Source organism: Mustela erminea, chromosome 1, assembly GCF_009829155.1.
Source record: "Mustela erminea isolate mMusErm1 chromosome 1, mMusErm1.Pri, whole genome shotgun sequence".
NCBI classification, from domain to species: domain Eukaryota; kingdom Metazoa; phylum Chordata; class Mammalia; order Carnivora; family Mustelidae; genus Mustela; species Mustela erminea.
The window spans coordinates 76,831,541-76,903,629 of NC_045614.1; the positions used below are offsets into that span (position 1 = coordinate 76,831,541).

At 42.7% G+C, this 72,089-nt stretch overlaps 1 protein-coding gene and 1 long non-coding RNA gene across 3 annotated transcripts; one reads left to right on the forward strand and one right to left on the reverse strand.

Moving 5' to 3' along the window:
- Window positions 1-37,474: 37,474 nt before the first annotated feature.
- On the reverse strand, window positions 37,475-40,901 carry LOC116600785. Its single transcript, XR_004289812.1, has 3 exons — window positions 40,754-40,901; window positions 40,231-40,384; window positions 37,475-37,547 (listed from the first exon to the last, which is right to left on the reverse strand). It is a non-coding gene; the product is annotated as an uncharacterized LOC116600785 (long non-coding RNA).
- Window positions 40,902-41,137: 236 nt separating this feature from the next.
- Window positions 41,138-47,710, forward strand: EOMES (eomesodermin). Of its 2 annotated transcripts, none has more exons than XM_032324174.1 (6): window positions 41,138-42,422; window positions 43,402-43,556; window positions 44,218-44,339; window positions 44,780-44,938; window positions 45,026-45,087; window positions 45,847-47,710. In XM_032324174.1, exons 1-6 carry the CDS (start codon window positions 41,536-41,538, stop codon window positions 46,583-46,585), a joined length of 2,124 nt encoding a protein of 707 aa, XP_032180065.1. In that variant the 5' UTR covers window positions 41,138-41,535; the 3' UTR covers window positions 46,586-47,710. The 2 variants fall into 2 exon arrangements, with proteins under 2 accessions (XP_032180065.1, XP_032180151.1); XM_032324260.1 differs by having other exon boundaries at window positions 45,904-47,710.
- The last annotated feature ends 24,379 nt before the right edge of the window (window positions 47,711-72,089 follow it).

A 72,089-nucleotide genomic window follows, 5' to 3' on the forward strand; every position in this document is an offset into this window, starting at 1 on the left:
TCCTGAAACTTCCTCCATTACTTAGCTTCTTCAATTATACCCATACAAAATTTGTGTGTACCTGCCACGCATGGGCAGGCCACAGAGAACCTCCGGAATCACCTCTGGCCCATCCCTCCCTAGCTCCTGTAACAACATTTCCTCCCTCATTCCTGGGTGTCCCAATTTCCCTTGAGTCCCTACCTTAGTCCCTCTCTCTGTCATTTGAGCAATCTGATTTCTACATGTTTACTGCCCTCTGAACAGGCAGCCTTGAAGGACACCGCAGCTCCCAGAAATTATCAGTCTGTCATTCTGCCTCATGCCTCTTGCATTAAGTATTTGCTGGATGAATGAATACACCATCAGCAATGATGGGCAGGAGATACGTTTATCCCGACTCTGCACTGCAGTTCCAACACTATGCAGCACACCCTCTTCTTCGATGTCATCGACTTTACCCCTTTCCCATACAAATGTCTACTCATGTCTCCCCATAACCATAAAGACAGCACAGTCTTCCTCCCTCCCCCCAAGTTCTGGCTGGAAACAAGACAGGTTATTGATGTAGACTGTCTACAAAAATGGCTACCGACCATTCTTTTCATTTTTGTGAAAGTACACTGCTTCTCCCATCGACTGGGGGGCACTAACAGCCCTCCTCTTGAATCTCAGTTTGGCCTCGTGATTTGCTTGACTAATAGAACACAAGTGTTGTTCTGTGAGTTCTAGAGCCTTAGCCTCAAGAGGTCACCAGGCTTCCATTTTCCCTTTCTTGGGGTCCAATCAGCACTTGAAGAAGCTTGGGCTGGATCCATAATGGATGGAAAATACTGATATAAAGAGGGAAGGGGGAGGATGGTGCAGGCAGCCCCCAGCCGTTCCAGCCATTCCAGAACCAGAGAAGTTTCCCGGCATGTGGGGGAAACCATCTCAGATATCTTAGAACGACCTGCAGCAACATGGAGGTTCCAGTCATACTACTCAGAGCGAAAGAACCAACGGCTCAGCTAATCCCAATCAACCCACAGAACTATGAGAAATAATACAACTTATTTTTTTAGTCACTAAATTTTGAGTTTTTTTATTGTACAGTAATTGACAACAGTTGTTTTAGTTCCCACTTTTAAATCCCTGCTATACCCATCATTGATTGACTAATAGAAAATAAACCCAGGGCATCTGGGTGGCTCAGTCTGTTAAGCCTCTGCCTTTGGCTCAGGTCATGATCTCAGGATCCTGAGATCAAGCCCTGAATCAGACTCCCTACCCAGTGTGGAGTCTGCTTCTCCCTCTCTCCCCTGCTCATGCTTTCTCTCTCACTTATCTCTCTCTCTCTCTCAAATAAATAAATAAAACCATAAAAAAATATATAAACAATAGAATGGATGGTAAATAGTGGTATATTTGAATAATGGCATAATTGAATAATTCAGCCATGAGGACAGACTACATAAATGAGTGAATTTCACAGATATTTTGAGTGTATGAAGCCAGACAGAAAAGAGTACATACTGTATTATTTAATTCATCTGAGGACAAAAAAGGCAATTCTAGGCTAAGCTAACAGAAGTCATAACTTACTTCTTAGGAGAAAATAGGGTCTGGAAGGGAGTCTGAGGGTAGCTTTTAGGGTGATGGTAAATTCTGGACACTGGCTGCACAAGGGTGTTCAGCTTGTGAAAATCCTTTAAACTATAGACTTTTGCTCTATATTTTTTGCTTCAGTAAAAAGTTTTAAAATATTAATCAGGTACAAGATTTCTCAAAAAATCCCCAGAAACAGCTTATTTCATACTGGGAAAGCTTTGTAAGTGGGTTATACTTTAGGTACCAAAATTTTGTTTTGATACTTTTTTTCTAAGTTTATTATTATTCTCTATTTTTAATTTTTTTTTTTTTTTTAGTAATCTCTGCACCAGACATGGAGTTTGGACTCAAACCACAAGATCAAGAGTCACATGCTTTCTAGACTGAACCAGCCAGACCGCCCTTGTTGTGATTTTATGATATCTAAGCTATCATGTGGAGGAGATTTTTTGATATTCTATACCCCTAAAAGTTGAGGCACACATAGCATTTGTCAGGAAATAAACATTTTCACTCATTTTCTACACTTTTTTTTTTTTTTAATTACCTTCTAGAGACCCCTGTTAGTGGCTGCCTTCTTCTCAGGTCATGATCTCTGGGTCCTAGGATCAAGTACCATGTCAGACTCCTTGTTCAGCAGGAGTCTGTTTCTCCCTCTCCCTCTGCCCTTCTCCACTACTTGTGTGTGCTCTCTCTCAAATAAATAAATAAAATCATAAAATCATAAAATAAAATGACCTTCCATTCTAAATGAGAAACCTACTTGAAACTCCAAAGCCTGGAAAATGAAAAAATTTCCTCTTCCTTTGGATAGCAAAGTCTATATACTCCCTCAGTACAGAAATTGTACTGGCTCCCAGTACAGTGCCATCTGAATTCAGAACCCAAGGTAAGCTCAGGGGAACCACGAAAGTAAGAGATGGGTAAAGACCCATCACACACCACCAGGAGAAACCGGTAAGACATGCATAATTCCCTCCACAAATATCTATTGCCTAGCATGTGTCAAGCACACTGCAAACGACTGGGCATACAGTGATGGGCCAGACACCACTTCCTGCACCCCAAAGGAATGTTTATTTTTTGTTTTACCCATCAGTTCAATTAATATGCCCTTCTTGACAAAGACTGCTTTACACCAAAATCCATGGGCTCTTCTTTCCACATACAGCTAGACCACATTTTTCAGCCTCCCTTACATTTGGATTTGCCCTCGTGACTGGATTCAGTTGGAGTAGAATGTGGAGTAGAAGTAGAACGTGTGCAACTTCCAGGCTGGAACAGAAACACACACCCTTCCGTGAGCACTCTTCCACATGCTCTTTCCTCCTTCCCACTAACTGGGGTAGAGGTGACCCCCAGAAAAACCCTAGAAGTTACATGGCATTGCCATGATATTTTCCCACATGGGGTCCCTGATTGACTGCTCAGAAGGAAACCTCACTGGAGTGTTCCATGAATGAGAAATAACCCTCTATGGGGTGTTATTAACTTACGATGAAACACGAATATATCAGTATTTCCATTTGATGCAAAAGTCATACTGTCTTTATAGTCACCAAAAGGCCTTGCAATAGCATGGTGACCTACATATAGAAGAGGAACAGTTTTCAGTGAATGAACTTGATATGCAGATAGGAGGTTACTTGGTATGTTGATTTGGACTCCCCAGAATTTGACTCAGATACAGATTCGAGCGCAAGTAGTTCTTCTGGGAACTGACACTGGGAAACCCCAGGAAGACAGCAAGAAAGTGGGACAGGGAAAGGAAGGGAGCCAATAGTCGGTGCACTGCAGATACTACAGTGCTCACTGTGGGAGACTAGATTTCATTCGCAATAGGGAACTCTGCGAGACAAAACAAGCCCTGATTTTATTCCAGCTGGAGGGTAAAGGAGCTGGAATAGGTACTCACCAAGTTCTTATCAGACATCAGTGGAGAGAATTAACTCTCTGAAATGTCCAACCTGTCCTTCACACCAGCCAACCATGTTCACATAGCCAGGACGGGGGTTGGGGTGAGAAGTAGATAAAAGCCCAAAGGCAAAGGTAGGTGTTTGCCGTAAACCCTTGTATGTGTAGAGAGTAGAAATGAATGCCAAGGAAATACAGCAAGGCACTGAGATTTGACCTTGGAGAACCCCAAACAAGGAGCCATAGTCTAAGAATCCTGCTGGGACAAGATCCATAGACTGGTAATTCATGGGTCCATAGTCTGAACCAAATCTTGATTCTTCACCATATCCATCACGTTCTCTCTCTAGTTTTTCTTTGGTGTAGACAAACCATCTGATACTCCACCCCTAGAACACCAGGCTGCTTTGCAGTATCACCTTTTAAATTTCCTGCCCAGCCTTCTTTGCTAATCCAAATCTTAGTTTCCCTTGTAGGCTCGCTTCCAAATCTGCTTTCTCAGAGACCCTTCCCCGGGCTACTCAAGCCCTTAGACAGCATTCTCTTTGCCTCCTGCAAACTTATAGCCCTAACGGGAGCAGTTCTCATTATATATACCTTATATAAACTTCCTTCTTCTATCTCTACCTTCTGCTATCTCCACCACAATTCCTGAGCTGGTTCCTTAACTTGTGGTAAGGGGCTTAACTCTGCTGGATGTATCTGATCTCCCAGTGACTTTGCAAACGGCGAAGGCCATTTGCCATACTTTTCCATATGCACACTCAGCACTGTGCCCGGCGAAAAGTAGATAATTGGTAAATAATTACAGAAGAAATAAAGAAACTGGGGGGAGGGCTTGTAAGAAGAGAGGAGGGGAGGAAGGAAGACAGAATTGGAAGAGGGAAAGAGGAGCAAAGGTAGAATGTGCTTCTGGGATGAATATTTTCTGCAAATAGCAGACAAATAATTCAATAACAAACTTTGATTTAGTGGTGCCTGGGTGGCTCAGTTGGTTAAGCACCTGCCTTCAGCTCAGGTCATGATCCCAGGGCTGTGGAATCGAGCCCTGCTCTAAGCTCTGTGCTGAGTGTGGAGCCTGCTTAAGATTCTCTGTCTCCCCGTCCCTCCGCCTCCCCCCACACTGCATGCTCTCTCTCCCGCTCTCTAAAATAAATAAATAAATAAATAAATAAATAAATAAATCTTTTTTAAAAAATAAAATTAAAATCAAAAAGTAAGCATAGAATGGGAAGCAGGAAAGGGTGATGATCAGAAAAAGAAAGGAGGCCTAATGAGAAGCTTTGATGATGTGGAAGCAGAACTGATGTCACCATGAGAAAAGAAGGGATCTTTTCCTACCCATCCAACATTGGTCAAACAAGAAACAGAGACCCTTCCCCAAAGAGTCATCTTCTTATACTGTGATGATTCCTGTTCAGCTCTTGCCCACTCAAGCAGGCAACGGGCAGTCTCTGTGCTCAGTCTGCTTCCAAGTTCCTGAAGGTCACAACTCTGCCACTGTAACTCCCTGCCTTGTCCCCAGGCTGCAGCCAGTGTGACATCCAGTTAACAATGCCTTGTCTCTAGGGGCTTTTTTCTTCCTGTACATTTGGGCTCAGAACTGACAAAACATAATTGCCAATAAGCCCAAATACACCTAACTGCACAAAGTCCTCACTCTCTTGACCCAAACTGGAGGAAGCCAAGAAGTGAAAATCGAGAACCCTTGCGGTCCAGTAGCTCCTTATGGTATTGGAGAGAGAAAACATCTTTTGTTTCCTCAGTTATTTTTATTTTTATGGGAGTTCTGCCAAGTTCAGTCATTCTGATGACCCTCCTGGCCCATCTCCCTGGCTAGCCTGTCAGTTTATTCCTTTATTGCTTACTCAGTAAGTCCTGCTAACTTCTTCCATATGGGATTCAAGCAGAAAGAAAACACAGTAGTTATTGTTCTGAACAATAACTAAACAGCTGGAGGATGGATTGAAGTCTGGGGGCTCACGCACCATGGGAAAGAGAAGCTGGAACAATTCCTCTGCCATGGGGGGAAGAGAACCTGACAAGTTAGTTTAAGGAGCTGGGGTAGGGAGTGTGGCTCCCACCAGGGAGAAGAAATAATCCAAAAAGCTCCATAAGTCATGGTTCCTGGAGCCAACAGACCGGAAGTCATTCAAAAGAAACAGAAGCAGTGGGGATCAAACCCCTGGTGTGCTACCAGCTGACACAGTCACCAAGAGAGGACTACACTGCTGACTACACTGTCCTAGGTTGAGTGGAGCAGAAAGAAGCAAGGTGACCTGAAACGTTGGGCTGTGTAGTTACTTCCAGAGCATCACAGACGGGACAAGAAATAAGAGATGGGCACTCGCTCTCACTACAGAACTGATTTTTCCACCTGCCGCATTTTATGCTCATCTCCCAAAGTGACCTATTGCTAAGAAGTCATGCTTTTCTGTTCAAAACAAGTCAAGAGCAGAGTTTCTGCAGGAACAGCTGTGGGAGCTGACCAAAATTCCCTGAGTGGGAGAAAAATGCCAGGAGCGGTCACAAATGATGAAAAAGGGGAAATGTTCTAAGAGACAGTGAGAGAGGTAAGAGTTCAATGACATCCTTTGAGTAGATTTATTATGCAAAGAACAGACAGCAAGCAAGAGCTTGCTGGTCCACAGTGAAGAATGGTGAGAATCACACCAGTACAGAAGGAAGGCTGTGTGCCATCGTACAGGAAAAGAAAAGGGTAATAAAGAGAAGGGCAGAAATCCAGTTCTACAATCTTAGGAAACATGAAGAAAAAAGCATCCAGAAGGCATCATCAAAAATTATCCAGAAGGCATCACATAATGATGATGTGCTTACAGGAAGGTAAGCACATTCAGATCCTTTCTGACTTATGCCCAAGAAGGGAATCACCTTCCTATGCTCTGCATTCATCAGAAGTCCTTTTTCTTTTAAAACATATACACACTTCCCCTACCTCCACCTATGTCCCTTCAGCCCACCCATGGACTCCATCCGGGTCCTTGCAATAACAGAAGGAAGAGGAGGCTTCAGGAGACAGCCTAGCTCTTTGATCTTCCAAAGACAGCCCCAAGCCCCCTCCGCTGGGTGCCCAGCACCTCTTCCGGCTCATTCAGAAAGTCTCATTGATCTTTAACTACTATTTCCCTGTGAGAAAAATAGAGTGAATGTCTTGCCATCGCTTCCTAGATATCAAAGCTGAGGCCCTGAGAAATTAAACCATTTAACACAAATGTACCCAATACATCAGTGACTCTCAAGAAATGCCAAACAGCCAACATTTCAAATGCCGGTTTATTGCCCTTCTAAGGGACCCCCTTTCCATAAAGAAGGGTTCAATGTATCGGGGGGGGGGAACCTCTGCTAATCCATACAGGATGGTTGGGGTGGTGAGAGCGTTAATAATAACTGGAAAGGAGGAAATCACAAATACACTATCTCAAAGGGGAAGAAATAATGGCAAAAACATGTTTGGAAAAAGAAAGAAAAAACTGGCACATGGAATTTTTCTAACAAAATAAAATACTCATTGTTCATTGTCTTAATCAGGTAAGATTTGGAAAGCATCTAAGTATGACTAGCACTCTCAGGCAGGGGTAAAATAGATTAGGAGAAAAGAGAAAGGGGCCTCGAAATGTTTACCTAAGTGTACTCAATGTGCAATTACCACCTAGTAATCTCTGTATTTATTTATTTATACTCTCCCTTTTCCAAAAACAGTTTAAGGCAACTTGCAAGGAAGCATAAAATACATGAAGATAACATAAATTTAAAACACATGAAAAAAATGAAACTGGGTATAAAAGTAGGGTAGCAAGACAGAGAAAGGGGAAAGGTTAGGATCCAAACTACCAGCTCGTGCAAGGGAGTGTTACAGAGTGGTTAAGAACATTTTCCTATTAGACAACTAGGTCTGTGACCTTCTTCTGTGACCTTGAACAAGTCCACTGAACAAGTCTCAGTTCTTCCTCAAGAAAACGGAGGTAGAAAAGAGCACTTACGTCCTGGTTCTGCTATGAAGAATACCTGGAAGTATTTTCCTAAGGGGTTTATCCCACTGTTTTATCAAACACCACTTGGAAAAGAAGGCCATTTATTGTAACCCATGCACATGCTAAAGGAAGCCCCCACATATGGATGTTGGCTTTCTAGCAGCCACCAAGATGACAGGATTTCCGGTGAACACTGTAAATTAGAACAAATCCATTGGTCCAAGGAAGTATAAAAGTTGTTCCTGAATCTACGTCTAGACAAAGAAGTTTCTCCCATGGACCTCAACAAAGAAACACAATGAATTAAATGACCTTACAGTAATACAATAGTGAGCTATACAGGTGGCATTTTTTTAAAGTCTCACTCCCCATTATGGGCTATGGGCTCCGTCTTCATGCTGAAGCGAAGGCAGCCCTTCAGAGGCTCTGGGATATGTGATTCAGCTACCAGGTTCTCCCAAGGTCATTTTTTTTTTTAAGATTTTATTTATTTATTTATTTGACAGACAGAGATCACAAGTAAGCAGGGAGACAGGCAGAGAGAGAGGAGGAAGCACGCTCTCGCGGAGCAGAGAGCCTGATGCCGGGCTCAATCCCAAAATCCTGGGATCATGACCTGAGCCCAAGGTAGAGGCTTTAACCCACTGAGCCACCCAGGCGCCACACCCACCCGCGCCGCTGCCAAGGTCATTTTTATACTGGAGACAGATTTCAGAGTTTAATGACGGTTGTTTTCTTGTTTCCTTTCTTTTTCTCTTTTTTTTTCTTTTTTTTTTTTAAATATCACCCGAGTCTCTGAACCCTGATCTATGCTTGGATTTCTGGATATCTCTGAACTAAGAGAAGGACAAAAATACAAGTATTTTTCAAGGTGATAATCCATAGCTTTCATTAGAGTCCATCAAGACCCACTTTCCCAGAGGAAGGGATAGAATATATATACACTACAAGTAGAAATAATTCAGTTAGTCTGGTCAACCTCATATGAATATAAAAAGCAAGAAATAAAAGCACTTGATGTAATCTCAACCGAGATTCCAAAGGCTCATTATACCTACCAAAATTGAGGAAGTGTATTTAATAAATAAATAAATACACAAATAAAGTGTGGTCAACTAAGGCAGAAAAAGGAAAACTTACAAAGTTGTAGAAAATACAATTTGGCAAGCACATGGAGACCATATTTATTATAGTAGAGTAGTATTAAAAAATACTTAAATTGGCTCTTATATGTTACAAATAATTCTGGTGTTGCTGATAAGATTTCAGTAATTCTGAGGATTCCCAATTGAGTTGCAAAGACATGTAGTGTATTGTTTACATGTCCTTGTGTCCCTGGCCACTTCCCTCAGGCCATAAAGAAATCATTTTCATGGTAAAGACTTTCATCACCTAAAACATAACTACCTCCCATCTGATACTTTGTAGCCTTCTTAATTTTTTTCCTGACAATTTATTATTTTCTAATATTTTATGTATTTCACATTTCGTTTTGTTTATTGTCTCTTTCCCAACTAGAGTAAATTCTCTGAGAGCAGAAGTTTGTTTACTGTGGCATTGTTGGTAAGAGCTAAAAACTGGAAACAACTTAAATTTCTATCAGTAGGAGAACAGAATAAATGATGACACGCCTATATTTGGAAACTATTTGTAAATATTGGAACTATTTCCATATTGGAAAATATTTCACAACTAAAAAGATTAAATTAGATCAAGATCACCAGCATAAAACACTGTTTAAGAATTAATGTTAATGGGGAAAATGTAAGTAGGAGAAAAATACAAAAGCTATGAAGCAACTTACTTTTAAAAAAGAAAAAAAACACTATAACTCTATACTTTTCTACAGGTCTACATGTATGTATATAAATACAGGAAAAAATAAATGCACAGAAAAAAAAAAAAAACTAGAGAAAGAAGTCAAAGTCCTAACTCCAAAAGTGTCTACATCAATTTAGGGGATTTTGATGTGGGATTTCAGTGTGAGGCAAGAACCTTAGTTTTGTCTGAACTGTTCACATTTTTACAAAAACAAATTCACTTATATAATTTAAAATAGACAAATACCTTAGTTGCTTTAAATTCCTAAAGAATTCATTTGTCTGTCTGTCTATCTATCTATCTATCTATCTAGATTATAAGCCTTACAATACAATCCGATCCCAGAGCTGGTAAGAAATTCGCCCTTTTCCAAATTCCCACCTGATTGTTCTATTCCTATCATATTTCACGCCACACTTCCTTACCTTGAAATACTTTTATTTATATGCACATTTTAAAAGTATGATATAATAAATATTACTTAGCTTCTCGGTGAAATAAATTATTCCCTGGTGAAAAACAAATATGTGGGATAACTCCGATAGTGATTGAAATCCTGACTAGTGCTGACCATAGCCTACCTCATCCTTCTGTTCCCCAGTTCCTGCCCCATCTCAATAGCCTGGTGTGTTTCCAGTGCTCTTGTCAGGAGAACTCCAGGTGGCTTCACCTTCTGCCACACTGTGGTCACCTAGTTACCTCCTCTTCCTATTGCCTCTGGGATTCTTCCCTAACCACAGAGACCAGCTGTGGGTGTCCCTCTTACCCACCTCTTCCATAATACCATGCAACTCTCATGCCTGTAGCACTTAAAACATGGAGGGGCCAGACCATCTACCCCGTGCCTTGTGCCAGACTCTGTACAAGAGTCACCGCCGTGAATGAGAGACCCCAGGTGGTTCACAGGGCAGGATGTGTGTTTACTTGTTTGTTTCTCTTTAGATCTGGGGTGTCCAATTGTCTTCCTCTCCCATTCAACCCAGTAGATGCATTTACATCCATATTCCCAATAAGGTACTAATAGATTTAAGCTCATTTAAAACTTGAAAAAACAAAAAAAAAAAACACACAAAAAAAAAAAGAAAGAAAGAAAGGGAAAAAAAGGTTTTTATACTTGATGAGAGCAATATGATTTAATACTCTTTTCTAAAAAAATAAATAGAAATCCATCTTGGTTTAACTCTTCGAGGTCTGGTAATTTTCTGGTCATCATTGCCTCCTGGAGTTACAGTCTCTGGGCTACCTCGACCAGTACTGTCTAGTTTTTCAGTATTGCCAATCTGTGAAGCTAATTCCTCATAATAAATTCTCTCAGGGTGCCTGGCTGGCTTAGTCCATGGAACATATGACTCGCAATCTTGGAGTCAGGAATTCAAGCCCCACCTTGGGTGTAGAGCTTATGTAAAAAAAGAAAACTAGAAAGAAAGGAAGAAAGGAAGAAATTCTCTCTACCAACATAACCATTGCAGTTTCTGTTTTTCTGTGTGGACCCTAATACTATATCAAGAAATATATTTTTTAAATGTTTTATTTGAAGAGAGAGAGAGAGCATGCACAAGCAGGGGAGAGGGACAGAATCAGAAGGAGAAACAGGCTCCCCACTGAGCAGGGAGCCCAAAGTGGGACCCGATTCCAGAACCCAGGATCATGACCCGAGCCTAAGGCAGACGCCTAACCGACTAAACCAGCCAGGTGCCCTATGTCAAGAAATACTTTTATAAGTGAGTTAATTGAGCTTAAACTCTCCCTCACACATTTTGCCTAGTATTTCCCCCAGGTTTTTTTGTTTGTATGTTTGTTTTGGGTTTTTTTTTTTACAAAATTAAAAGTTAAAGCTACTGAAGTTGTCTCTTCCTACCTTTTCTATGAAGGAAATGCTCAAGCCAGCATTGCTTACGGAGCAAGGACAAGGAGCCAAGAAGCCAAGGAGCTGAGTGTTGAGGGGACATTTCACACTGAACCAAGACCTGCGTCTTTGATTTCTAAACAGTTTCAACCCTTGAAATCATCAGAGCTCCAGTTTTGTTTTGAAAAGTAGGCTTTATAAGGAGGAAACTTAAATAATGTCATCCACTCCGAATAAAAATGATTCCCAGGCTATTCTTAAAGAAAATTCCCACCTACTCTGTGGTTTACTGTTTGCACTTACTGAAACCACCAGCAACGTAATAGAAATGCAGTCTTGCTTGTCCATGCACAAGGACAAAAAAATAGTTTAATAGCAAGGAATCCTAACTCATAGCGGAAAAGCCAGCCCAATGGCAATGGGTGGCATTTCAGTTCCCTTTACTGCCCGGGAACAACTAACAAGAGGATCCCCTTTCCTCCATCAGGTTTGACATTGACATTCTTGCCTGCTTCCCCAAATGCAATCTCGCTCATATAATATGGAAGGTAAGCTTGGTTTTTTTTTTTTTTAAACCAGCATCTGATAGCCTACCTATTAAAAACCTATTCACCAGGAAACTGGAGCTAAGGATTCTAACAAGTGGCTTGTTAGCAGAGAATGTCCTGACTGCAGTAAGGAGCAGGCTTGTCACTTTTTACCCCATCCTCTGAGGATAATAAGTAAGGAGGACAAAATGAGTGCAGCCCTCCTGGGTCTCCCCTTAAGAGTTTAAAAGCAAAATATTGATTTTGAGTTACCCTGCTTCAACTCAGCTTTGCTCTCATGATATTTTTATTCCCTTGTAGATTCCTGGGTCCATTTGTTGCAGATTTTAAAAGTAAATCACTGGTGAATCTGTGGTGTGTCTATGTAACATTTCTGCACCTAAAAATATGGTCAGTTGACACCTTAAAGGTTTCTGAGCAGCTCTAACTCTTAGTGACATCTCCAGTTGCGTCCCCAGTATGCTCAAAACAGATAAAGTGGATGCATTGATTTTAGTTGTATAAAACCCTTGACAAAATCTCTTTGTGGCCATCTCTACAGTCTCTTGGTGATTTATAAAGGGTTTGCTTATGACACAAATGTGATCCTTTCACTCTCTTCCATTTTGTTTTTCAACTACTTCCACAGTGAGTTTCCTGAGGCCAGCAGACCAACAGCAAAAAATGCTTAGGTACCCAGGGCTAGCCAAGCAATCTTTACTACTTTGTATTAGGAGATGCCCCTAGAATTGTGACTCAGATTATATCAATATTATTGTCAGTAGAGCCTGGAACTGGGCCATTTTAGGATTCTTAATTCTAGCTCCTATTTTACAATGAACTTTCTTTTGCAGTATACAAAGATTTGTTGACTAAATCAGGGCCAGGAAGAGCTGGGGAAAAAAGCATACTCACATGCATTCTAAATGAAATTTGACACTCTTCTGTGGGTCTCTTGGGATTGAGATAAAAAGAGATTACATTCGAAGATAAATCTAAATTCTAAATCTTCATTTAAATTTCTCAGATTTCCCCAACTTTATGAATAGTTTCCTATGCATCCGAAGGAATGAACTTCATTCTTTTCTGGATTCTTTTCCCATGTAGATGAGGAATCATTTCCAGCTAACAAAACTGCATCCCATCTTCTCCATCTGAAAATGGAAGTTTTGGAAGTCTCCAGAATGCTTTGATATTAAATCCCAAATGCGGAAGATTGCTCTTGGCTGCTCCACAGAACAGCCAAACTTGATCATTTCTTTTCACTCCAGCTTTTGATACCTCTAGATTTCCCTCTAGAAAATGAATGTCACCACATTCCTCTGAGAAAATATTTATCTATCAAGATGATGCTAAAGTCATCAAAAAGGTAAAAATCCATTTGTTCAATAACATGTATTGAGACGTGAAAGCAGGGAGCTGTAATATAGAGAGGAACAAGGCACAGATCATGGTGAGAAACAAGCAAAGAAGTCAGTGGTCAAATTTAAAAGCTGTGAAGAAAGAGACAGAAGGGACTCCTCATTCAGCAGTGAGAGAGGGTGGGGATGTCAGAAGCAGCTTCCAAAACAGGAGACAGTTGAACCAAATACAGAACAGTGGGTAGGAGTGCACCAAGTGCAAAGAAGGTGTCCCAGGCTCCTAGGGCTGCCACAACAAAGAACCACACACCAGGTGGCTTCAAGCAATAGAACTTTATTGTCTCCTAGTTCTGGAAGCTGTGGTCAGACATCAAGGTGTTGGCAGGGCCGTGCTCCCTCTGAAGGCACTGCCTTCTGGCATCTGGTAGTTCCTGGGCTTGTGATAGCATCACCCCAATCATCACATTTCTATGTGCCTGTCTGTGTCCAAATTTTCCCGTTTTCCAAGGACACCAGTCACACTGGATTAGGGACCCATCATACTCAAGTATGATTTCATCTGCACTTAATTACATCTGCAGGGAACCTCTTTCCAAACAAAGCCACACGCTGAAGGTAGTGGGGTTAGGACTTAAAGGACAAAGTGGAGGTGGGGGCAAAATTCAACCTATCATAGAGGGTGAAAAGCCAACAAAGCCAGGTATAAATTCCTGTATGGTCACTGCAGGAGGCCTCTGAGCTGGGCCTGAAATGTGTGCTGAAAAAAGTGGAAGGAGCCTGTGAGAGTGCTAGGCTGTCAGATCACAGAGAGCGAGGGGTGCCAAAGACACACTTTGACTCTTATCAATGATCATGGGAAGCCGTAGACCGGTGGCATGGTGTAATCAGGTGTGCAGCTTAAAAAAGTTCTCTGACGTCACATGACACATGAATCAAAATGGGTAAGACGGAGGCTGGGAGAGGGACCCTTTAACGGAGGTAAAGGGCAAACCTGCTCTTATGAACTATTTCTTTAGCCTAATTATTTAATTGGTAACTGTTTCCTCCTTAAGACTAGTTCCCTAGAGAGTGGTCCCTCTCAAAATCAGACCCACTGAGGTCCTACCAAATGCCTGGTAAGGTATGGCACTAGGTTATGGGAATATAGATCATAAATTGCACAGATAATCTGTATTATAGATAAATCATAAATATCAAAGTCAAAATTATGAAGTGTATAAACATGTTGAGAAGGCAATGTTGCATAAATTAAACAAGAGAACAAAGTAGATTAGAGATAAAATAGAAGTCAATACCAAAAGAATAATGTGTTGCTAAAAATGAAAATTTTAGGAAAGCCTTCTGAAAGAAGTGGTACTTTGTACGGGTCTGTAAATAAAAATGAGAATTTAGATAAAACAAGAATAAGCTGAGTTGATGTTTCAATCTCTCGTTTCAAAACAAGTTATTACTTTCTTTCTTTTTTTTAAGATTTTACTTATTTATTTGACAGAGAGAGAGAGAGATCACAAGTAGGCAGAGAGAGGGGGGGAAGCAGGTTCACTGCTGAGCAGAGAGCCCAATGTGGGGCTCGATCCTAGGACCCTGAGATCATGACCTGAGCTGAAGGTAGAGGTTTAACCCACTGAGCCACCCAGGTGCCCGAAAACAAGTTACTACTTTCTTCAAGTACCAGGAGATGAACTAAGAACTCCTTAACAATGCTAAGATTAGGAGTCGAAGAGTAATAATTTTTACATATTGCAAGTGCTTTATTTAAAAACAAAAAACAAACAAAAAAAACCACTTTAAATTTTGTAACTCCACACATGGAGATCTATACAGTGTAAAATGCCTTAACACCAACTTTAACACTTTAACATTACCTGACTATTCTAGGGAGACAACTAGAAATTTTCTCCCAGAAGTCCATACAGCATTGAATCTCAGCACTCTGGCGAGTAAACCAGGACAATGTCTCTCTGAGCCATTCTAACTTGTTCTGAATCCAGAAAGAAAGTGATTCATTTTTGCCCTTTAGGAAACAGGAGCAATTTTCATATTGTGAAATCTTGGCAACGGTTTCCTCTTCACAATAGGCAAAGGGGGGAAAGCTGCATTAGGTACCATCTGTCAAATATAAATCCTTCAAAACTAGCAGTGACACCAGAATAAAATAACATGGTACAAATGTGGACACTTGGCTTTACATGCATAATCCTGTTAAGAGAAGCTGCCTTCCCATGGTTTATTATCGTCTTTTCTTAGTGACATTAAAAAATGTCGTCGTCGGGGTGCCTGGGTGGTTCAGTCAACCTACTCTGGATTTCAGCTCAGGTCATGATCTCAGGGATCTGAGACCGAGCTCCCCCTCAATCTCCTTGCTTAGCGGGGTGTCTGCTTGAGAGTCTCTCCCTCTGCCCCTTCCCCCCACTTGAGGGTACACCTTCTCTCACTCTCAGATAAATAAACAAATCTTTAAAAAAATTACCAGTATATTAAACAAAGAGAAGTTATGGCATGTAATCAGATCTCATCTTTATTTTTAGGCTTCCTGTTCTCGTGTTAAAACTCATTCAAGGTGGAAACTTGCCCTCTGCCCTCTGAGGATGAAAACTCGGGCACTGCGGCAGTCCTATGATTTTTCTAATAACTCTGAAAAGAAGGAAGGCAGGAAGGAAGGAGCGAGGCCTACAGTCATTTTAAGTTAGAAAACTTGTCTAAGTTTAGTAGCTAAATGTCCGTAATCTCACATAATAATCACAAAATTTGAACATGATTTTAAGGCAAAATATTCTTTTTTCTGGACCCTGAAGGTTTCTGAAGACAGGAAGCTCGAGGAAGCAGCATGAACCTGCCTATACGTGCCCTTCATCCCCAGCCCTCCTTCCTCATCCCCGCCCCCCACCATCAGGATTGCTGACTCACGCTGGCAGTCAAAGCAGCCGAGAGAGAAGATGGTGAAAAGGAGCAGCAAAATGTCACTGGACTGGTCCTGTCATTGTTGTATAATGACTCTGAGCCAGACAATTGAAGAAAATTGATTCTCCTTCTTGAGAACTTTCATGGTTTATTCAGAGACCACCAGGGAAAACATGAGCTTCCTCTGACACAGGTGATGCGTTTTTCTCTCTTTGCCCCCACCTTCCACCCCCACCCCCAGCCCATTAGGAATTTTCCAGCAGTCTACTCCTCATAGTTCATCTCAGTAACCTCATGGCCCCCAGAGGTGGCCCTCTTTTTGGACAGGGTTTAAAGTCTTTCCCTTCTTTCTCTTCTCTTCCCACATCCAATCCTTGGGAAAGTCTCATTCTTTCTTTAGCCCAACAATCTCTAACATCCACCTTCAAAGACTTCAACTGGTGGGAAAGAGCATTGTCATAGATGGACCTTGGTGAGCCTCTTAAAGATGACGATCCTGATGATACTAATTACTTATTGACCACTTACTAGTACCAGATACTTTTAAAAACACTTTTCATGAATGAACTCATTGAATCTTCACAACAAACCTAGAAAATAGGAATTACTATCTCTAGGAAACTGAAGCATAGAGAAATGTAAAAACCTGCCAAGTCACCCAGCCAGTAAATGATGGTGCATGGATAGATCCTCTTCTCATTGCATTCTTGCCTCATACTTGGGTTTTCTGACTGCCTTTTGCTACCACTCTTCTCTCCTACACACAGAACTCTCAAAATGGGATTCCTAGCACGATGTGCAAACCTTAAAAAGATATATCATATACATTCCTATGAAACCAAGTGGCACAATGTCTCCCCCAACTCTTGCTTTACCCAGAGCTAAGCCAATTTGCTCTCCAGACATCTGGCCAACGTCCAGGAAGAAAAATACAAAGCAATTCAAATGGTGACAGAAATAGACCCAGATGGTCTTGCCTCGTTCCCACCTTGACTTTTACTTGCTATACCTTCCTTTCTTAGCTTGTTCTTTGACATTTAAGGAAGCAACAAGAATTGGCTCCTGCAGCTGGACCTTGGGTTTTCATCTTGGTCAAAAGCATCTTGGTTAGGGGCGCCTGGGTGGCTCAGTGGGTTAAAACCTCTGCCTTGATCTCAGGGTCCTGGGATTGAGCCCCGCATCAGGCTCTCTGCTCAGCAGGGAGCCTGCTTCCTCCTCTCTCTCTGCCTGCCTCTCTGCCTGCTTGTGATCTCTGTCTGTCAAATAAATAAATTTTTTTTTTTAAATTAGGTAGTCCTCTCCCAATTTTACATACATTTTACATAGATATTCGCTTTTATTTACTTATTTATTTTAAGATATATTTGTTTGAGAGGGAGGGAGAGAGCATGCACACACACGTGGGGGGGAGGAGGGCAGGAGGAGGGCAGGCAGAGGGAGAAGGAGACAGTTCTAAGTAGACATTGCCCTGAGCACAGAGCTTGATCTTACCACCCCAAGATCAAGACCAGAGCTGAAATCAAGAGTTGGATGCTTAATAATTGTGCCACTGAGGCACCCCCATACATAGTCACTTTTAAATGATGAAGTCAGAAATGGAGAACATTTCAAATGCACAGATATTTCCATTGGGTTGGCTGGAGAGGAGGTCGGGGAGAGAACGGACCAGAATTAATGAGGCAAACCTTAGGCTGGCGTAAAAGATATCCACATGTCTGTAGTTCTTATTCCTATGAGTAAATTTGGTTCCCAAAAGATTAAATTCATTCACATCACCTCAGTTGATACTTACAGCGGTGTTGGATTTTATCATTTTAAAAATATTCTTTAGGCAAAAAGGGGACTCGTGGGTTTGCTTTTGTTGTTTTGAATTGTTTGAATTACTAGCAGTTTATATCTTTGTTTTACAGATGCAGTCTTTTATGAACAATTTTGTTCATTATCACATATATTATTCCTTTATTTGACATATGATATTTGCTATGAGTATTCCTTATATCACTGTTGTATTTCATTTTGGTTTGATGTTTTTTGAATTATACAAGTTTTCTATTTCTTTAGTTTAATTTGTCTTTTTTTCTCAGTAATTAAAACATCATTTAAAAACGCCTTTTTAGTAAAGCATCAGCCAAAAGCAGATAGATGCTTAACCCACTGAACCACCCCAGGCTCCCCATGGGGATATTTCTTATTTCTAAAATCTCTCATTCTGAAATCACCGGGAATTAATTTTGACATGTTATTTAAGGTATAGATTTTAAAATGAAGTTTCCTGCGGCACCTGGTGGCTCATTAAGCATCTACCTGTGGCTCAGGTCATGATCTCAGGGTCCTGGGATCAAGGCCCACATTGGACCCCCAGATCAACCAGGAGCCTGCTTCTCCTTCTCCCTCTGCCTGCTGCTCCCCCTACTTGTTCTCACTCTCTCCGTCAAATAAATAAATAAAATCTTTTTTTTAAAAATGAAGTTTCCTTGTGGTTCCTGGCTGGCTCATTCAGAAGAGAGCGCAACTCTTGATCTTGGGGTCATGAGTTTGAGCCCCACATTGGGTATAGAGATTACTTAAATAAATAAAACTTAAAAAACAAAACATGTTTAAAAAAAGAAAATAAGGGGTACCTGGGTGGCTCAGTGGGTTGAGCCTCTGCCTTTGGCTCAGGTCATGATCTCAGGGTCCTAAAATGAAACCCCGCATCAGGCTCTCTGCTTAGCGGGGAGCCTGCTTCTCCCTCTCCCTCTGCCTGCCTCTCCATCTATTTGTGATCTCTCTCTCTGTCAAATAAATAAAATCTTAAAAAAAAAAAAAAAGAAAAGAAAAGAAAATGAAGTTTCCTGCCCCCCACAATTGCAGAGCTGGGCTGTCAGTATCATTTAATGAGGAATTGTTCTCTATACTCATTTGTGGTGGTTGTCTCATTGCATATTCTTATATCCTAAAATTTCTGCAGATTTCATTAGAGTTTTTCACAGAACCCAGTTCAAGTTTCATCTGTGGTTACCGTCCCACCCCAAACCCAAATATATGTCATCTACTTAATGAAGCCCAACAGTGTCTAATCCAAGCATCTCTTGAAAAGAGTGGTCCCCATGTTGATGGCAATACCAGAGCTCAAGCCACCAGCATCCCTTGCTTGGACCAGTTCACTCACTCTGGATTCCTTTTCTGTATGACAGCCAGAGGGATACGTTAAAAATACAAACCCTGCTTATCATCTGCTGCTGCTCATAATGCTGCTTATAGCATTTCGACTAAAATGTAAACATGCTTATTTAGGGACCACAAGCTCCCAGATGATTTGGTCCCTGACCACCTTTCTTATCTCTCATATCATTGTCTAGCCACAGTCTCCAGAACTGTCTCCTTTCAGGTTCAAATACACCATACATGGTTGTCACACCATGGGTGCAGTATGTGCTGTCCCCATGCTCAGAATGTCCTCCTTCTGATTCAGGAGGCGGCCTGTCATCTGGGGCCCACTGACAGGAACTCCTGAGGCGGGGCTTCCCTGAGCTCCCAGTCCAGAGCAGCTCTCCTATCAGCTTTTCACACCAACCTGCTTTATTCGAGGATCTGCAATTGCCTCGCCTTCCTGTTTTCTACTTCATCTTCTGTACTTTTCTTGAAAAGAAAGATCTTGTGTGCCTTCTTCATTCCCATAAACCCAATACTTAGAATAATGAATGTTACCCAGTAAGTGTCCCGTGTTTCTTGAGCGGATGGATGGCTGCGGGAATAGTTGAGCGGATGGATGGACAATTAGGAATCCCCTGGCACTCTTCCCCAGCACCTCCATCCTTTGATTAACGTCTTATGCAGTGATTTAGTGTTTGTTCTGCCCAAGTATTCATTTTACCCTTTCCTATTCCTCACAGCCTTACATTTGTGAGGGTATGGTGTGACCTCTCCAGGACCAGGAGTGGCCCCATCTCTCTAGGCACAGAGACTAGTTCAGTGATGAGCAGGATAGGGTACCTATTTCAGGCCTGAGACTAGAGTAGAAGCCTGGGGCTTCTGGGGAAGACTCTGCCTTTTTCTTCCATATTGTTAAGATATGAATTAGATTTGGTATAATCCCACTGAGAATCCCAGCGGGCTTTTTTTTTTTTTTTTCCATAGCAAAAGCAACAGTAAAAGGAAGAAATTAACAAAGGTAAATGAAGATACTCACGAATGCATAGTTTTTCTTTTTCTAAAATACTAATTTAAATGTTCAGTTTATTTACTTTGTCTCTTTCATTTTGTTTTTATAAACTCACTCAAAGCCACAGCTTTATAGATATTTGTCAAGTTAATTCTAAAAGGCATTGGAAGTGTACAGGACCTGGGACAGCTGTAGTCTGGGCAGCATCCTATTACTGTGGGCATGTGTTATTCATAAGCTTTCACTACTCTTTTAAATATACAGTAGATCTATTCTTAAGTCCGCCTTTGGTCCCAATATTGTTAGAAAAGAGTGAATTCTTAGCTTCTGTAAATTCCAAAGTTGTTAAAATTTTAAACATTCGAATTTATATTGCCAATTCTTTTTGACAAGAGTCCAAAATATGATCTTGCAATTTCAACCATTTTGGAGGTGAAAAAGGAAATCTGAGGTTTCTTTTTTGAAAATGTTTTTATAAAATTTCATCAAATTCTTGAAATGTCCTGCCCCCATATCTTTAAAAGTAAATATCAGCTTAAGTTTCAATCATCTAATTGCTTGCATTTTGCCCATCTTATACTGTGAACCTAAGAATAAAAACCAAGTTATTACTCTCTGGTTCTCTATGCCCTGTGCCATCAAATCTTTTCAGAGAGAGAAGAAATAGAGGTTCAGTAGCTATTCTTAATGAAGAAATGGCTTCACTCCCTAAGCTGTCACACTCTGTCACACAACATCTGAGAATTTTCAACAGTAAAGTAATTGGCCACTTCCCTCATGTTCTGAAAGGGTAAATCTGGGGAGAACTGCACCATTTTCATCAATCTGGGATACTTACTATCCTCTTTTCCACATCCAGTTGCTGCCGTTCACTCTGCATTAATGTGTATACTATAAACTCTTAAATGTAAGAAGTTAATTGAAAGTATACTGTGGTCCTTCTTAGACAAAGAGAAGATACTGGCAACAGTTTTGCTTCTTGTCTTTATAAGCACAGCTAAAGAGATTGACATGACACCCACCCCTTTTCTTGGAAATCACAAGTTTAAGCACTGCATTCAGCAATAGTACGACTAGATGTTTAAAGAACTAGGCATGTGGGGCTTCTAGGTGGCTCAGTCCTTAAGCATCTGCCTTTGGCTCGGGACATGATCCCAGGGTCTGTCTGGGGATGGAGCCCCAAATCAGGCTACCTGCTCAGTGGGAAGCCTGATTCTCACTCTCCCACTACCCTTGCTTGTGTTCCCTCTCTCGCTGTCTCTTTCTCTCTCTCTGTCAAAGAAATAAAATCTTAAAAAAGAAAAGAAAAAAAATAACTAGGCATGAAAAAATCAATAAATAACAATCAATCTATAAGTAATCATTCTTTCATTTAATTCAGACTTTTTCTAGGTAGCATCTTAAAAATAGAATTTTTTCTTTCGTATTAAATTGTCTTCTTTCTGTTGTCCCCATTGTTTGGTTCACTTTGTAGTACCAGTAAACTTTGTAAGTTCACATAATCATAATAGTAACAATGTTAAAGACTTAATAGATGTAACAATCCTCAAAGATATAAAGCTAACATTCTGGCATCCCCAAGGTGAGCACAGAACCGGACACCTACGCAGTCCTTCATAAATTTGTGTTAAATGAGGCTACTTGACACTGAAAAAATGCTGTAGTCCTAGAAAAAGCATTATATTGTCCAAGATAAATCACATACGTGGAATCAGTTGTTAAGATCCCTTGAACTATTGAGTTCTCTGCTAAAGTTTTTCACTCCATTCGGGAAGTTTATTTTATCCAACTGTAATTCTTCAATGCTAACAGTTTCTTTATAATCCCACTGAAGTAGAAATAGGGACAAGGGGGTGAGGAGAGAAAATAAAAGGAAGAAGGTACATAAACAGCATTTCTCCACCCTCTCTCTCTTACTGCTTTTTGCTCATAATGAGACATCCAAGAAGTGGATTTGGGTCCAGAAGAGATAGTCTATATACCAGGTGTTCAATCAGATGTCCTATAGTCCACATTCAGCCCACAGATATGCTTTCTTGGCCCTAGGCAACATTTTTCTGGATTTTACGATAATTAAATAGTTTTTAATATTTTAAAATCCAGAAAATTTGCAGAAATATCTAAGTTCTGACTTCTCTTCAATAAAAATCAGTAGAATTGACAAAGGTGTTATCCAATTTTCACCAGGTGTCAGTGGGCTGGGGCTGAATTGTTATTGCCCCTTTGTGTGAAAGCAGGGCGGGGCAGCCAATGTGCCAGAGACACCCTGCCTCTAATGTCAGAGGCACTTGTGGTGGTTGGATTTCAGATGGCAGTCAAGCACAGTGGCTAAGGCTGTGGACTCTGGACTAGCCTGCCTGGGTTTGAATCTAGATTCCATCATTTTTGACCAGTGCTCATTGTGGGGAAGTCACCTGATCTTTCTGTACCTTGGTTTGTTATTTGTTAAGTAGGACAATAATTGTTACCCAACTTTGTGATGAGAATTAAATGATTCTATACATGAAATACTTAGAACAGTGCCCCCTCCCACATTGCAAGCACACCTGGTAAATATCAGGTATTATCACCTTCTTGCCTGAGCTGTGTTTTCTTATGGCGGTGGGTTTAAGAAAAAAACCAAGTAGGCCTTAACCTTCTGTCTCTATCAAAAGTGAAAAAAATACAATAGCCTCAGAAAATAAAGCCTATTCCTGCATGTGGAAAATGCATATAAAGTCTGTCTGTGTCAAGGAAATGGATGACACCATTATGAGCCAGTGCACAGTGAGAGCTTTAACCAGAAGTATAGAAGAATGGTGGGAAAAGATTATCTAAAGAAAAGATTGGGTTGGGATGCTTGGGTGGCTCGGTAGGTTAAGTGTCCACCTTCGACTCAGGTCATGAAGATGCTTTCTCTTCCTCTGCCCCTTCCCCCTCAAAATAAATGGATGAATCTTAAAAAATTAAAAGAAGGAGGAGGAGGAGAAAAGTCCAGAGACAGAAAGATCTGCAGCCCATTAGAAGAGGACTCCCAGAATCAATGCTGGGTTGTAAGTCAAACTGAAGATGTACAACTCTGGTCATTCTCACCAGGCCTGGGAGTAGATCTGGCCCAAGGGAGCCTCAAGAATATGTCAAAGGGAGCCCTCTTCCCATCATCAGCAGGGAGTAGTTTCTTAGTTTAAAGAAGTGCTAAGGTATACAAATGAAGTTTTCAGAGGGGTTAAGGAATATAACTGAGGTATGGTTCACCATATATCAAATTCACCAAGAGGCTCTCATAAAAAAAAAAAAAAAGGCACAATCCCAGAAATTCTGATTCAGTCAGTCCTGAATAATGCAAAAGGTCACCTATTATAGCATTGTTCATATAGCATATGACTGGAAAAACCTAAATGGCCATCAATGGGAAAATAGATGAATAACTATGGTGCATTCACGCAAGGGGATACTCTTGCAGCTGGCTAAAGAAGTGAAGTTCTTTGGGGTGCCTGGGTGGCTCAGTGGGTTAAGCCTCTGCCTTCGGCTCAGGTCATGGTCTCAGGGTCCTGGGATCGAGCCCTGCATCGGGCTCTCTGCTCAGCAGGGAGCCTGCTTCCTCCTCTCTCTCTGTCTGCCTCTCTGCCTACTTGTGATCTCTGTCTGTCAAATAAATAAATAAATCTTTAAAAAAAAAAAAAAGAAGTGAAGTTCTTTATGTGTTGATATGGAGTGATTTCCAACATTCATTGTGAAGAGGTAAGGGGGGAGCATGATGCAAAATAGTGCTTTAATACGCTTCCCCTGGGGGGAAAATATAAATATGCCTCTCTATCTGAATAAAAAATGTCTCCAGAGGCATCCATAAGAAACTGGTAATATTGGTTGTGTCTAGGAAGAGCCACTGAGCATCTGGGAAAGAAATAGAAAGAAGATATCCCCCCCTTTTCTTCAAGATTTTATTTATTTATTTGACAGAGAGAGAGAGAGAGAAAGCACACAAGTAGGCAGGCAGAGAGAGAAACAGGCTCCTTGCTGAGCAGAGAGCCCAAGGTGGGGCTTGATTCCAGGACCCCAAGATCATGACTTGAGCCAAAGGCAGAGGCTTAACTCACTGAGCCACCGAAGCACTCCAAAGATATCCCCTTTTTTTCCCTTGAATTTTGAACTATATGAATTTATCATTATTTTTTTTTAAATGAGTAAACGTCTTAGAAAATGAAACGGAAGAGAGAAAGGAAGGGAGGAAGGGAGAGGTTGAGGGAGGGACGGAGGGAGTTTGGACAGAAGATCAAATCATTAGAAAATAGCACCTGCAAAGTTTTCCTGAGAAAATCTGTATAATAACACAATCCAGTCATGCAAGAGACTGGAAACGCAGAGGGCAGTGCACAAAAGGACTGGCAGTGAGCTCAGAATCCATTTAATTATAAACAATGACAAATCATTACAACAATTGCAATTATAAAACAAATGTTAAATGTTCCTTTTTTTTTTTTTTTTTTTAGATTTTACTTAATTATTTGGGACAGAGAGAGAGAGAGCATGGGCAGGGTAAGAGGGAGAGGAAGAAGCAGTCTCCCTATAAACTCAAGGAGCCTGACCGGGGACCCTGAGATCATGACCTGAGCCCAAATCAAGGGCTGGATGCTTAACCAAGTGAATCAGCCAGGCGCCCCTAAATGTTCTTATTTTTGAAGGGATAATAGCATAATGTCAAACTTATAAGAAGATAGGTATAATGTAGATATAATGGACTGGTACTTAAATCTCAAAGCCTGCTGTCAGAAATTCAAGGGTAGGAGGCAGTGCCATTTTCAAGTATGAAACATGAGCTGCGGCTGAGGCCCTGGTCTAGGCACTGAGAATCCCAGCGTGAATGAAATAGACAAGAACCGTTATGTCATGATATTTCCATTCCACCTGACTGTCCTCATTCATAATGATTCATAATCATTCATAATAGTCTACAAAACCAGTTTTGTTTCTTAGACAAAAACAAAACAAAAAACCCTCCACATAAGTACAGGGGTGCCTGGGTGGCACACTGGGTTAAGTGCCAGACTTTTGGTTTTGGCTCAGGTCATGATCTCAGGGTGATGAACTCAAGCCCCACATGGGGCTCTGTGCTGGGTGTGGAGCCTGCTTGAGATTCTCTCTGTCCCCTTTCCCTCTCCTCCCTCCTGCCTGTGCACACATGTTCTCTCTCTCCCTGTCTCTAAGAAATCAATCAATCAATAATAAATAAATACAAATTTTTTAAAAAACCTAAGTATATTGTTTAAAGCCATGAAAATAGTCATTGATGACAGGTTTTTTTCTGAAATACTAATGAAGTATGGAGAGGGAGAAAAGAAGACAAAAGATAGAGACTGCATCACATGCGAAAAAGAAGAAAACAAAAAAATGAGCAGGCAAAAAGTAAAATCATAAAATAAAATGGCAGAATCAAGGCCAAACATGACTATATTACTATGTGAAACAGCTTGCTATATTATACAGCTATACTATTTGATATAACTCTGCTAAAACGTTTTGAAATTTAAGAATTAAATAGATAAATGAGAATAAGAGAAAATATAAAAAAGCTCTAAAGGACATTTCCAGGTTGTATTCATTTTAGGGATAAATTCTTACTAAACTGATACTGGTATTTAAGTTGTTCCATAGAGAATAAAACAAAGTTGTAACTTATTTTAAAAAGTTAGCATACTATTGGGGCACCTGGGTGGCTCAGTGTGTTAAAGCCTCTGCCGTCAGCTCGGGTCATGATCCCAGAGTCCGGGGATCAGCAGGGAGCCTGCTTCCCCACCTCTCTCTGCCCGCCTCTCTGCCTACTTGTAATCTCTGTCTGTCAAATAAATAAAATCTTAAAAAAAAAAAAAGGCATACTTTTGCGATCAAAACCCAACAAAGACAATATGGACTGATTCCTTTTTTAAATACTTATGCAAAATTTTCAAATAGCATGAGGAGCCTTGCAATGCATTATGGATATAAAATATAACTATAGCCAGTTAACTCCAGGAACACGGAGGTATTACATATTAGAGAGTCTCTTAGTAAAGTTCACCATAATAATAGATTAAATAGGAAAAAGTAAACTAATTTCCATAGCAACCAGAGTTGCCAGGGACTAGGGGTTGGGAAAAAAGACTGATGACAAAGGAGCAGTTGGGAAGTTTTCAGGGTGATAGAAATGTTTCTTATTTTGATTATGGCATTAGTTACACAGGTGTATACATTTGTCACAACTTATCAAACTGCAGACTTCTAAAAAAGGTGAATATTGTATAAAGTATACCTTAATATATTTGACTTTAAAAATAATTCATTTGAATAAACATGTTATTTATTTGATTTTTTATTTGATTTTTTTAACATGTGACATTATCTCAGATAAATTAATAATAGATGGCAAATTCTTTAATTTGTATGTATCCACAAAATACCAACACAAAATCTATTTACAAAAAAATATTCAAATGTATTCTCAATTCCTACATTTGTTATATATATATTCTAAATTTAGCATCAGATCAGATGATTCAACATGAGAAGCATTTCCGTTAGATATAAGAGCTCAGTGATACTATTATTTAACATTTGTTGTAAGAGATATTCAGTATTCAAGAATTGAACTATTGGGAAAGAAGAGGGAAATGATTATGTTCAGGTGAGTGATATGAAAAAAACCAAAGATAATCTAATGCAAAGCTACTCAAAGTCATAGAGAAATTCAGAAAGTAGTTAATAACAAGATTATTCTTTAAATCAATAGCTTCAGGACACCTGGGTGGCTCAGTCAGTTAAGTGTCTGTCTTGGGCTCTGGTCCTGGGAGCCCTCTGTCAGGCTCTCTGCTCAGCAGGGAACCTGCTTCTCCCTCTCCCTCTGCTCCCCCCGTAACCCAGTTGTGCTCTCGCTCTTTCTCTCAAATAAATAAATAAAATCTTTTAAAAATGTAATAAACAATCCCCTTTTATCAGGAATGACAATATAATCAATAACAAAAATGCATACAGATTAATTTATCAAGAAAGGCATAAGCCCACATGAACAAAACATACAGCTATACCGAGAGAAACTTGAGTAAATGTTAAAGACATACATTAATTTTGGAAATAAAGTTTATTTTGTAAAGACACCATTTTTTATAAATAAATTTTTAGATTCAATGCAGTCCTGATCAAAACTCAAATTCTCAGTTTCATGTAAAAGAATACAGTTAGAGAGTAGCCAAAAAATTGCCTAAAAGAGAAAGGTGTAGGGCCACCCGGGTGGCTCAGTGGGTTAAGCGGTGACTGTTGATTTCAGCTCAGGTCATGACCTCAGGGTCCTGAGATCCAGGGACTCCTTGGGATCCACACTCCTCCTGGGGCTGAGCGCAGGCTCGGTGCGGAGTCTGCTTGAAATTCTCTCTCTTCCTCTCCCACTGCCCCTCCCCCTGCTCTCTCTCTCTCAAATAAATAAGTAAATATAATCTTAAAAAAAATAAAGAAACAACATGGTATATATTTTGGTACTACAGGGGAAAATTATAAATCTAAGTAAAATTACATAACACTAAAACAGAAACAGTCAAATATTCAGTGCTGTTAATAGAGTTCAAAATTATACCCAAATATAGATGAAAATGTGGTATATATTTTTAGAAGCACTTCAGTTTAGAGCTAATCAGTAAATGGTTTTTAAACAACTGGTCAGCTACTTCGAACATAAAGATGAACTTCTACCAATTTTTTCCTCAAATTAATTTCAAATGTATCCAAAAAAACATATGATATGAAAAAGCAATCTTAGAGAAGGTCAAGTTTTTCTGCAGTTTCACATAAAGTCCAACTGTACCAAGAAAGATACTCAGATTTTCTGTGCAGAGTATGGCATCATAAACTACGTCAAAAGATAAATGCTAAAATAGGGGGACATATTTGCAACACTCCATGAAGTATGATACATATGATATTTAAAGAGCTCTACTAAACTTAAATGTGATGCACAAACTCATTAGTTATTTTAGAAATGCAAGGTAATATTTTCCCATACCAGAATCACAAAGACTAGAAGGGTAAGTAATAGCCGGTGTTGGTAAGAATGAGGAGAAATAGATGCTCTTAAACATTTTTATTAGGAATGTAAGTTGGTACCAAAAAGAATCTGTTAATGTATACCAAAATTTTAAACAAATATATTCGATCTAATAACACCAATTCAAGGGATTCATCCCAACGAAATAGTAGGACATGTATGCAAAGATTTCCTCGCAAGAATGTTTATTGTAGTGTTGCTTGTAACAGGAAAAACTGAACACTGTTTGCATATTTACAGATTACAGAAGTATTATATTTGTGTGACATTATGTCCAGGCATATCCGGAAAGGCACACAGTGGTTGAAGTTAGGATGTTGGTTCAAATTAACCTACACATTAGCCTAGTTCTGATCTCGGAAGAGGGCAGGATCAGCCATCAACAGCTCAAAGAAGTCAAGGATCCAGATTCTTTGCCTCTCTCTTATCTGTTGCTTGAGCACTGGGTTCTCTTAAAGAGAGTCCCCTCACTGTCCCACAGTGGTGCCAGAGGCCATCAGGCTACTTGCTTCCTACATAAGCAGGATAACGAAAGGAAAAAAGAAACCTCGCTCCTAACCACTGACTCCAAGTCATCCCCTTCAGTCTGGATGAGTAGCAATTTCCATAGAAACAACATGTACTGATTGACTTAAATTAACGAGGCTCTCCCCCATATTGGGTCTGGGATCACTTTTTCCTGAGTCACATAAGGAACAGATGCTTGACTAAAACAGGAGTTCTTGGAGTGCCTGGGTGGCTCAGTGGGTTAAGCCTCTGCCTTGGGCTCAGGTCATGATCTTAGGGTCCAGGGATCAGCCCCACATCAGGCTCTCTGCTCAGCAGGGAGCCTGCTTCCCCCTCTGTCTCTGTCTGCCTCTGCCTACTTGTGATCTCTCTCTGTCAAATAAATAAATAAAAGCTTAAAAAATATGGAATTCTTTTTGGAAATACAAGTGGGATAAGATGGACACTAGGTGAGACACCGATTGGTGCCCCATATGTAATCACAAAACACCGAAAGTGGTTATCACTTGGAGGTTTGCTTACGAGTGCTCAGGGTTTTTGTTTTGGGTTTTGGTTTTCTCACTATACCTTTCTTCTTTCTTTCTTTCTTTTTTTTTTTTTTCCTGAACAGAGATTATATACCATCAAGAGGGGGAAAAAGTTTTTCCTTGATTATAAAAAAATGAAATATCAGTGGAAAACCTAGACTTGAGAATCTACTCATACCAGTGCCTCCACCTTTATGCTAGAAATTTTCAACTGAGGCAATTGCTAGGAAGTCATAAACATTAGATGAAAGGAAATGATGGTGTTCCCTCTGGCATTCGGAGTCTTTCCCTATCCATCTACTTTGTCAACACACTTATGGGTGCTCAACAATTTGTAGAAAAAAGTAAGCATATTGGGGTGCCTGGGTGGCTCAGTGGGTTAAAGCCTCTGCCTGTGGCTTGGGTCGTGATCCCATGGTCCTGGGATCGAGTCCCGCATCGGGCTCTCTGCTCAGCAGGGAGCCTGCTTCCTCCTCTCTCTTTCTGCCTGCCTCTCTGCCTACTTGTGGTCTCAGTCTGTCAAATAAATAAATAAAATCTTTAAAAAAATTCATAAACATTTAGTGTTGGATACTAGATCACAAAACAATAAATGTATGCTAAAGTAAATTAGCATCTATCTTCCTGCCTCCTATTTCTCTCCTCCTCCTTTCTTTAACTTGATATCCCTTCCCTTAATACTCCCTAGCATTGTTGTCATGTTAACCCAGTCCTAAGAGTAAAGCCCAAGACTTTAAAATGTTACAGACCTTGTTTAAAAATATATGGTCTGGTGGGTGGGGGGATGGGGTAACTGGGTGACGGGCATTAAGGAGGGCACTTGACATAAGGAACACTTGGTGTTATATGAAACTGACGAATCACTTAATTTCACCCCAAAACTAGTAATACACTATTTATACACTATTTGTTAATTAACTGAATTTAAGTAAAAATATTTTAAAATAAATAAATAAAAATAAAAATATATCGTCTGACCTGTATCACCCACCAATCCCAGAGGCCTGACAGAAAGGCACTACCGATGTTCACCAAAAGACATGCCCAAGAATGTTCATACCAGCACTCTCCATAAGAAGCCTCCCTGGAAACAACCCAAATGCCTCCAGCAGAATGAATAAAGAATATATATAAATTATAAATTATATAAATGCTACATATATTATATATTCCAGCAAAATGAATAAATTACACATATATTACATATATATTGCACAGCAAGAAGAACACACAAATGCAATTACACCCATCAACATGAGCAAATTTCCTAACCAAGCTGAATGAAAGAAGCCAGACACAAAGAATGCACTAGATTCCACGTATATAGAATTTAAGAAATTAGAAATCTAACTGATGGTGATAGAAGTCAAAATGGTGGCATCCTCTTAGCAGGCAGTGACCAGAAGAGGGCATGGGGCCTTCTGGAGTTCAAGCAATACTGGATTTCTTAATATGAATGCTGGTTATACAAGTTTATTTTTTAAATATGGCTGGAATACACAGATTATAATTTCCTTATAAGGTTTTTTAATGGATGACATGAATGTTCTTGGCTGTATAATGTTGTTTTGCCTTGTGATCCTTTTCCACCCACAAATAGTTATAAAACTGAGGTCCAGCTGAAATGGAGACCCCACTGTGCCACTTAATTGAGCCCTGAAGTTCTTTCTTTCCCCCCTCAACCCTATTCCCCTTCTAATCCTTCTGAGTTTTAGTTGACTCAACAGAGACCATTTTCTCAGCTTAATGTGAGATTAAGACCCTGTTGGTTTATAGCCTATCTCTGCAACTTGGTAGTGGTCTGATGGGAAATAACGTAGCCTTCGGTCCCTCCGTTTTCTCATCTGTAAAATGTTTTTAATAAAGAATGTTTCAGGGGCACCTGGGTGGCTCAGTGGGTTAAGCCTCTGCCTTCAGTTCAGGTCATGATCTCAGGGTCCTGGGATCCAGCCCACCATCCAGCATTGGCCTCTCTGCTCAGCAGAGAGCCTGCTTCCCCTCACCCCCACCTCTCTCCCTGCCTCTCTGCCTACTTGCCATCTCTTTCAAATAAATAAATAAAATCTTAAAAATAAAATAAAGAATGGTTCCTACCTCATAGAGTTGTTGTGCAGATTGAATGAGCTTAAAGATGTAAAACACTGAGCAGTGAGCTCATCAGAAGATGCTGATTTGCATAAATTCTAGGATGCTCCTTTTAATTTCTGGAAATCCGGAAACATTCTACAATCAATGATGTCTTACGATCACTGTTGGTCAGGTGACAGTTGTGACACAACTGTCACTGCCCGGGATTCTGACTTTTACTTTCCTTTTATGTATATACGCAGGAAACATGAAAATAACACTTTGTCTAAAAAAGCAGTTCTTCCCATAAGCATGAAATAAAAAGGTTAGGAGCTGTTTTTTTCTTTCTTAGTGATAAACAAAATAACGGAGTATGTTAATGGATGGCATCTTAGATTTCATGAACTGTCACGAAATCCTTCATGGAGAAGTCCTTCGGCATTATTCTATTTTAAAAATATTTCCATACTTTATTTGACTTTTATGTTTTAAAATTAATCATTTTAAACTAGGTATTTTCCAGTGATCTTTAAAGCTTCCCTAGGAACTGGGCAATTGAAAGACTTCCCAGGGATGCACAGCACTGTGACCAGATGCTCAGCTATCACTTGCTTCCTTCTGTCTTAAAATGCCTTTTTTCCCTCCTCCACCGCCAATCCCAGAGCACCAGCAAGCACAGGACCCAGGCACAGAGTGTCCCCTCACAGTCTTCTCACCCTTCCCTTCTGAGCTCTAGCGTCAGTTCTTCAGAAAGACCTGCATCGACCCCGAGCCCATCAGCCCAGTCGTTCTCCAACTTTGCTACATATCGAAACCATTTAGACCCCTTCCAGTTATACCGATGCCTGCGTCTCCCTCTCAAAGATCCTGATTTCATTGTTCCTGAGATGCTACCTACCAGGAGGGCACTGGGTTTGTTAGGAACGCTCCGGGTGATTCTGCCAAGATTGGAAAGCCCTGCATTCCCCTGCTGGATGATTTTCCGATATTTTTTTAATTGCTTACTGGATGTTGTGTGTATCCCCCACCAGCTTCTGAGGACATGGAAGCTTGTCCTTGTCATCACTGTCCAGTCTCGTATCCGAGCACCCTCCTAAGAGCTGAGCCTCACAGTGCGCCTTCTAAGCAGCACAGAGAACTTCGGCTTCTTCGAGAGTTGCCATTAAGCCTTAAGAGATTTATTTAGAAAATAATTCAGACCCAGTCATTTCTTGGGCCTTTGGCAACACGCGATTTCTGGCCCGCGTCTGCCCAACTTCATCCCCGCCCCCAGCAGCCCAGCCAGGCGGGATGTTAATGGGGCTGACGGTCCCCTTCAGGTCCTCCTCTTTGATCAGTTTGGGGACTGTCTAGCAGATAACTCCCCTGCCCGTGAGCCCCAGGAGCACAGGGCAGGGTCCGAGAGCTTGTTTACCCGATTCTGGGGTCTGAGAGTACAAACAAAGAGGGGTCTCAAAGGCAAGAAAACTCCCACAGCGAGGCCCGGGCGGGTTTCCGCGCACGCGGAGCAAGGGGGCGCTGCGCCTTTCGCGGCGCACACCGCTCCTCCCGCGGCGCGCGCTTCCGGGGGCGCAGAGCCGCAGGCGGGCGGCCTCCCAGCGGATCAGGGAATCTCAGCTTGGCTCGGCGTTGGCGCGTGCAGCTGCGAGGAAAGCCCCCAAACACCAATATAATTTTATTAAGCCTTTCGGGCACGCCCTGGGATGTGTTGAGCAAGCAAAACCTCTGACTAACGCAGGTACTAACTTGAAGACGTATTTTAAGTGAAAAAAGCAAATTGTTGAGGAGTGCGCAAAAAAGCATGCAGATGGGTGGGGGACAGATAAGGAGGAATTCAGGTGCATACACACACTTGCTGGTGCAAAACATGTAATAAGCCCCGGAAATACAAGAAATTAATGGTGGTTGCCATCAGACCGGGGTGCGCGCGAGATGTTGCAACCCGGTGGCTGAGTTTTTTAAAAGCCTTATGCAAGTGTGTTTAGATAGATGATAGATAGATAGATTGATTGATTGATTGATTTTATGTTGCATTACGTATTGTATGATGTTGTAGATAATGTCTTCTATTGTGAAAGATATTATATCTTATTATAACACCACACAATATGTTATCTAATACACATATACATATATCTCTGGTTGGTAGAGTCAAAGAAGTTCAAACTGGCCTCTGCCTTCCAGGCTTACCTAACATAGAGAGAGAAAGGCTCGCGGAGTGCAAAGGCAAAGAGAGAGGACCAGAAGTATGTGGACACCCCCATATCTTTTCGCCCAAAGCGCGCGGGTGATTATGGGGAGAGGGACAGAAGAAACTGACACTCTCGGCCACCCAAGCGCCGCTCCAACTGCATTATGAGTTCTAAGCCTGTGGCGGGGCAGAAACCGACAACCCACGCCTGGGGCACAGAATCCCGGGTTTCAGCCTCTGCCTGGAATTGGCTTTTCTTTTCTTTCTTTTCTTCTTCTTCTTCTTTTTTTTTTTTTTTTTTTTTTTTTTTTTTTTTTTTTTTTTTCTTTTTTTGCTCAGGCCACGTACACTGGGGCGTGGATAGGCTCTGTCTTGCGTCAGGAAGGGGCACTCGCCGCGCGCTTTGAGCTCTAAAAAACTTCTTTGGCTTCTCTGACCGCGGCTGTTCCGTCCTCGGGCTTCGTGTCGCCGGGTTAGGGCGGCCGCAGAAGCCGGGCGCACCAAGGAGAGACCCAAGTGAGGCGCCTCGCTTCCCCGCCCATCCGCAAATGAACGGCTTCCAGCATCCGCCAGATAGGCTAGAAGGGCCCCCAACAGCTCGCAAATCCCAGCCCTGGAGCCCGTGGGATAGGCGCTCGGCTGCGCTCCGCGGCTGGGAATGGGCAGGGAAATTGAAACGCGACAGGCAGGGGAGTCGAGAACTGGTTGTTGCTTCGCCGCCGCTCTCTGTGCGGATCGCCCCTCTTGTCTAAGCTCGAGCCCAGAAACCCGTTTTCTAGTAAAGGTTTCAGGGTTCTGGGGAAAGAGCTCCGCCTTCCCAGATTCCAGGTCCGCTAGAGCAGCTACTCACAAATTGTATGCTCTCAGGGAAGTTTACTTGACCTCTCTCAGACTCGGTTTTCCCATCTGTAAAATGGGGATGATAAAACTACCTACCTCTGTGAGGTGGTAGTGAGGCTTTAAATGGAATACTGTAGGGCACGGGCTTGGACCAGCCGGAGATTGTAGAGAGAGGTCCACCCCTCCTATGATTATCCCAAGCAAGAATGACTAGCCAGAGCCCAGAACTGGGATATAGGGTGGAGTTATGAGGCCCAGTTTCCATAAAAGAGACTCATTTTAAAGATCCAGCGGCTGCAAATGTGCACCGAGCGCAGTCCACTCGCTACCTTCGAAGCCACACATGACCCCCACTCCAACACTTAGCTGGAAGCCTTACCCCTCAAAGAAAACAACGCCCCACACCCCGCCCCATTTACACATCCTTAACCCCTTCACTGGGAGCCCCGCAGCTCGGACTGCCAGGATTCAAATTCCCCCGCTACCATTTTTAGCTGTGTGCCTGTGGACAAGGGCCTTCATTTCCCCAAGTATGGCTTTACCCTTCTGCAAAATGGGTTGTCGAAACATTTTAACGATTTTAAAAGACCGTACAGATAAAGCAGAAGAGTCTGGCACATTGTCAGCTGTTGCTGCTTTTATTATTTTCCTTCATTGCTCTCCCTAGAAACTCTTTTCCCTTGGAATCTTTCGGAGGAGGGGGTTCCACGGAAGTTCCTGGACCCTACCAAGTGGTTAAGCGGACCAGGCTGATCAGGACTTGGGGGCTTCTTTAACAGCAGCCCTCTAGTCCCCTCAATTTGCAGATGCGGCCACTGAGGCCCGCAACCAACCCCCACCTCCCCAGCCTCGAGCTGATCCAGATGGTGTCCTTTTGGGGACCCCCAGTTCAGGGTGCCTTCTCCAGGAGCGAGAGCCCTGCGGGAGGCATCGGACCATTCACGTAACTCCTGCGTGGTCGAGCCTTTTATCCAAGTAGGTGGAGAACAAAACCTGAGCTAAAAACCCTATTTTTTTTTTCTTTGACAAATAATGGGCCAGAACGGCAAAATCCCGGCGGGAGGCAGGAGGGCAAGGAGGCCTGGGAAAAACAGAATGCTAATGGGGGCCTGGAGGGGGCGGAAGGCGCACCCGGGCTTGGGCGCCCCAGCCGCCTCCCTTTGAAGTGCACCTTTCCAGCGGCGCTCAAGAGGAGGGCACTGGATTCCACCCCTCCCCCACCCCCCTCCATCCCGCAAGGTTTTGAAGAAATTGAAAGAAGCTGTAGAAACAACTGGGGAATCTCCTCTCAGGTTCTACTGGACTCAGTCCTGCTTCCTACTTCTAGTTCACGTTGCTTTTGACCGTTAGGTTCCTGACCTCTCCCCAGACAAGGATGCATCCTCATTTCGCCCCAGCAACTACTAAGAAAAGAGCAAAAAATGAGCTCAGTGTAAGTGTGATGGGGAACAATAGGAAAGACTTCGGACCTTCCTATGTGTCAGGTGCTGTTCTAATTGCTTTGCATTCTATATGCTATTACTACAAGTGGGAACTGGGGCACAGAAAGCTTAAGGAGTTTGCCCAGATTCACAAAGCTAGTAAAAGGTAAAAAGCCACAAATACATACCATTCTGCATACAACATTCTGCTTTTCTCTTAGTTTATGGAATGATCTCTTTGGTGTCCTTCTTTCCTCCCTCCCCCTCCCCCCTCTTCCTCGGTTATCTTACTGGCTTAATGCTTTCTGCTGAGTAACTCCTCAACCAAGACTGCCCCTCTCCCCATTTCTCTCAGGGGGCCTGAATGAGAGGTTGCAGCTGCCCTGTCATTTTGAAGCTTTGGTCAACAGGATTGGATTCTGCCCACCTGTTGTGTAGACATCCTGCCGCACCTGTACCATAGAGGTGGCTTCTGTTGAAACATTCACTGCCATAGGCTCCACCGACTCTCTTAGTGATATGCAAGTGATTTCTGTTTAGGAGGATGTTTCTCCTTGGCTACATGTTGGTTGCTCCCATTAAGAGCTATACTGCAATTCCAGCACTAACTTTTCTATTTTCCTGTGGAAAAGTGTCAACATTGATGAAATACACAAGAGAAGCCATACAATCACATAAGAACATTGGGTTAGGAAAGGTCTAGGGAAGATTTAAAAAATCCTGAAAAGTCTTAAAAAACTGAAAATGCCATGTCCATTAATTTAGGAAGATCTGTGTTATCTCTTTTCTCATGGGGAGCAAATAGCATTTTCACTTTCATCTTCTTAGTTATAAAGCTTGGGACCTGACACTTTCCTTGGGCTATTTCATCTGTTCTAGTTTACGAATTCAGCAACCTTTTCTTTGAGTTAACAGATGAGCCCCTACTAAGTGTCAGAACTTTCAAGGTGCAAAAGTAAGCAAGATAGGTGGAACCCTGTATAACTTTCATATTTTAATGAAACAACAATTAACCAAACAGTCCGATAACTTATTTCTGAGAATTTTTTACTTTATTTACTTTGTCCCACATGGCTGTCTTGTATTTAGGTGAATCTATGTACTTCCATAAAGGTGAATATAAAAATGATAAAGCAGCACTGAAATCCAGGAATTCCTTTGCTGTTTGAAAAATGCTTTCATTAAAAAAAAAAAAAGAATCTTGATTCGACGTTTAAGGAAGGATCGATTATTTCTTGTAATAAGCAACTTCGGGTATGTTTCTTATGTTTCATTCCAGGATTCCCCCACCTCTTCGAATTTTAACAATAACCTACAATTGTACTTAGCAATCTAAATACATAGATGGAGAGCTAAGAAAATAGTTTAAATTTGCCATGTTTGTTTGAAAAATGCAGTTGAGTTTAATGTAAACCTTTGCCTCACACATTTGTGGACCTGGCAATTTTTTTTTTTTTTAAGCAAATGATCAGTCAATTCCAGCATCATGGTGAATTATAAATTCTTACAAAAGTGAAACTGTGTTGGTGGAAGTATCTTGCTGTTGTCAGCAGAATCAAAACTACTTGTCCTTGCCAAAATGTTTTATCTTACAGGACATTTTCTTTAAAAGAAGAAAAAAGTGAAACATGAACAACCTTACAGTGATGAAAACTCCCTCCCCCTCTGGAAAGCACAGTGGAGGTGGTAGATCTGGCCCGCAGAGAACAAAGGGCCAAAGAGTTAACCTGAGATGGTGAAATAAAATGTAACATCAACAAAGAAAAGGCCATAGATAAATAGTAAAAGGACCAACTCACCACAAAACACCCATTGACGTTTTCCCAGAGTCCAGGCGAAGCGCTGGTGACCGGGTAATGTTGGAATGTTTTCCTAGGGTTAAAAGGAGAACCGGCAGCAAGTCTGCTCAGAATTTACAAAGTGTTTGAATAACACGGACGGTGTTTTGATAACACATTTTTAGTGGGGGTGAAAATAATAGAATTTATTGGGACATTTATATGGGCCCCCTTGGTTGTGTCTAGAGGGGGGCAGGGCAGGAGGAAAACCATAGATCATTGCACTCATCTATAACTCACCCCTGTAACTTACTCATATATGTATATATGTATGTATATGTATTTGATGTGTCATAGTTATAGTAAAATGTTATAGCAAAATGCTTCTCGGTGTGAATTTTAAAATACGAATGCATTGATAGTGGTTACCTTTAAGGGGGAGAAATGGGTAAAGAGGTCACCTGGCCAGGTTGTCAATAACTTTGTGTTCTCAGGATGAGATGGTGGCAGGAAGCTGATAGGATTGCTTGAATCAACAGAGCATAAGATCTTCCATAGGCTCATATACAGGCTTGGCCTTGACTTCCTTGTAGCCTTCAAAGGATCCTACTTGCTCCAACTCATGCTGGAAGGTGCAAGATTTGAGTTAATCCAGCCAGCATTTGGGGCTGGAGTTCCAAGGGGTCTCCACGTTTCCTCCCCAGTGTTGATGTTTTTGTTCAATGTATTCCAATACACTGTCAGTTGAGCCACATAAAACCAGGCACCTTTCAATAAATGTCTCATTTGGATTTCATGAAGCTTGGGGTGTAATTGAAATCAAACAGCAAACAGGCTGGAAGGGGCTGTTATTTGCCCACCCAGTCTAAGGAGGGTGCTGCCTGACATGTTCATGGAAGCCAGTGCTTAGCTTTCTTCTCTGTTCCTATTTCTGGAAAAGAGTGCTTAGATTTTAAAGTTTGGCTAGGATACATGAAAATATTTTTTATGTCTCTTTCCCTGATTATAAGTAAAATGGAGCCAGCAAAAGAAAATCCATTCTAAGTAGGAAATCACAGATTTGCTCATCTATAACTCTCCAGGCATTTAGACTAATATATTCCATGTGTAATAATAATAATAATAATAATGCAGTTAGTCAATCAATACAGGAAAAATCATTCAATGAGGTTTCTTTATCTCTCTGTTGTCAGAAAAAAAATCATCTTTAGTTGAAACGCTGCTCTTCATTATGTAAAAAAAAAAAAGAATTTGTTACTTAAAAATGTAATATAAATCATTTATATGTCTTCCATGTTCCCAAAATGCCAGGTCTCAGAGCAGTTTGTACAGCCCGAATTTTGATTCTCTTTGAATTCCTCTTTATTTCCTCATCTGTAAAATGTGTCAAAGTTTGGGTCAAATTCTAGAAATTCTGGAGAGGTGGGGAGATGTAAACTGCAATTTCCTGCCCCAGGAGTCAACACTAATCTGGATTACGCATATCGTGTATATATTTAATAATAAAGTAGCCCTCAGAATGAACCCACGCGTTTTCAAGAGCTTGCTCTGGGGCTGGAATAAAATCAGCCCTTTCTGATGTGGCGCGGGGGACAGCTGGCCCGCGTTATTTGCGCCAGAGTGGGTCGGAACGATGCCTGTTGCCTGCTATGGCACTTTGCCACGCGCAGCGCTTCCCTGGTCGCCTCGAACGCAATTTGATGGTACACTGAGGCCCGCTTTCTGTGATAAAGCGCAAAACCGATACATACCCTCAGCCACCCTATCTCCAAATAATGTGAGATTCCATCTCACCCCTACTTTTCCCTCAAACAGCCTGCAGCTCAGGTCAAGCCTAACGCGGAGGAGCCCACGAGTAGTAACCAGGTCCCCCAAATCTGAGTTACGTCGCCAAACTGCCCCGACCGCACAGTCCCTTCCTTTCCTGTTCTCCAGTCCCCTTCACGGAATCTCCACGTTGAAAATCATGAAGTTTTCAAACACACGAAGTACTTTAAAAATTCAGTTCAAGACTTTCCTGGGTCAAAATAAAGCAAAAGCCGGGAGGTGGGAGTGGTCGGTGGGGTGCTCGGAGCAGAGAGCCACGCCAAACCCGAACTCAACTAGCAGGACGAGATGCTAGGGGCGCTGGACTGAGTGCGCTCTGGGCCAGCTTTCCAGGGATCTGTTCCTGGACTGCTCTGCCCATGACCTGCGGGATCACCGCCCCGGCCCACTCTCTGAATGTGCTGCCTCCCCACGGGCTGTGTCCTGACCCTGAAAACCTTCTCATGCCCCCTGTTTTCACACCCCCCCCCCAAAACTGGTAAATTCCCTGGAGCTTCCGACTGTATTACGGACCGTCTCGCTCTCTCCAACCCAGACGTGCAGCTGTTGGTTTGTGCTGCTGTGGTTTGAACCTGGCTTGGAAGGCTTCGAGCCATTCTGCACTGGCGTGTGCGCGCTCAAGAAATCCTGAGGCCGCCTCATCTGTTGTGGGCTAAGAGTTTCCCGTGTGATCGTGTTCGGTTGGGGAAGCAGAGTCCCAACATCTCAGCCGGAAAATGCGCTCCCGGAGCGATTACAAGCCGCGTCTGTAATTGCTTATTAACAGCGAATATTCATGCTTTTCCTTATCCGCAATGAAACGTGCCTCCCCCCTTTTCGGTAATAAAACAATAAAATAAGACGGCACCGCTCTTGACTCCACGGTCTGCGGAAACGCAAGGGAGAAACAGGCAGCTGGGGCAAAAGGGCTTAATTCAATATCAAACTGATTATTTCACTAATTATTCTACCTTCTGTGTTGCGCCGCAGAGAAGAGGCGCAGGGAATCTCAACCGCACTGCTGCTGGAGAACCTTTGTTTCTTGGTGCCAGGCCCCACTGAAGGTGGTGTGTGGGACGGAGGGGGTCCGGGATGCAGGGAAACTGAGCTGCGGTGGATTTTAAACTGTGGAGAGTAAAAGCGATTGCCTCCTGAAAGCAGGTGTGTTGGCGCGAGGGTGAGGGTGTCCCCAGTACCTCACCCCACCAGGGCTTCGGACTCATAAGCTGGTCCTCAAGGATGGCAATGTGCTCCCGCCGACCCCGGAATCCCAAAAGCCGAGCTCAAGGTCGCGCACCCTTCCCAATGAGTAAATGAGTGGGACGGAACAAAATGGGGTTCCTGTGTGTTGAAGGCCTGGGAGCCTTCCTCCTTCGAGAGGAAAGTGTGCCTGAAGCTACAGCCCCCGATGAGGAAAGAGACCTCGCTTCGGCCTGGCCTCTCTCCGACTCTCCCCAGATCCCCACCCTCAGGGACCGGTGCCTTCCTTCAAACCTTCAGCTTGCAGAGCCTTTCTCGAGCCAGCCTCTAAACCCTGCTCCCGCCTCCGCATCCTCCTCTGAGATGACTTCTGTGGCAGGACTGGACCCCGCTACGGAGACCCCAAATCCTTTCCCCCTAAACCCCAGCAAAATACGGACATCAGGACTGATTCTCATAGTAGGACAGAGTCTCAAAAAAAAAAAAAAAAAAAAAAAAAAAAGACTAAAGGAAAAGAAAGTCGCAGTCGACATGATCCAATTAGTAAATGCCTAATTGAATTAGTGTCACCTCCATCAGCCAATAGGAGAGTCCCCGGGCTGTGGGCCCTCGAAGCCCCTCCCTGGCCGCACATATATAAAGCAGCCAATGACAGTCCGCAAGTTTCCAAGTGGTCAACTTGACCCACGCTTTGGCAGTCGAGAAGGGCAGAAAGGCTAGCGCTGGTGGGTGGATGGGGACAGAGCTCTAAATCCTCTTCTTCCTGGGTGTGAGTGCGGAGGAGGACGGGGGTCCAGAGAGGCAAGAAAGACGGGAAGGGAAAAGAGTGCTTTTCGGTCCATTGCCACCTCCTGCCTTGAAACCCAGTGCGCTTTCCTCGCGGAAAGGACGCTGCGTTCAGGGCGCGCCAGTGCGCGCCTTAGCGGCCCGCGTGCGGCCAGGTGGGTAGCCCCAGCATCGGAGGAAGGGGAAGTTACCTTCCCCTCGGAAGAGGGCGCTGGCTCCCCCATCCTGCCTTTATATTAAGGCCGCGGGAGGAGAGGAAGCAGCCAGCTGCCGTCTGCGCTTTGCAAAGCATGCAGTTAGGGGAGCAGCTCTTGGTGAGCTCGGTGAACCTGCCCGGCGCGCACTTCTACCCGCTGGAGAGTGCGCGAGGCGGAGGCAGCGGGAGCGCAGGCCACCTCCCTGGCGCGGCCCCCTCGCCTCAGAGGCTGGACTTAGACAAAGCGCCCAAGAAGTTCCCTGGCAGCCTCTCGTGCGAGACTGGGAGCGGGGAAGCCACAGCCGCCAGCGCGGGGGCCCCCGCGGCCATGCTCAGTGACGCCGACGCCGGGGACGCCTTCGCCAGCGCCGCGGCAGTGGCCAAGCCCGGGCCCCCGGACGGCCGCAAGGGCTCCCCCTGCGGGGAGGAGGAGCTGCCCTCAGCCGCCGCCGCCGCCGCCGCCGCCGCTGCCGCCGCGGCCGCAGCCACCGCGCGCTACTCCATGGACAGCCTGAGCTCGGAGCGCTACTACCTCCAGTCCCCCGGGCCTCAGGGCTCCGAGCTGGCCGCTCCCTGCTCGCTCTTTCCCTACCAGGCGGCGGCCGGGGCGCCCCACGGATCTGTCTACCCTACTCCCAACGGGGCGCGCTACCCCTACGGCTCCATGCTGCCCCCCGGCGGCTTCCCCGCGGCTGTGTGCCCACCTGGGAGGGCACAGTTCGGCCCCGGAGCCGGCGCTAGTAGCGGAGCGGGCGCCGGCGGCTGCGGCGGGGCAGGCGGCCCGGGGGCCTATCAGTACAGCCAGGGGGCTCCGCTCTATGGGCCGTACCCTGGGGCGGCAGCTGCGGGGTCCTGCGGAGGATTGGGGGGACTGGGGGTTCCTGGTTCCGGCTTCCGTGCCCACGTCTACCTGTGCAACCGGCCTCTGTGGCTCAAATTCCACCGCCACCAAACCGAGATGATCATTACGAAACAGGGCAGGTGAGCGCAGCGCGGAGGGGCCCCGAGGTGAATGACAGTTGAATGACTGTGTGGGGAAGGCCGGGGGTGAGGGAGCTGGGCCCGTTCTCTCCACGATTTGCTTGAAAAGTGTTTTTCCGCGCGCATCTCCAATCCGGTGTCCCTCCCGGTCCGCGCACCGGCTTGTGCACGGTCCCGATGTTAGAGCTGTTCCTCCTCCCCTCCGGTCACCCTCACCTGGACTGGCGAGAAGGAGGCGGAAATGGAAATTGGGGCTTGTCCACAAAGCTGGATTTACTAGATCCGCCCGCTCTGCATACCGAGCTGGTCCCTGCATACCCGAGAGGAGCCGCGGGTGGGTTAAGGCGCAAAGGTTGGTTTCCTGAGCGCAATAGATGAGCTCCCGCAGTTTTTGGCGCCTGAGTCTCCACTGGGGGTCTCGGGTAGATGGGCATCGGAGGGTGGGTTGGTCTGGGTAGTTGATTAGGCAGGCCCTGGAGCCAGACCTGGTGCGGTTCGGGACTTGAGAAAGTTCTGATACCTATCCAACTGCTAACAGCGGGTACAACTGGGGAAAGAGAGGGTGGGAGCTGGGAGAGGGGCGCTCAGGGGAACTTTTAGCCTGACAATTTAAGAATTTAAACGCAAACAACTGCACGTTGTTTGTTCTTCGGTACTTAAACGTAGAAAAACGAATGATTTTTAACGTCCTGGAAGAAAAAGGACTTGATTGAGAAGAGGGTGCGGTGGCATTTCAATTTGGGAAATACTGACTTTGGAGCAAATTGTTTCAGAAAAAAAGATGTTCCCGGAGTTGACAACTCAAGTATTTTGCAGAGTAAGGTCACTTTTTGGACTGGTATTCTGTCCTTTCTGTAGGCTTTTCAATGTCCCACTCCGACCTACCGGCCCCAAGGTGCCGGCAAACCTGGTCTGCTGCGGGCCTGCTCTCGGGCATCTGGGTTTAAATCGCTTATTCTGCTTCTGTTCCCCTGCCCAGGCGCATGTTTCCTTTCTTGAGCTTCAATATAAACGGACTCAATCCCACGGCCCACTACAATGTGTTTGTAGAGGTGGTGCTGGCGGACCCCAACCACTGGCGATTCCAGGGGGGCAAGTGGGTGACCTGCGGCAAAGCGGACAATAACATGCAGGGTGAGGAGAGAGGAGGCCCAGGAAGGGAGGGGAGGGTGGTGAACTCTTGATTCTGAAAACTCACATTTAAATCGAGCACTTGCCCCTCATCTGGGGCCTAGAGGTGTTAGTATGAGTTCCTTGATGTTGATGGTTGGAATCAGGGGGGGAGGGGGTAGAATTGCCAAGTCAGATTTCTTGCCTAGGAATATAAACTTTGGTATTTTAATCATGACCCTACTTCTCCCCGCCCTCCCCCACCTTTCCTACTAAATGCTCCTGGGTGGAAAGGGCTGCTGACACTCCAAACTTCACTTGAGAAAGCCTTCCTCAAGGCTGGGTCTACCCTTGAAAACCCAACCACTTTGCATCCGCTGTTGCCCTTCCGGCTTTAGAAGGCCCCCAAATTGACCTTCAAGAGACATTTCCTGGTGGCTCCTTTTATGTATTTTGAGGTAGCATTAAGATGACTGCCTTGTCCAAGGAAGGCGCCCAAAGTACAGGGGCCCTGGGAGGGCTGTCAGTGCAGTCTAGGTGGAGAGCGAACTCTGGGGGAGATTTGTGCCTGAAGACTAGCTCTTAAATCTTTGCCCAAAAGTGACAGACATTCATCCCTCCCCTGTGTCCATGTGTAATCAGCCCTATCTGCTTGGGTTTTGTGTTTTGTTTCATTTTCTCTTAGGCAACAAAATGTATGTTCACCCAGAGTCTCCTAATACTGGTTCCCACTGGATGAGACAGGAGATTTCCTTTGGGAAATTAAAACTCACCAATAACAAAGGCGCAAATAACAACAACACCCAGGTAGAGTGACAGAGGACGGGGTGGCTTCCGGCCATAGATCTCTTTTCCTAACAAGTTTCCATACTCTTCACTGTATTTGTGATATCTGCAGTTGTTACCCGTTTGCTCACCTAGTTCTAACCTTTTTTTTTTTCTTTTGACCTCTCTCATTGTCGTAGATTTCGGTTAACAGTGAGTTGACTAATAGGAGAAGAAATACTAAAGTCTTTGGGGGACTTAGAAAACACAGAGGAAGGAGTGTTTGTCAGACAAGCACACCCAGCCAGCTAGGTTTTAAGGTTCAAAAGCAACAATGATAAGATCTTAAAAATGGCTCTAGAAAAAGGTAACTGTCAGTGGGAAATAAGCAGGGGTCCCATTCCAAAACAAGTAGTTTGTCAAGATTTACCTCTAAGAGACTTTGTTTGGATTCGGCAGCTCTTTTTCTCTACCATTTCCAGATGATAGTGTTGCAGTCTTTACACAAGTACCAACCGCGACTGCATATTGTTGAGGTGACAGAGGACGGCGTGGAAGACCTGAATGAGCCCTCAAAGACTCAGACCTTTACCTTCTCCGAAACGCAGTTCATTGCAGTGACTGCCTACCAGAACACCGATGTGAGTGTCACACGTGTCCCAAGACTCTACAGCTAGGTCCAGCATGATAAAGCACTCAACGACTCACTCTTTTTCTCCCTTCTCTAGATAACTCAACTAAAGATTGATCATAACCCCTTTGCAAAAGGCTTCAGAGACAACTATGATTCGTAAGTGCAGCTTTTATTCACATGTGCGTGGTCATCTTTGAACAGGACATACCTCACCAGACACTTCCGAGAAAACATTCTAGAACGAGCTTTCACATTTGTTGGGGATTTTCACCTATTTTTATTTTTGCATTTTTTTCCCCTTGGCTAATCTTGCTTTAGAATTTTCACAGAAGGGCTTTGTTACTTTCTAAAGCAATGTGAAGGGCTAAAAAATGAAGAGCTATTTTTTTTTAACATTTGAGGGGAGATTTGAAATTTTCATAATCTGCATTTATATACATTCCTTTTCATTTGATCCAAATTTTGTATCCTCTGAGGAATAGGTATTACTCCCCCTTTTTTATTATTGTTATTATTATTTACATAAGAAAAACCTCAAACTAAGAGGATGTAATTTTCACAACATTAAACAGCAAGGCCCCACAAGACCACTTACAAGTGGGATTTCTACCACCACAGCCAGCATTCCTTCCACGACACCGAGAAGGAGAGCTGTTCCGCTGTTCAAATACTAAGACTTGCGAAGGTGGATTTTTCTATAGCTTAAATACTTAGTGCTTGGGAGGAAACTTTTTCCGTATGAGCCAAGTGTCAGCTGAAATGGGCCAGGGCATCTCCTACCTCTCTCCCTCCACTCCAGCATATCAGCATGCCCAGTAGAGCCCACTACGTGAGCCTTTTTGATTTCTGGGAGGTGGTTATTTGGGAACAACATTAGGTTTTTTTTTTTTTTAAGTGTTTCTCTTTATATTGTAGCATGTACACCGCTTCAGAAAATGACAGGTTAACTCCATCTCCCACGGATTCTCCTAGATCCCATCAGATTGTCCCTGGAGGTCGGTACGGCGTTCAGTCCTTCTTCCCGGAGCCCTTTGTCAACACTTTACCTCAAGCCCGATATTATAATGGCGAGAGAACCGTGCCACAGACCAACGGCCTCCTTTCACCCCAACAGAGCGAAGAGGTGGCCAACCCTCCCCAGCGGTGGCTTGTCACGCCTGTTCAGCAACCTGGGACCAACAAACTAGACATCGGTTCCTATGAGTCTGAATACACTTCCAGCACCTTGCTCCCATATGGTATTAAATCCTTGCCCCTCCAGACGTCCCACGCCCTGGGCTATTACCCTGACCCAACCTTCCCTGCCATGGCAGGGTGGGGAGGTCGAGGCTCTTACCAGAGGAAGATGGCAGCTGGACTCCCATGGACCTCCAGAACAAGCCCCCCTGTGTTCTCTGAAGATCAACTCTCCAAGGAGAAAGTCAAAGAAGAAATTAGCTCTTCTTGGATAGAGACCCCCCCTTCCATCAAGTCTCTGGATTCCAATGATTCGGGGGTATACACCAGTGCTTGTAAGCGACGGCGGCTGTCTCCTAGCACCTCTAGTAATGAAAATTCTCCCTCCATAAAGTGTGAGGACATTAATGCTGAAGAGTACAGTAAAGACACCTCCAAAGGCATGGGGGGCTATTACGCTTTTTACACAACTCCCTAAAGAGTTATTTTAACTTCGTCAGAATGAGCTAACTTTTTGCAGATGGACTTGGTGGTGTTTTTTGTTGTCTTCTTTGCCTAGGTTTGCCAAAAAGACGTTTGCATTGCACCTCGATGCATCCCGTTTTGTGCAATCCTCTAAAAGAAGGTGCCAAAGCTTTTTGATTGCTGCAGGTAACGGATACACGCCTCGCATTTTTTTTTCTTTTTTAAATAAAATTAATGAAGGACTTTAAGCATTTTAAAAGTTGAAGGTTATTCAAGGTTCTGGATTTATTTATTGGAGGCACTAAACATTCAGAGAATCAGGCTATGAAGATTCCAGTGCTGAGCGCTAGCCAATGAGTTGAAAGCTTTGGTTCTCATTCCTATGTGTAAATCTGTAAGCAAAGAGAATCCCAGAGTGGCGAGGTGTTTTGCCTCTGGAGGAGAAGGGCTGGGCCTTAAGCTTCAACAGGGGACTTTTTGCTATTACTTTCTGCTAGGGACAAAAGATAGCTAGGCCTGGGAAGTGAGAAAAACCGTATGTGATGGTGCTGGCTTTACCTGACTTTGATTCCTCCTAGGCTTTTGAAGCAAGCCATGTTTGGCCCTAGTTTGGGACTGTTTCACCGGCTAGGCCTCTGCGGCAGGCTGGGGTGGCTGGTAGGACTCAGGAGAGGGCAGGCGAGGGAGTCGCCAAAAAGGAAAAAAAGAGAATTTTAAAGTGTACAGTTTTGTGTGTGCTTAGATACACTGTAGAATACTGTGGGATATATTGTACAAATAGTCTACTTCTGTGTCTGAGATGATGAAAATTGGTGCTTTGGCTTTGTCAAGAATTCGCAGATCACCTGACAGCAGGGCCGGGGGGTGGGGAATAGGTTCTCTCATCATCCCGGATATTGGGGAATATTCTGTTTACTTCTTAGATAGTTAAGAATGTATTCAGCTACTCTGTACTAACTTGAAACGTGTGTAAGGAAAACTCCTCTATTTCACCCTCCTTCTTTGCCATCCCCACTACCCAGCTCGGTAATGTGAAGAACTGAAAACCTGATGCCACAGCTCCTATAGGCTTTTTAGAGATCTTGGGTTTTTATGTACAGTCTTAGTCATTTTTAATAAATGTGGTTCATTAAGGGAACAGGTATAGCTCTGTCTTCTGTACTTGGAGTTGTAATCTTTGTGTTGAAGATCTTACTTTGCTTCCCTCTCCACCCTTCACCAGCATGAACACCGAGTCCCCCTACCTACCCCCACCCCCTTCCCACCCCCACCCTCAGGCTCTAGAATCTGTGAGTGGACACTGTAGTCTTGAGGGGGTGGGGTTGCTTTTGTTTATCTTCTTTTTTTCTTGAAGATGAATGGGTTTATTTCCTCACCCCACTGCGAAGTCTGGACAATGGGTATTGGGCCGGTGGGGGTGGGGGAGAGGGGAGATTGCAGAGATGCAGAATTGCCTATGCTAGGCTTAAGCCGGCCTGGGAAACCTCAGCCCCCAGCCGTTGGATTCCGGGCCCTGCCTCGGCCCGTGACCACTTAGTTCTCTGGGCTTTTTCCTAGGTTATCTGGGGGCCACCCATCCCTGAACCCACGTGGGCTCCCCGGGAACCCCCGCGGCCCTTTGAGCGCCCACGAGTTACTGGTCCCTGCAGTGCGGCGGGAAGCGGGCCGCCCACAACTCAGCCTCAGCTCCAACCTGCGGCTTTTTTCTACACGGAGCTCCCAAGCGCACCGGCCGCCGGCGGGCTGCTCGCCTCGGTAGCTGCTGGCCGGGGCGCGTTGCGGGCAGCCAAAGTCGGCCAGGAACGCTGGGGACGCTGCGGCGGCGGCGGCGGCGGCGCGGGCTAGGGGCGGGCGCGACACTTACAAATGAGGATTCCAAGTCGTCCCGCGCAGCTCCACTCTGCAAACAGCGGCCGGGGAGCGGTTTGTCCTGAGTCTAGCTCCGTTTATTTGACTCTCATTCCCCAGGAGGGCGAAGGCCACCCCATCCCCTGGCTGAGCCCTGGGCCCGCCGAAAAGTTAAACCCAGGAGTGGGGCGGAGGGCCCTTTGTCCCCCTGCCAGACGTCCCGCCAGGCTTATCAGCAGACGGCTTCTGGCCCAGCTTGCAAACCTTTCCAGCCCCTTCCTGACCCTCCCGGGGTAAAGGTCTGGCCGGGAGGGTCATTTTGCTAAACTGCGCGGCGCGGAAATGCAGCTGCTAAGAGGATTAGCTGCTGGGAGGCGAGCAATCAGCCGGGACCTCCTCCTCTTCCGCGCCCAATTAAGGCCGCCAGGAGCCTCTCCCCGGTTTCCCATTCCCTGCACCCCTCCTGGGCCCGAGTTCTTCCCGCGCCGCCCGTGACCTTGGGGGCCCGGACTCTAGCCCCAAGTCTATGACGGTGCCTGGTCAAAACGCTTTGCCAAAGTCGCCCGGAATTTTACGACCCTAGAAGCGAAAGCTTGAAATCTGGTTTATGTATATTTATTATGGATGACAGATTCAGACTCTGGAGGGAGGACTAGCAGCCCCCCTAATCTGGTCAGCACCCCCGTCCCCTCCCAGGGACCATAACGTACTGGGGAGCTGCGACGGAATTCCGAAACAGCGCTCTGCCCTCTAGAAAGCCCCAAAATGCTGATCACCGCCGGGATAAAGCAGACTCTGGCCCCAGTCTATTTCGAGTCCTGTATATTTTTGCACCGTACAGTAAAAAGAACCGGTACTTGTGAAAAGTCCCTCACAGTGTTTAATAGAAACGTAAGTGGCTGAGTGGCCCCAATTAACACCTTGTGATAAGGCATTCCTAAGATGGAGTGTCAGACACCAAATTGTGAAGAGATGTGTCTAATTAATCCTCCTAGGATGACACCGATAAACAAGCCTCTATTTAAATAAAGATCAAGGGCTCGGCGCCCCGTTTGTTTACATTCTCTGCCAGGGTCCCCGCGTTTGCACCCGTTCCCGGCGCAGGGTGGAGACCCCGGCTTGGGGGTCTGCTGCTCCGCCGGGGTTCGCTTCACCTTCATTCCTGCTCCAAACAAAAGCACCCAGTAAGTGAGTAAACCGCAACGAAAGCCCCGAGGAAAACCAAGTGCAAAAAGGACCCGACTCTGAGCTGGAAATGCTGTTGTTTGCCATTTTCCACCCTGTCCTTTACATAACCGTTTTTTGGTTGTTCGAGTTTTCTTTTTTCTTTTTTTTAAGGCAAACGAAAAACAACAACAACAACAAAGCAGCCCCAGCGCAGCCCCTGGAAGTCTTCTCTGTTTTCGGGAAGAACGGGCGGGGCCTTCCTCCGCTCCCCACTGCGCCCCGGCACAAGTTCGCTCCCCTTGGTTCCAGGATTCCTCCTTCCGCGTGCTGAAGCGGCGAATTGCTGGGAGCTGGGGTAGCCGTCCTGGGGGTTGGGGGAGCCGCCCACCGGGAAAGGCAGGAAGAGTATGAAAAGAAGTATTTGATGGGGGAAGCTGCAGAGTAGCGCGCCAAACTGTGAACTAGGGCCAGGGTTTGGAGCCCGCTTGGAGTCCGCAGCAAAGCGTCTCCCAGCTTCGTAATGGAGAATTTCAAGCTCCAAATCAGCTTTTGGTCCTAGCCACCTTCTCCAGACACCTCTGATTAGCTTTAAACCTGGAGGTAAAGGCAGACTCACAGTTTCTCCCTTCCTCTGCAGTCTCTTCCTTCATTCAGATCCAGACAAGTGTGTGTGTGTGTGTGTGTGTGTGTGTGTGTGTGTGTGTGTTCGGGGGTGGGGGGGGGGGTGATGATGCGATTTTTAAAAAAAATTTTCAGGTGTCACGGAAACGCACCGGAGTAAAAACAGTATCGCATGACCCTTGATTTTAATCGAAATGGAGCCTCCAGTAGGGACAGAAATTAGAACCACTCGTTTTCCACTCGCCTGGATGCTGGCTGCATCCTTCCTTTTTTTCGCGTTAGCGCCGAGATGTCCCCCCGCCCCACGACGCTGCACGCCGACTCCAAGAGTTTGGCTTTCACCCCGCGGAGATTTCGGCGTCACCAGGAGGCACCTTTTAAAGACAATTTGCAAAACTGTTGGTGAGCGCGACTGAGTCCCCTTCTATGAATTCTCCATCTCCTCCGTCCCCCATCCTTCAGGTTTAGGCTTTCATGTGGACTCGAACCCTCGCAATCTGCCCACCCGCGCCTATCCTGGTCTGGCTAAGAGGACGAGGCCTGGGTTCAGCGCACACACTTGGGGTTCTCGCCCGCCTGAACCTGAATACCGCCTGAAGTTACGGACTTTTTTTTTTTTTAACATGATGGGGACGCTGACCTTTGAGGGCCACCGAATTTCCCCTTGTTACGGCTTAAAGGAAAAGTAAACTTTCTCTCCTGGAAGTCCATTTGCCCTTTTTTCCTTCGGCCCTAGGAATCCTTTGCGCTTCGCAGAAGAAGAGCGTCGAGTTCCCCAGGGGAAGGATTCACCTGCGCCACATACTGGGCAGGCCCCCAGCGATGGCCCCCAAAGTGCCGGGGATTCTGAAGGATCCCTGACCCCCTGATCCCGAAGCGCGAGTTACTGCTTATTCTATGCAGCAGGGCGTGCACCCTCCACTCCCCACCTCCGGGGAAAGCCCTGAACTTGCTTCCATAAGCCTGCGGAGGCGGCAGGACTCGCACACCAACTTCTGTAACTTTGGCCTCGGCTCGGCTTTCCACGCACTGTCGGAGCGCCTTGCCCTTGGCCTTCGGGTCTCAGGGCAGTTTGAGCGCAGTTGCGGGCGCTGCTCTCCCCTGGGCGGCGAGCAGCCTTCGCCATCTGGTGGCCACAGCGAGTATCTGCCCAGCTGCACAGGACTTCCACTCCCCAAGTGGCCGTTTTGCCCGGTCCTCGAGCGCTGGGTAAACAATTCTTTTCTTTATCCCACTCCTGTACTTCCCTTCTAAAGCTTGTTGGTGTGGGGGGAGGAGCTCAGAATGTGGAATTTCTAAGACTCCACGTTCTAGTTCTGGACCGTGGCTTCAAGGCAGCAGTTGCCCTGGGCTTCCTTGAGGTTCATTCATTTCTGAGAAGTGGGGATTTGAACAACACCGACCACGCCCAGTAGTAACCTGGAGGAAGAAATGAGATTGTAAATGAATTGCTTTGTAAGCTATTGCGTAGCTCCAAGTGTTGGTATGCATTATTAATCACTGATCTTATACATGATATGTGATGGCGAACTCAAATGCGTTAGCAAATGAAAGATTCTTTATTAATACAAAAAATTACTGAAATTTTCAAACATATACCAAAGTAAAGAGCAATGGACCCTCATTTATCTGTCTTCCAGCTACAACAACCATCAACTAATGACTGCTCTTGTTTCCTCCTATAATCCCCACCTCATTCACAAATCCCAGAGACCCTGACATCTAACCCACAATTATTTCCATACTTGGTTCTAAACATAAAGATTCTTCAAAAAAAAAAAAATACACACACACACACACACACACAGATTTATAATTAATCACACCTATAGAATTAATAATAATTTCTTAATATCATGAAATATCTAAGCATGTTTCCCTTATTATCTCAAAGTTTTTGCTGTTATTCTTCTGCCTTGTTCATTTTCAACAGTTGGCTTGTCTGAGTCAGGATCCAACAAGTCCCACACATATGGTTGATGTGTACTTAATTCTCTCAGTCAGGGCACGTTCTCCTTGTTCTCCTCTCTTATTTTTCTATTCAATATATTGCAGAAGTCTGAGCGTTCATTCTGTCTCATTGTCCAGGTTCTGGACTTTGCTGATTCCATCCCCCTGGTGACAACAGGATCTCCTGGCCCTTGTATTTCCAGTTATTTGGTAATTACAAATGAAGACTTGATCTGATTCAAGCTCTACTTTATGGCAATAATACTTCACAGGTAGTAGTTCATCAGGAGTCTGGTGATGTCTGGCTTATCTCTCCTTGGGGCATGCAGTTGTCCACCAATGATTGTCCACTAGATCCATTATTTCACTAAGGCTTTCACAAAGGACGTGAATTTCAGTACATCTATTATTACCAATTCCATATACAAGAGAAAGTTGAATCAATGACAGTTTTTGTAACATATATTTTTGGGATACAATGGACATATAATACTGTGTAAGTTTAGGTGCTACAACCTGATGATTCATTATATGAATGACATGTATATATATTGTGAAAAGATTACCACACTAAGTTAAGACTTCCATCACATCACGTAATAACCACTTGTTTTGTGTGTGCTGAGGACATTTAAGGTCTACTCTCTCAGCAACTTTCAAGTATCTAATATAGTATCGTTAATTATGGTCACCATTTTTCCATACATTAGATCCTCAGAACTCACTTATAACTAGACCCTTTATAATCTTCCACCCTTTGGTCAATATCTCCCCATTTTCCTTAGGCCCCTGCCACCAGCGCCTGGCACACATCATTTTATATATTCTCTATCTCTATGAGTTTGGCTTGTTTACATTCCACATGTAAGTGAGATCATACAGTGTTGGTCTTTGTCTGATTTATTTCACTTAAGGTAACACCCTCTACGTTGACTCATGTTGTCACAGAAGGCAGGAATATATATGCCAGTTTTTATTAGCCATTCATCTATCAGTTACACTTAGGTTATTTCCATGTTTGAGCTACCGCGAATGATATTGCAATGAACGTGAGGTTACAACGATCTCTTCAGGCTAGTGATTCTCAATGACACTTTGAATGTGATAAATGGAGTAAACCAAAAAGCCAAGGTCTCTGGCCTTTATGTATCATCACAAGAAAAGAGCTATGGCCCTTGGGGAACACGGGACATAGAAAATTGAATGAGAAAATGGACAAAGTTCATGAATTGGTAAGATTTAGCAGATGATAAACATTTATTGAAAGAGTTTGCTGCACACAAATTGCTAAGGAATCACATGAAACCAGTGCATAACAAAGTGATAAAATATGCTTCTATTCACTTTTGGGCTCCCAGGGCAAATTATCCGTCTCCTAATCCCCTTAGAGGTATATTTCAAGAATTGACAAGATGAAGCCTCATAGGCAGATCATAAGTGATGAAAAGGACTATCAGATAACATGATGGTTGTTCTATGGGGGTGATGATTTCGTACATGCCAAGTAAAGAGAAGTGGTTTCTACCACTTAGTTTGGAGTGAAAGGAAGGTTTGAGGAGGAGATCTAAGGAAGGGAAGAGTCGGGGAGAGTCCGTGGGACTGCCAGGGTACTAGCCACAATTCACAGTCCCAAACTTCTGAAACTGAGATGGAATTGGTGACTGAGAATATCATGGTGATTCTAAAAAGATCAAAGGTAGATGTTAATGTGTAGATGCTGTGGCCAGGGTCCTACCCCCTTCCCCATCACAGATACAGAATTGGAGCCTATTCCATAGGCCACCAGGAAAACTATATCACTCTGTCTGTGATTTCTTTTGTAATGTCCAGTTTTAATGTCCTGAGAACCTGGCTTTCTGTTAAGTAGGACTTCTTCCTAAGTCCCCAAACCAGTCAGCATTCCCGGAGTCACTGAACCAGAGAGCTGGGAGGCACCTCGGACATGGCTCTGGTACCACCCATCCCATCACACAGAGGCAGAGCTGAGAGCCACAATGCTCCCAGGCAGGCCATGGCCCCCGAGGACTGCTTGAGCTCTGCAACATACCATGAGTTGGACCTTATGTTTTAAACAAAACATTTCAGAGGCCTGTAAAATAATCATGAAAACATTACATTCTAAAGCATAATTTTTATTAGTGTATTGTTGCTTTTCAGGGAATGAACAAGATTCTGAGATCAAAATGGATCAATAATTAATAATGAATCTTTCTGCTTCTTTATTTTTTCTAAGAAGCACCTGGGTACAGTCGGTTAAGCATCAACTCTTGGCTGGCTCAGGTCATGGTCTCAGAGTCATGGGATCAAGCCATGCTCAGTGTGGAATCTGCTTGAGATTGTCTCTCTCTCTTCCTCTCCAACTTCCCCCTCCTGCCCGCGCTGTCTCTCTCTCTCTAAAACAAACAAATAAATCTTTAAAAAAATACAACCTGAGCCTGTCAGGAAGTGATGTCTATTTTTTCTAGCACTTTGACCAATACTCCGCTCTGGGGTAGTGAATCCACAGAACATATGTCTTGTGTCCTACATATTTGCTGGTATTCTTAACCTTGGCAGGCAGTTATCCTTACTTTATAAATCTAAAATCCAAGAACATTCTTTAACATTTGACTTCTTCCAGGATTCCAGCTTTTTCTTGTGTAAAAAAAAAAAAAAGTGATTGTTGATCTAGTGAATCAACTGATTGCATTCATCACTAAATATTTAGTGGGCAGTAGACAGAGACCACATAGCTGCTTTGGAAAAGCACAGAGAAAATGAATTGAAGTAGTGTACAAAAATGCATATGCATGCTTGTATGTGGGAGTGTGTATTTGTGCTCCAGAGCAAAATATCATTAAGCTATGACTACAGAATATAGAATATGATTAGAATAGAATGATATGGTGATATCTAATATTTCCTTTAGGGACTTTCCTGCCCAGAGCTGTCAAAACAGATTGTGTAAGTAGACTAGACTGAGGGAGATGATCCTCATCATACTGATGAAACTCTCTTCTGAAAGAACAGACACAGAAGAGAGTTTCTAGGAATACAATTAAATCTTAATCTGGAGGTGGATACCATAAATAACTCCTTCCCGCTACTCTGTCCCTTTCAGCAAAAAGAATTTAGCTTGGCACTGAGGACGAAATGTTCCTGTAGAAATCTTTATAGTCAGGGCAATAATACCCACTAAATATCCCACTGGTTTCTCTATGTTTCCTAGCCCCCTTGTACTTAGGTAGGGTCACTGGAACACAGAGAGAACAGTGTGTGTAAGGCCATTTGCCAAAAGCTGCAGCCTTTGAAAGGAGGACTTGGGGGCACCTGGGTGTCTCAGTGGGTTGAGCCTCTGCCTTTGGCTCAGGTCATGGTCTCAGGGTCCTGGGATCAAGCCCTGCACTGGGCTCTCTGCTCAGCAGGGAGCCTGCTTCCCCCCAACCCCCTGCCTGCCTCTCTGCTTACTTGTGATCTCTCCCTGTCAAATAAATGAATAAATAAGATGTTTTTAAAGAAAGAAAGAAAGACGGACTTGGTCAACCTGTAGTAAGCTAGCAAAGAGGAAGCCAGACTCTCATCCTGCCTCCTCCCACCCTATCCCCTGCCAGTGTTTCTGATAGGCTGACACCACTGACACCACTGAGAAGAGAGTCAGGACGTCTTCTGATCAAGTCATAAAGGTCAGGCTCCTGGACACAGGAAGGGATGAAAAAGAATGGAGAGTGAACCTGGGGCAATGAAAAAGAAGTGCAGCCCAGGTCTTACCCTCACCAACTCATCCCCAATGCCTCAATTGCTAAAAGTTAGACTTCTAACAAGTTGACTTGAGATTGTTCAAGAGAAGATGTTTCAAGGATAGCTGGAAATCTGGATTCTTATGTGAAAATTCCATTATTTTTGAGGATTGACAACTTATTTGAAAACACCAAACACTCTTGAGAAAGATTCAGCTATAGAACAGCTAGCAAGATTTAATTCTAACTGAATCTCAAAAATGTCAAAAGCGGGGCTTCTGCTTCAAAACAAAATGGAGTAACAGAGATATGATTTATCTTTATGCCTGGGAAAAACTTTTGTCAACTAAAACCAGACAAAATATAAGGAAAAAATGGCTTCCAAGACATTGAACAACAAGCAATGTAGAATAAGCATTTGGTAAAGAAGAGAAACAATGAGGAGACCCCTAAGATTGCTCAACTTACCGCCTGGAGAGCTTCCAGACCGCAGCTCAGGATTGGTTTTGGGGTTCAGACAAAGCCCAGCAGTCTTCTGGAGCTAAGGAAACAGAGTTGTAAGGCTGAGAGACCAAGATGACTAGAGTTCTCAGGGCAGAGCTCCAGAGAGGAGGATGCTACACAGAGAAACCCCCGAGAACTGACGAGGGTCCCCCTGAACTCTCAAACTACTGATCAGAACATGCATGTAAAGAAACTACCTGAAGCCCAGGGGAAAATCATGCAGGAGTATTAGGCAGGGTTTCTCAACCTCAACACTATTTTGGGACAGATATGTCTTTCTTTAGCTGTGTTATTGATATTTAAAGACATCCTGGCTTTTCCCAACTAGATGTCAGCAGCAACAAACCCATTTCTGAGTGGTGAAAACCAAAAGTGTCTCCAGACATTGCCAAATATCCTTTGTGGAGAAGAATTGCCCCCAGCGGAGAACTACAGGCCCCCACCACTCCCTCTGACTAGAGTAGTTCCTGTTCCCACTGGCTGGAGTATAAAACTTCATGATTCATGAGGTATTGGGAAGAGTACTCAAAAGGGTCCAGTCTCAGTAGTGGGCTAAACTAGCCCTAGACTAAATGCTGATTCAGTCTTATCTAATACAACCAAAAAGTAAAAGTTGGAACTTAACTACCTCCCGGAAGAAAGCTCAACTATATTTATAATACTAAAAAATAACAACCAACACATAACAAGAAAAAAAAATTCGTGGCATTTCATCAAAAATACCAGACATACAAAGAAGCAGAAAAATATGATCCAGATGAAGGAGAAAATATATACATATATCAAAACCAACACAAAATCACACAGATGATAGAATTACTAAATAAGAATAGTAGTTATTAGAATTATATTCCATATGTTCAAGAAGCTAAAAAAGGGGCACCTGGGTGGCTCAATGGGTTAAAGTCTCTGCCTTCAGCTCAGGTCACGATCCCAGGTTCCTGGGATCGAGCCCCACTTCGGGCTCTCTGCTCAGCAGGGAGCCTGCTTCCTCCTCTCTCTCTGCCTGCCTCTCTGCCTACTTGTGATTTCTGTCTGTCAAATATATAAATAAAATTTTTTAAAAAAAGAAGCTAAAAAAGAATGAATCATTAAACACTATCTCAGAAACTAATGATGTACTATATGTTGGCTAATTGAACATAATAATAATAATAACAACAGGGTCTGGTATTCAAAATATACAAAGAGAACTTATAACTCAATAATAAAAATATAAATAACTCAATTTTAAAATGGTCAAAGTTTTGAAAAAACATTTTAAAAAAAGAAAATAAAAAAAGGAAAGACTGAGCATGACAGGCAAAGACAAAGATGATACAAAAAAGAGCCAAATTGTACTTGTAGAGGTGAAAACTATAATGTTTGAAATGAAAAATACACTGGAGGAGATTAGTGGCATTGCAGAAGAAAAGATTAGCAAACTTGAAAGCATAGCAATAGAAACTACAAAATGAAACATAGGAAGAAAAAAAGATTAAATTGCTGCAACCACTATGGAAAACAATTTGGAGGTTTCTCAAAAAATTAAAAATAGAACTACCCAGTGTGCCTGCGTGGTTCAGTCATTTAAGTGTCAGACTCTTGATTTTGGCTGAGATCATGATCTGATGGTCGTGATACCGAGCCCCATGTCAGGCTCTGCACACAGTGTGGAGAGAATCTGTTTCAGATTCTTTCTCTCTCTCTGCCTGTGTCCCTCCCCGACTCATGCTCACACACCCTCTCTCTCTCTCAAAATGAATAAAATCTTTTTTTAAAAAATAGAACTACTGTATGATCCAGCAGTCCCACCTTGGGGTATAGATCTGAAAATAAGATACCAAAGGACTATACACACCCTCATGTTCATCGCAGCATTATTCACAATAGCCAAGATAGGGAAACACCTAAGTGTTGTTAGAAAGATGAATAAATGAGATATCTCTCTCTCTCTCTCTCTCTCTCTCTCTCACACACACACACACACACACACAGAGGAATATTATTCTGCTGTGAGAAAGAAGGAAATCCTGCCATCTGTGATAACATGGATGGACCTGTAAGGCATTATGCTAAATGAAATAAGCAGGACAGAGAAAGACAATTATTCCATGATATCACTTACATGTGGAATCTAAAAAAGAAAGAAGGAAGGAAGAAGGAAAAGAAAAGAAAGAAAAAAAGGAAAGAAAAGAAAAGAAGAAAGGAAAGAAAGTGTCAGTATCATAGAATCAGAGAATAGAGAGGGGTTGCCAGAGGCTGGCACTTAAGGGAAATAGAAAAAGGTTTATAAAAGGATACAAACTTTCAGCTGTAATATGAATAAGTTCTGAGCATCAAATGTAAAACACAGTGACTAAAGTTGATAACAATGTAATGAATAAAATTTGCTGAGAGAGTAGAACTAAATGTTCTCACACATACACAAAAATAAATATGTGAGGTGATGGATATGTTAACTGACTCAATGGTGGAGGCTCTTTCACAATGTGTATGCACATCAAATCACCACAACGTATACTTTAAATGTCTTACAACTTTTTATGTCAATTATACCTCAATAAAACCGAAATTTTAAAAATACCCAAAAAGGGGGGAGTAGAGCTTCAGTGAGCTGTGGAAAATTTTTAATTACAAGTATTTTACCAAAGAGAATGGCACAGAAAACATATTTAAGAAATAATCATCAAAATTTTTCAAATTTGGGACACCTGGATGACTCAGTCAGTTGAGAGTCTGCCTACAGCTTGGGTCACAATCCTGGGATGCTGGGATCAAGTCTCCCATTGGGCTCCCTGCTCAGCAGGGAGCCTGCTTCTCCTTCTGCCTGCAGCTTCCCTGGTTGTACTCTCTCTCTGTCAAATAAATAAATCATTAAATTTTTTTTAATTCAATGAAAATTATAACTTCATCAATCCAAATAGCGCAAGCGCGATCAAACTAATCCACAGGAAACATGAAGAAAACAACAAAAGGCTCATGTTTATCAAATTCCTTAAAACTGGTGATAACAAGAAAATGCAAAAGTCACCTGGGGGGAACATGATGCACTATGTGCAAAGGAAAAAAATGAGAATCACAGGAGAAAATAAGTATACTAGATGACAGTGAAATATCTTTAGAGTACAGAAAGAATAAAACCATCAACTTAGAATTCTATACCCCGTGAAAATATCTTTCGAAAACAAAGGTGACATGAAAACTTCTTCAGACACATGAAAACTGAGAGAATTCATCACTAGAAGACTGCACTATAAGAAATGTTGAAAGACACACTTTGAGGGGCTAGGTGGCTGAGTCAGTTAAGCATCTGCCTTCTGCTTGGGTCATGATCTCAGGGACCTGGGTTTAAGCCCATGTTGGGCTCTCTGCTCAGTGGGAAACCTGATTCTCCCTCTCCCTCTGCCTGCTGTTCTGCTTGCTTGTGCTCTCTCTCTCTCTCTGTGTGTCAAATAGGTAAATAAACAAATAATATTGAAAGAAAGAAAGAAAGAGAGAGAGAAAGACAGAAAGAAAGACAAAAATGCTTCATGTAGAAGGAAAATGATATCAGATGGAAATCTGGGATCTACATAAAGGAATTAAGAGCCTTGGGAATGGGAACTACCTGGGTAAATATAAAAGACCTGTTTTCTTATTTTCAAAGTCTCTTTAAAAGAAAATCAACTGTTTAAAATTATAATAAGGGATGCCTGTGTGGCTCAGTCCGTTAAATGGCTGCCTTGAGCTCAGGTCATGATCCCAGGCTCCTGAGTTCGAGTCTCACATTCAGCTCCTTGCTCAGCGGGGAGCCTGCTTCTCCCTCTGCCTGCTGCTCTCCCTCCTTGTGCTCTCTCTCTGACAAGTAAATAAAATATTTTAAAAAAATAAAGCGAAAATAAGATATTGCTGTATTTACAACATATATGAAAGTAAAATATATGATTATAACACAAGGGCTGGGAGGAGAGAAATGAAAGTATATTATTGTGAGTTCTTATTCTGTACAAGTGATATAGTAGCCCTTGAAGGTAAACTGTGATACATTAAAGATGTTTATGAAAAATCCTAAAGCAACCATTAAAATAACAAAATAAAGAATTACAGTTAATAAGCCAACGAAGGAGATAAAATGGAATCATAAAAATATTTCAGTAATCTAAAGAAGGTGCATAAAGAAGAAAAAGGAAACAAAGAATAGATTGGACAAATAAAAAACGAATAGCAATGTGATAGGTTTAAACTCAAAATAACAGTAATCATGTTAAATGTAAATGGTTTAACCACACCAAATAAAATTCAGAGGCTGTCATATCAGATTAAAAAGCAGGACATAACTATATGTTGCCTATAAGATGCTCACTTTAAATATAAAAACATACTCAGGTTAAAATGTAAAATATTAAAGAGATATATGTGCTAATACTAATCAAAGTAATCTGGAGTGGCTATATTAATATCACAGTAGACTTTAGAGTAAAGAATAAAGCAGATTATTTCATAATGATAATGAAATTTATCAGTAGGTCATAATAATCCTAGGTGTTTATGAATCTAATAACAAAGACTTATCCCAGGTTTTGGTAACATTAAAAAAAAAATCAATGACCCCCCCATCAATGAAATTATCATGGTTTTAGACTAAAAATGAAAAACTATGATTGTCTTCATAGATGAAGAAAAAGCATTTGATAAAATCTGATATTCATTCTTGGCAAAACCTCTCGGCAATCTTGAAATAGAACTGAATTTCCTCAACCGTATTACAGGACATCCATGAAAAACCCAGAAGGAACATCATACTTAATAGCAAAAATAAGAATATATTCTCCACCAGATCAGGAACAATGTTTCCTCTCACTGTTTCTACTCAGTGTGATACTGGAGGTTCTAAAACAGTGTAAGAAAGAAGAAAAATCAATAAAAGCCTCCCAGGTTAGAAAGGTTGAAGCCAATCTGTTTTTGTTTGCAGATAACATGATCATAAATAGACAAAAATTCTATGGTCATTAAAACTAATATGTTATTTCAATAAAGTTGTAGGATAAATGATCAGTACACACAAGTTTATTGTATTTTTTACATACTAGCAACACTCAGAAATTGAATTAAAAATACTACTTACACTGGGGCGCCTGGGTGGAGCAATGGGTTAAGCCGCTGCCTTCGGCTCAGGTCATGATCTCAGGGTCCTGGTATGGAGTTCCACATCGGGCTCTCTGCTCGGCAGGGAGCCTGCTTCCCTCTCTCTCTCTCTGCCTGCCTCTCCGTCTACTTGTGATTTCTCTCTGTCAAATAAATAAATAAAATCTTTAAAAAAAAATAAAAATAAATACTATTTATACATAGTATCAAAAATACGAAATTCTTAGATATAGAACTGACAAAAGATGTATAAGACCCTATGCTTTAAAAACTATAAAACGGTGATGAGAAAACTTAAAGAAGGCCTAAATAAACAGGGAGATATATTGTGTTCATATCAAAAGGCTCAATATTGTTAAAAAGTTAATTTTCCCAAATTGATACATAAATTGGGCAGGCTTTTTTTTTTTCTTTTAAATTGACAAGCTGATTCTAAAATTCCTTTGGAAGTGGAAAAAACTTAGAATAGCCAAAAAACTTGAAAAAAAGGGATTTTGTCTTTAAGGTTTTTTATAAAACTGCACTAACCAAGTCAGTTTGTGTATAGATACATATGTATATGTATATGTATATGTACACATACAGTTGGCATAAAGCCAGAAAGGTAGACCAGTGGAATTCAGTAGGGTGTTTAGATAGGTTTTCACAACTGATACCTGACTTTCAACGACAGTGCAAAACAATCCAGTGGACGGAGGGTAGTCTTCTTAAAAGGTGCTAGGATACTTGGATAATCATATGCAATCTATGTTTCACACTGTATTTAAGTATCTGTTCATAATGGATAATAGACTTACCCATAAAACCTAGTATTACAGCATTTACAGAATACATAGTAGAAAAGCTTTGTGATCTTGGTCAAGCGAAGACTTCTAAGGTCTGACATCAAATGTACTATTTTTAGAAAAAAATACTGGTACATTGGACTTTATCAAAACTAAGAACTGGGGCACCTGGATGGCTCAGTTGTTAAGCATCTGCCTTTGGCTCAGGTCATGATCCGAGGGTTCTTGGGATTGAGCCCCACATCGGGCTCTCTGCTTGGCAGGAAGCCTGCTTCTCCCTTTCCAACTCCCCCTGTTTGTGGTCCCTCTCTTGCTGTGTGTCTCTCTCTGTCAAATGAATAAGTAAAATCTTAAAAAAAAAAAAAATTTAAAAAAAAGTAAGAACTTCTCTCTCTCTCTCTCTCTCTATCTTTTTTTTTTAAGACTTTATTTATCTATCAGACAGGAAGCACAAGTAGGCAGAATGGCAGGCAGAGGCAGAGAGAGAAGCAGAGTCCCTGCTGAGCAAGGAGCCCAATGTAGGACTCCATCCCAGGACCCTGGGATCATGACCCAAGCTGAAGGCAGCCGCTTCACTCACTGAGCCACCCAGGGATCCCAGAACTTCTGCTCTTTGAAAGGCATTGCTAAGAGAGTAAAAAGACAAGCCATGGAATGGGGGGGGGGGGGATATTAATCTCTAGAAGTTTTACACCTTTGTGTGCTCACTCAAGAAAAAAAAAAGGTTGTGACTCTTGGTTATATTAATTTGGATCAAATTTATATTTTTGAGATACTAAGCATTTCTAGCCAGGATGGTATGCCTACTTACTGAAGTGATATTTTATATCTTTTAAAAATATGTTGTGCTTTTCTTTTTATAGATTCTAATTTGTTGCTGAGAACTTATTCTTATGTATTATATCAATTAATCATGAATGAGGAAGTTTTTTATTTTTCATTTTAAAATTTATTAATGATATTTTTTAAGCTCTTGATTTTTCCTTATGCAACTTGTATTCAGCTCTTTTACCCAATTCTCTAGTTTACACTAAAACTTTATAATAAAGTTTCTTGGTGTTTCGATAGTCATCATGCCATCAACAAATAAAGGAGATCTTGTGTCTTTATTTCTATTATACATAATACTGATTTTGTTTTCTGTTCTTACTACTTTAGGTGGGTTCTCTAAAACAATGTCTCCTTAAACCACAGGGAGAATTTATTGACGGGGGGTTGACAAAAGCTGAGGAACCATGCTTGACACTAGGGCATTACTTGATATTTTCATCCATTTATACATAGTCTTTTCAAGGTTCGAAATCATGGAAGACAATTGCAACTGGCTGAGCTTGGCTTTCTTACTTACACTCGGCAATATGAGGGCAATGAAAGGATATCGGTCTTGTCAACTTTCCAGTTGGGAGGTCAAGTAATCCAGACACAATGCACTAGAGTAAAAAGTATGCACATGAGAAAGACCAGAATGGATGCCAGGTTTCAAAAAATGAAAAATTTCTCCTTGAATGGACTTCTTGTCAGAATAACTTGGGTATGATATCAGTGCTCCTGATCCCATTAGTCCTAAAGCTCCGTTGCCTTCATTAAGAACATTCCATAACATCCCCTGTATTAATCTGATCATGCTGTCATAATGAAATACCACAGACTGAGTGGCTGAAACAACAGAACTTAATTTATATAGTACTGGAGGCTGGAAGGCCAAGGCCAAGGTGCTGGCAACGTGGGTGCTGGTAGGTAGCCATCCCCTCACCGGGAGCTCACATGGCCTTTCCTCAGTGCCTGTGTGAAGGGAAAGAGAACAGGCTGGGATCTCTTCCATCTCTTCTTAAAGGGGCACTAATCCTATCATGACAGCCCCTACCCCATGACTCCTGTCACCCTAACCCTTTCCAAACGGCCTCATTTCAACACCATCACATTGGGGTTGAAGTCTTCAACAACTGTATTTGGGAGGAAGGACACAATTCAATTCATAGCACCGCCTCTATTATCCTGAAATAAAATTCATAAATAGTATACTGCCTATGTTCACAATTTTATGAAGTGAATATGATCACCTGAAGTATAAAGGAGACATTTAAAAAGTAATTCATAATAAAATGATACATTGACAAGAGTGTGAGAGTACAAATCTACTAGAAAATATGAGTAGTTAAATATTTAACTACAGGGGTGCCTGGGTGGCGCAGTCGGTTAATCGTCTGCCTTTGGCTTGGGTAATGATCTCAGGGTCCTGGGATCAAGCTGCGCATTGGGCTCCCTGCTCATCAGGGAGTCTGCTTTTTGCTCTCACTCTCCTTCTATGTTCTCTCTCTCTCTCTCACATAAATAAATAAAAATCTTTAAAAAAAATTTAACTACATGTAGAAATTCCATGACTATACATATATAAAATGTAGACTGACTTTTGTGGATGGGCTGGTGATTCAAATATCATGAAGTTGAAATAAAAAACAACTCCTACTGACATTTCGATCCAAACAAAATACAATCTTCTGTTTATTTAAATGATAATTGTGTGTCTATACATTCAGTTATTATTAGAACCATGCTATTTGATGGGGGGGTTGTTTTTATATAATACTTGTGCTTTATCTGCATTTATGAATCTAGTATTTTCTCTTTTTTCAGGATTCTATTTATTTATTTGAGAGAGAGAGAGAGCGAGCACGCGCGCACAAATGGGAGGAGGGGCAGAGGGAGAGGGAGAAGCAGCCTCCCCTGCCAAACAAGGCACCCGGTGCAGGGTTCAATCCCAGGATCCCGGGATTATGACCTGAGCAGAAGGCAGATGCTTAGCAGACTGAGCCACACAGGCACCTCTAGTATTTTCTTTTCTATTTAAGTCCTTACTTAAATTCCAGTTAGTTGGGGTGCCTGGGTGGCTCAGTGGGTTAAAGCCTCTGCCTTCAGCTCAGGTCATGATCCCAGGATCCTGGGATCATGGACCCACATCAGGCTCTCTGCTCAGTGGGGAGTCTGCGTCCCCCTCTCTCTCTCTGCCTGCCTCTCTGCCTACTTGTGATCTCTCTCTGTCAAATAAATAAATAAAATCTTTAAAAAAATTTCCAGTTAGTTAACATACGTGTAATATAAGTTTCAGATATACAATACAGTGATTCAACACTTCCAGGTAACACTTGGTGCACTCCTGAATCCCCATCAGAAGTGCGCTCCTGGGGGCACCTGCGAGGCTCAGTGCGTTGAGGCCCTTGCTTTCGACTTGGGTGGTGGTCTCGGGGTCCTGGGATTAAGTCCCGTGTTGGGCTTTCTGCTCGGCGGGGAGCCTGCTTCCTCCTCTTTATCTGCCTGTCTCTCTGCCTATTTGTGATCTCTGCCTATCAAAATAAATAAAATATTTTTTTAAGTGCACTCCTGAATCCCCATCACCTGTTTAACACATCCCCCTACCCCTACCCTACCCTCTGGTAACCACCAATTTGTTCTCTATAATTGAGAAGTCTGTTTCTTGGTTTGCCCCTCCCTCAGAGAGGGAAAAAAAAAGGGGGGTTTCCCCCTTTGCTCATTTGTTTTGTTTCTTAAATTCCATATATGAATGCAATTACATGATATTTGTCTTTAACTGACTTACTTCACTTGGAATAATCCTCTCTAGCTCCATCCACATTCTTGCAAATGGCAAGAGTACATTCCTTTTTTATGATCGAGTAATATTCCTTATATATATTTATCATATTCTCTTTATCCATTCACCAGTCAATGGACACTTGGAGTGCTTCCAAAACTTGGCTATTGTATATAATGTTACTATAAACATTGGGGTGCATGTATCCCTTTTAATTAGTATGTTTGTATTCTTTGTGTGAGTACCTGGTAGTGCATTTGTTGGATCATAGGATAATTCTATTTTTAACCTTTTGAGGAACTTCCATTTTTTTTAATAATTTTTTTTATTTTTTATAAACATATATTTTTATCCCCAGGGGTACAGGTCTGTGAATCGCCAGGTTCACACACTGAGGAACGTCCATATTATTTTCCACAGTGCCTGCACTGGTTTGCATTCCCACCAATGGTGCAAGAGGATTCCCCTTTCCCCACATCCTCAGCAACACCTGTTGTTTCTCGTGTTCTTGATTTTCGACATTCTGACAGGTGTGAGATAGTATCTCACTGTAGTTTTGATTTGCATTTCCCTGATGATCAATGATATTGAGCATCTTTTCTTTTTTAAAGGTTTTATTTATTCATTTGAGAGAGAGCACAAACAAGGGGAGAGGTAGGCAGAGGGGGAGGGAGAAGTGGTCTCCCTGCTGAGCGAGGAGACCGACTGTGAGGCTCCATCCTAGGACCCTGGAATTATGATCTGAGCCAAAGGCAGATGTTAACTGACTGAGATACCCAGGCATACTGGTCATCTTTTCATGTGTCTGTTGGCCAATGGTATATCTTCTTTGGAAAAATGTCTATTCATGTCTTCTGCTCATTTTTAAATTTGATTATTCATTTTTGTGGTGTTAAGTTTTATAAGTGTTTTTATATATTTTGGATACTAACCCTTTATGAGAGGTCATTTGCAAATATCTTCTTCCATTCTCTAGGCTGCCTTTTAGTTTTGTTGATTGTTTCCTTGCTGTGCAGAAGTTTTTTATTTTGAAGAAGTCCAAATAGTGTATTTTTGCTTTTGTTTCCCTTGCCTCGGGATGTATATCTAGAAAGAAGTTGCTATGCCCAATGTCAAAGAGGTTACTGCCTGTGTTCTTTTCTAGGATTTTTACGGCTTCATGTCTCACATTTAGGTCTTTCATGCATTTTGAGTTTATTTTTGTGTATGGTTTAAGAAAGTGGTGCAGTTTCCTTCTGCATGTGGCTGTCCAGTTTTCCCAACACCATTTGTTGAAGAGATTGTCTTTCTTCCATTGGACATTCTTTCCTGCTTTGTCGAAGATTAGTTGACCATAGAGTCAAGGGTCCATTTCTGGGCTCTCTATTCTGTTTCATTGATCTATATGTCTGTTTTTGTGCCAGTACCATACTGTTTTGATCACTACAGCTTTGTAATACAACTTAAAGTTGGAAACTGTGATGCCTCTGGCTTTGCTTCCCTTTTTCAAGGTTGCTTTGGCTCTTTGGAGTTTTTTGTGGTTCCACACAGATTTTAAAATTGTTTGTTTCAGCTCTGTGAAAACTGCTGGTAGTGTTTTGATAGGGATTGTTTGAAATGTGTAGATGGCTTTGGGTCGTATAGACATTTTAACAATATTTGTTATTCCAGTCCATCAGATTGGAGTGTCTTTCCATTATTTGTGTCATCTTCAGTTTCTTCTATCAGTGTCATATAGTTCTTAGAGTAGTGGTCATTCACCTCTTTGGTTAGGTTTATTCCCAGGTCTCCTGTTGTTTTGGTGGAATGGTAATTGGGATTGATTCCTAAATTTCTTTCTGCTGCTTCTTTATTGGTGTATAGAAATGGAACAGATTTCTGTCTGTTTGTTTTATATCCTGCGACTTTACTGAATTCGCTTATCAGTTCTAGCAGTTTTTTGCATTTTCTGCATAGAATGCCATATCATCTGAATCACAGTTAATCACAATTAAAAAAGAATCAACCCAGAATGGAGTTGAAAAGAAAAAAAAATCATATCATCTGCAAATGTTAGAAGTTTTACTTCTTCCTTACCAAAATGGATGCTTTTTATTTCCTTTTGTTGTCTGACTGCTGTGGCTAAGACTTCTAATACTACATTAAATAACAGTGGTGAGAGTAGACCATAGAGGAAAAGCTCTCATTGAAGATGATGTCAGCTGTGGGTTTTTTGTATATGGCCTTTATTATGTTGAGGTATGTTCCCTCTAACCCCACTTTATTGGGGGGGGTTTATCATGAATGGATGTTGTACTTTGTCACATGTTTTTTCTGGCCCTATTGAAATGATCATATGATTCTTCTAATTTTCTTTATTAATATGGTGTTTCACGTTGACCAATTTGAACAACCCTTGCAACTCAGGAATAAATCCCACTTGATCATGGTGAATGCTTTTTAAAATGTATTATTAGATTCGGTTTGCCAGTATTTACTGAGAATTTTCGCACCTGTGTTCATCAGGTATATTGGCCTGTAAGTTCTCATTTTTAGTGGAGTCCTTATCTGATTTTTGGCATCAGAATAATGCTACTTTTGTTCTTATATGTAAAATGGAACTACATTCTGGGTTCAGATTGTTATTAAAAGGTTGTTCTTTTGCAAGTAGTATAATATGATAAGGCACATGCTGACCAACAAAATGGACACCAGCTTTAGAGATGGTGGCCCACCACTATGCTAACCATTAACCCTTTGATTGATGAATTGTATTTGTGTGTGTGTGTGTGTGTGTGTGTGTGTGTGTGTGTGTGTATTTATTTTGGAGGGTTTCTAGGGGGTCCCTAGGGAAGAAGCTGTGGCAGTTGGGGGCATCTGGGAGGCGCTGGCTGTTTACTGATCAGCATATTTGTATGCTATTCTTTTAAAAATTGCTTCAAAATATTTGCCTTTCTTTGGGTTACCTGTAGTGCTGTTCTGTTAAAAATCATTCACTTCTTTTAGTATTCTCTTATAACCATTTTATATTCAGATATGCCTGTGTTTATAGTTTTTTAAAAATAATTTCTAATGTTGTATATTTGTATTTGTTCTCTGTTTTCCCATGGTTTTTTAGAGTTATATATATTTTTCTTTTTAAAAATCAGTGTTTGGTTCTTCTGTTTAATTAAGCCCTAATTTTATTTTTTATTAAATTCTCTTGATCAGGGGCTTATACAATTTGTAGTTTCTTATGCCTATTTAGTTCATTATTTTCACTTTATAATTTTTACTGATAAAAACATTTAAGGCCACAGATTTTCTTATAAGTATCTGATTGTCTCAAATATTTTTTTAACCTTCCTTCTAGACTCAGCTAAATTCCTACATTTCAATTTATTGATGTTTCTCAGGTTTCTTTTTTTTTTTTTTTAAACTAACTTTACTGGAGTAAAATTTACATAAATAAAATGAACACATTTTAAGTATGCAGTTGAATGAGTCTTAACAAATGTATAGCATAAAACATTTCTCTGATCTCAGAAGGTATCTTTGTGTCTTTTACTGGTCCAAACCCAATCTCTACGCCCTGGCCTAAGGCATCCACTAATTTGTGTTCCATCCTTTTAACTTTCCACAACTTCATATAAATGAATCATACAGTGTGCACTGTTTTGTTTCTAGCTGCTCTTTAATATTAATATTAAACAAAGAAATACATAGTTCTAAGCCTGCCACCTTGTAAGTGCTTAATAAATCTTTGCTATTTTTACTGCTATTCTGGGACAGGATTGTAAACAGTCTTGTACCTCTAACTCTGTGCACACATTCATAGGTGGTCAACATACCCTTTTTAGTTTGACTGTGGAATATACTGAATTTTAAACAAGTATTTGCAAATATCATGTTAGATACTGTGTAACCACTTTGCAAACATTGATTCACTTATTGCTCAGAATGACCCTATGAGCAAAGTATGTGATCCTCATGTAACAGGAGGCACTGATGTACAGAGGGTCAGAAAACATGCCCAGATCATTTATCCAGCAAATGGCAGAGCTGAAGTTTCAACCCAGGCATTCAGGCTGCTGAATCTCAGTGCTTAAAGACTGTGCCATGGGATGGGTCCATGAAGTGCAATCTTAGCACAAATCATGTGTTCCAGAATGTCCTTCATTCTCACAATATAGGTACTATTATCAATTGGACCGAGGAGATCACTGATAGTTGAGTGATCTAAAAGTCACATGACACTTCAGTGTCCGCAAAGCTGATTCCAAGCTCAGTGATTTCCCACTTCCTTTTCTTTTTTTTAAGATTTTATTTATTTATTTGACAGATCACAAGTAGGCAGAGAGGCTGGCAGAGATGAAGGGAAGCAGGCTCCCTGCTGAGCAGAGAGCCCAATGCAGGGCTCAATCCCAGGACCCTAGGATCATGACCTGAGCCGAAAGCAGAGGCTTAATCCACTGAGCCACCCAGGTGCCCCTGATTTCCCACTTCTTTTTTTTTTTTTTTTTAAGATTTTATTTATTTATTTGACAGACAGAGATCCCAAGTATGCAGAGAGGCAGGCAGAGAGGGAGAGAGAAGGAAGCAGGCTCCCCGCCAAGCAGAGAGCCTTATGTGGGGCTCATCCCAGGACCCTGGCTGGGATCATGACCTGAGCCGAAGGCAGAGGCTGTAACCCGCTGAGCCACCCAAGCACCCCTGATTTCCCACTTCTTGATGTAATTTCTCTATTTTCCCACAACCCATTACGCTTCTAGAGTTACAAGTCAACTTTTGTAGACGTGGTCTGCATATTCAATCTGAGCAGCGTTGGCAAAATCTCAATCTGCTGGTCAGTTTTGGGAACTGCAGTAAAACTTTAAGCATCCGGCTTCTCTGGGAGTTTTTTTGTTTTGGTTTGGTTTGGTTTTTTTTACGCTTTAAGTGCTTCTCATTGCCCACTAGAGGGCAGATTTGTGTCACCACTCTCTTTTTTTCAAGCGCAGAAAAATGATGCCAGTGGAGCCCGCAGAAAGAACCACAAGCTGAGAGCAAATACTGTCCAGAAAATTAAAATGTGAGTGATCTTACCTCCTTGGTAGGCAACTGATGAGATGGAAGATCAGAAAAAAAAAAATCTTAGGCACATTTTGAGGACCTCGCGCCCTGTGATCACTTTCTTACTTCTGCAGAAAGTGAAGGAAATGATGATTCCGGGATAATCTGTTCCTGCTTCTTCCTCTTTGTGAAATGTCCAGCCACTAGGGTAGGGACCCAGAAACATAGGAATTAGGAGTTGGTAACACAAGTCTTAGGAGCAGGATGGGTTCTTCTCTTGGCTTGGAGTCCTCAAGCCTGGTGCTAAGAATAATGAGAAAATGTGCAACTCTAATTGAGGACCTGTGCTCAGGGGCTCACAAAGGTGATCTGCTCCCAGCCAAGTTGCAGTGGAGAGCTGTGGGACAGACGTCCATGGCCGGGCTTGCTGGGCATGCTCCCAGGCAGCTGGTATTCCCTGACGAGCCCCAACAGGATAAGGCAAAGTGCCCGTGTCTGTGTCATTGTCAGTCTGGCAGGCCCCGATTCCTATTACATGCTACTTGGATTTGATGGGGCATGGGGAAAGGGGAGAGGGATGATCCAGCTATGTGAGTTGCCTTTCTGAAGGTACTGGAAGCCTGGAGCTTCTGTTTCGCACAGCCTTTCCTAAGTGGCTTATACCTCACAGGGTCTCCAAGTCCAGCTGGGGTGAATACAAAGACATCATGCTCTTCTCCAGAACTAAAACTACAATCTTGGGGACTAAATGTGTATATATCTAAGTGGAAAGAACGGGTCTCTCTTGTTTGGCTCCATTCCCAAGCAAAAGTGCTATTTGACGCCTATTTTGCGTGGTGGACCTTAGGCTCACCTCTGTCATTTGAATGTATGTGACATTTCTTGGTTCTGTCCTTTCTGAGCACCTTGCTTTTCAGAGCTCAATTCTTTATGTCTGATGGCTTGTCCCCCATCCCCCTCTGTTTTGTTGTCAGTGGAAACAACAGGCTACTCACAGCAAGTTCCATGAAAGGAGGCACAGGGAGCCAGGATGGATACGTACTGGGAGCTGGGAATTTAGGCTGCCCTGTGCAAGTAACTAAGGCCATCATTTACCCACTGGGCACTGGAGGTCCTTAGCAAGCTGGACTTTTGTCATTTTATGGTGCATCTTCCGTAAGATTTTCTGCCAAGAAAAGAGAAAAGCAGTTTCTCTGGGTACCATTTATTTCACGAAGTAAATACGCACAGTAAATACTATGG

Coding starts and splice junctions, on each gene's coding strand:
- EOMES (XM_032324174.1), top strand. CDS start 41,536: ATGCAGTTAGGGGAGCAGCTCTTGGTGAGCTCGGTGAACCTGCCCGGC. Junction 42,423..43,401: donor ATCATTACGAAACAGGGCAG/GTGAGCGCAGCG, acceptor TCCCCTGCCCAG/GCGCATGTTTCCTTTCTTGA. Junction 44,340..44,779: donor CAAATAACAACAACACCCAG/GTAGAGTGACAG, acceptor TACCATTTCCAG/ATGATAGTGTTGCAGTCTTT.